Genomic DNA, 72,089 nt, shown 5'->3' on the forward strand with positions numbered 1-72,089 from the left:
GGAATGAGTAGGTGTGTCCAAACTTTTGACTGGTACTGTATATATTTTGAAAATATGATATATTTACTTTTTTTTTTTTAAATCTGATTTTTGAAGAGCCCCAAAGGAAATATTACCATGATTATGCAACCAACCAACCCCAAAGCTGCAAAATTAACCAATTGGAATTGCAGTAGAAGCCATCTGTAATGTTTCATAAAACAAATTAATGAATGAGTCCATTGAGGGTACATGTGTACAAAGATTCTGTGATTCTTTCTAGATTATTTATTTCATGTGACATTTATGAGATTCCGATCTGATGTATCACCCCCCACAGAGTCAGGAAAAGAGGAGAGGAGATTGACTTGATCAGATAGTTGTATTTATTTATTTTATTTAGCATTTAAGCAGGTAAATCCCATTGAGACCAAGGCATATTTTCCAAAGGGAGCCCTGCATGTACACAATCAATACAAATGTACATTTACATTTACAAATACAAAATACTCCATCATCAACATCATCAAAATGCAATCATACAAAACAAACATTCTTCAGTAAAAATATGAACAATTAGCTGTCTGAATTGCCATAGCGGGACCAAAACATCAAATTTGAAAGAGTTATAGAGATTATTCCACAAATAAGGTGCAAAAAAAATGTTTTTTAAATCTGATTTACCTAACTAAGTGAAGATTGAAGGGATCTCCAGACTTAACCATCCCGGAGACTGGGTCTGGTAGCTCGTACATCTGTAGGTTAATAACGATGAAGTAATGTACGGTGAAAGTTTGGTGCTAGAGGGCTTTATAAACAAAAATAGTGCAATGTATGGATCTACGACACTTCAAAGAGGGCCAGCCTACTTTCTGATACACGGAAGCATGTTACACTGGCCGCCCGGCCAAACTGAGCAATCGGGGTAGAAAGGACTTGGTCACGGAGGATCTCCAATAAAAAAAGCATCACATCACATTTTTCTCAGTAATGATGTCAGACTCTGACACAACTTGCCTAGTTAGGGACAGAGAGGAATTTCCACATTTCAGTGCATTAACTGTTTTCCAAAATGTAGACGGATCACCAGCAGAGTGGGTATTAAGCGTGGTTCTAAATGTGTTTAATCTAGATGTGTGTGATGGGCCAACAGATGGCAGGGGGACAGATTATTGCTGGTGATTGAAGTGACTGGTGGTGTGTGCGTGTGCATGTGCATGTGCATGCATGTGTGGTTGCAGTGATTGGGTGTCAGGTCAGTGCTTCTGTCATCTTAATTGCATGCATGGTCCAATCTCACGCAGTCATTTTTTAATCCCTGGGTCATTTTATAGTTTCCACACAGCATGACAAGGAGAGGATGTGCGAAGAACAGAGAAAAAACTCCAGAGGAAGGGGGATTGCTCTTCATATTATGGTCAGTCCGGTGCTTGTACAGTCCCATAGCCCCTCAGATGCTCTATCTCCTCTCTCTAGGCAGAGATGTGAACTATGCTGAGACTACCTATCTCTCATCTTCCTATCTGCCTGTGCTCTGTAATTGCAGTGCCCAGTTATAATGATGAGTCTATGGTAGCTGGGCTGGGTTGTAATGAGCTGTCTATTGTACTGTTATAATGAAAACTAGCATTAACAGTGGCGATTATGGCATGTAAATCTTGGTGGGGCAAAAAAAAAAGATGTGGGATGCATGCCAGCAAAGCCAGTACCCAACACAACACTAAACAATACATGAACTGCACTATACCACTGCTACACTTGTCTATTAGCGGAGCCTTGTCTGGCAGCGAAAGAGTTCATTCAGCCTCATTTACTGCCTTTTAAAAAAACATAGCTGACTTGCTTAAACAAATAGGGTTTTTAGTTGGCGGTGTCGTATTGTCCCCATGAGTGATAGCACACTGAGCTAGGCTAAAACACCTGCATTTTGGAGCTGCCTTACTCCAGAAAACAAAAAGGAGACCATGTTTGTATGTGGCTTTATTAACTCAATTATATATATATATATATATATTTTTTAACTTTGTTTGCATACTGATATGTGACACGTATTAATGCCAAAATAACAAGCAAAACAGGAAAGCCCAAATGAATGGGCAAACCCTGAATGATGGGTCGCCACTGGCGTTAGCGAATGCTTATCTTTCAATGAGTAGGTAATGGAGAATGGGGTTGAGGTGTGTTATCCTGCTCCCTGCAGGTCCCTCATGCTTTCTGTCAGACCCCAAAGAATAGGCCTATGACCGAAGGACAAATGGAGGGAGAGTGAAAGGCTGAAAAATAGTTTGAGAGGGAGGCAGAGATAATGTTTATGTGTGCATGTGTGTGTGCGTGCCTACGGGTTAAAACATGGAAGAGTTTATTTCCAAAATCAGAAATGATTGCTTATGGGTAGCTTCACGTGTGTGTAAAATATTACTGTTCTCAGGTTTTTAATTAATAGATTTTAGATGTGTATGAAAATGTTTGTTTAAGATGAATGCACTTACTGTAAGTCGCTCTGGATAAGAGCATTGGCTAAATGTCAAATTTTACATACAGATCTCATATTACTGTATTGAATTATTTGTACATTTATTTATTAAAAAAGTAGTTATTTGTTACATTTGACTGTGTAAAACCTAGCAGTACTACACAGTATTTCTCTGAGAGTGAGGCGGACATATTTTATTAGCAAAAAACATGATTATTTGCAGTTGAAGTCGGAAGTTTACATACACCTTAGCCAAATACATTTAAACTCAGTTTTTCACAATTCCTGACATTTAATCCTAGTAAAAATTCCCTGTCTTAGGTCAGTTAGGATCACCACTTTATTTTAAGAATGTGAAATCTCAGAATAATAGTAGAGAATTATTTATTTCAGCTTTTATTTCTTTCATCACATTCCCAGTGGGTCAGAAGTTTACATAAAATCAATTAGTATTTTGTAGCATTGCCTTGAAATTGTTTAACTTGGGTCAACCGTTTCAGATAGCCTTCCACAAGCTTCCCATAATAAGTTGGGTGAATTTTGGCCCATTCCTCCTGACAGAGCTGGTGTAACTGAGTCAGGTTTGTAGGCCTCCTTGCTCGCACACGCTTTTTCAGTTCTGCCAACACATTTTCTATAGGATTGAGGTCAGGGCTTTGTGATGGCCACTCCAATACCTTGACTTTGTTGTCCTTAAGCCATTTTGCCACAACTTTGGAAGTATGCTTGGCGTCATTGTCCATTTGGAAGACCCATTTGCGACCAAGCTTTAACTTCCTGAATGATGTCTTGAGATGTTGCTTTAATATATCCACATAATTTTCCAACCTCATGATGCCATCTATTTTGTGTAGTGCACCAGTCCTTCCTTCAGGAAAAGCACCCCCACAACATGATGCTGCCACCCCCGTGCTTCACGGTTGGGATGGTGTTCTTCAACTTGCAAGCCTCCCCCTTTTTCCTCCAAACATAACAATGGTCATTATGGCCAAACAGTTCTATTTTTGTTTCATTAGACCAGAGGACATTTCTCCAAAAAGTACGATCTTTGTCCCCATGTGCAGTTGCAAACCGTAGTCTGGATTTTTTATGGTGGTTTTGGAGCAGTGGCTTCTTCCATGCTGAGCAGCCTTTCAGGTTATGTCAATATAGATATAGATACTTTTGTACCTGTTTCCTCCAGCATCTTCACAAGGTCCTTTGCTGTTGTTCTAGGATTGATTTGCACTTTTCGCACCAAAGTAGGTTCATCTCTAGGAGACAGAAGGCGTCTCCATCCTGAGCGGTATGACAGCTGCGTGGTCCCATGGTGTTTATACTTGCGTACTATTGTTTGTACAGATGAACGTGGTACCTTCAGGCATTTGGAAATTGCTCCCAAGGATGAGCCAGACTTGTGGAGGTCTACAATTGTTTTTCTGAGGTCTTGGCTGATTTCTTTTGATTTTCCAATGTTTTCAAGCAAAGAGGCACTGAGTTTGAAGGTAGGCATTGAAATACATCCACAGGTACACCTCCAATTGACTCAAATGCTGTTAATTAGCCTATCAGAAGCTTCTAAAGCATAACATAATTTTCTGGAATTTGAAAGCTGTTTTTTCCCAAAACAATGCTTTAAGAAGTTATAAAAAAAAGAAATACAAATAAGTGTTAACTGTTTAGGGACAGTATTCGGAAATTCAGATGAATGACATGCCCAAAGTAAACTACCTGTTACTCAGGCCCAGAAGCTAGGATATGCATATAATTGGTAGTATTGGATAGAAGACACTCTGACATTTCTAAAACTGTTAAAATAATGTCTGTGTATAACAGAACTGATATGGCAAGCAAAAACCAGAGGAGATTTATTTTTTTGAGGTCACCACCCAATGCTTGTCTATGGGAAATTCAAAGGAAATCCTCCCAGATTGCAGTTCCTATGGCTTCCACTAGATGTCAACAGTCTTTAGAAAGGGTTTCAGGCTTGTGTTTTGAAAAATGAGCTAGAATTGTAGTTTTTCAAGGTGGCTCTCATTTTGACTGTAGTCTTGTGGCGCGCGCGGATGAGGGCGCGCACCTTGTCATTTACCTCCGGTATTGAACATACTATTCTCTGTCTTAAATTTTATCGTTTATTTACATATTAGGGTACCTGAGGATTGATTAGAAACGTTGTTTGACTTGTTTGGACGAAGTTTATTGGTAACTTTTGGGATTCCTTTGTATGCATGTGGAACGGGTGGATTACTAAATCAAATGCGCCAACTAAACTGACTTTATCGAACAAAATGACCATTTGTTGTGTAGTTGGGACCCTTGGGATTGCAAACAGAGGAAGATCTTCAAAGGTAAGTGATTCATTTCATCGCTATTTCTGACTTTTGTGACGCCTCTGCTGGTTTGGAAAATGTTTTTCATGCTTTTGTGTGTGGGGCGCTGTCCTCAGATAATCGCATGGTATGCTTTCGCCGTAAAGCCTTTTTGAAATTAAAGCGACTGGATTAACAAGAAGTTAAGCTTTTAAATTATGTATGACACTTGTATTTTCATGAATGTTTAATATTATGATTTTTGTATTTTGAATTTCGCGCTCTGCAATTTCACCGGATGTTGTCGAGATGGGGCGCTAGCATCCCACCTAGCCTTTAGAAGTTTTTAAGTAAAAAATGTATAAGTAAAAAATGTAAAATAGACAATAAAAGTAATAAATAATTAAAAAGCAGCAGTAAAATAACAAGCGGGCCTATATACAGGGGGTACAGGTACAGAGTCAATGTGCGGGAGCACCGGTTAGTCGAGGTAATTGAGGTAATATGTACATATAGGTAGAGTTAAAGTGACTATGCATAGATTATGAAGAGAGAGTAGCAGCAGATAGCTTGCTGCCCGGTAGAAGATAGAACAGTCCATAATCATCTCCTTTGTCTTGATCACGTTGAGGGAGAGGTTGTTGTCTTTGCACCACACGGTCAGGTCTCTGACCTCCTCCCTATAGGCTGTCTCATCGTTGTTGGCGATCAGGCCTACCACTGTTTCATCGTCAAACTTGATGATGGTGTTGGAGTCGTGCCTGTCCATGCAGTCATGAGTGAACAGGGAGTACAGAAGGGGACTGAGCACGCACTCCTGAGGGGCCCCTGTGTTGAGGATCAGCGTGGTGGATGTATTGTTCCCTACCCTCACCACCTGGGGGTGGCCCGTCAGGAAATCCAGGATCCAGTTGTGTTTAGTTCCAGGGTCCTTAATTTAGTGATGAGCTTTGGGGGCACTATGGTGTCGAAAGCTGAGCTGTAGTCAATTAATAGCCTTCTCACGTAGGTGTTCCTTTTGTCCAGGTGGGAAAGGGCAGTGTGGAGTGCAATAGAGATTGCATCATCTGTGGATCTGTTGGAGCGGTATGCAAATTGGAGTGGGTCTAGGATTTCTGGGATAATGGTGTTGATGTGAGCCATGGCCAGCCTTTCAAAGCACTTCATGGCTACAGACATAAATGCTTCGGGTTGGTATTAATTAAGGCAGGTTACCTTAGTGTTCTTGGGCACAGGGACTATGGGGGTCTGCTTGAAACATGTTGGTATTACAGACTCAGTCAGAGACAGGTTGAAAATGTCAGTGAAGACACTTGCCAGTTGGTCAGCGCATGCTCGGAGTACACGTCCTGGTAATCCGTCTGGCCCTGTGACCTTGTGAATGTTGACCTATTTAAAGGTCTTACTCACATCGGCTACGGAGAGCGTGATCACACAGTCGTCCTGGACAGCTGGTGCTCTCATACATGTTTCTGTGTTACTTGCCTCGAAGCGGGCATAGAAGTAATTTAGCTCGTCTGGTAGGTTTGTGTCACTGGGCAGCTCGTGGCTGTGCTTCCCTTTGTAGTCTGTAATAGCGGGATTTCTTATAAGCTTCCGGGTTAGAGCCCGCTCCTTGAAAGCGGCAGCGCTACCTTTTAGCTCAGTGCGGATGTTGCCTGTAATCCATGGCTTCTGGTTGGGGTATGTACGTACGGTCACTGTTAGGACGATGTCATCGATGCACTTATTGATGAAGCCAGTGACTGATGTGGTGTACTCTTCAATGCCATCGGAAGAATCCCGGAACATATTCCAGTCTGTGCTAGCAAAACAGTCCTGTAGCTTAGCATCCGCTTCAGAAAGGTGTCACTGCACCGGGACAGGTTAGCCTCATACAGAGGGGCCTCTTCTCCCCAAACCCCAGGGACCCCCACAATTCCTCTCTCTGGCAATGACATTCTCCAGGCACCCACCCCCAGGTGGCTCAGACAAGGCTCCAGACAGCCCACTCCCCCAGTCTCCCTCCGTGTGTCACCGCGTGGTTCCCCGGAGCCACGGACTGTATTACCCATTCCCGCATCCTTGTCCCCCATATCCCTGCCTTCCTCCCCTGGGTCCCAGAGGGGCAGCCCCCTGCCACGGATGGAGCCCCCTGTTTCACATCTGGACACTCTGCGACCATCACGGCCGCGCAGGCAAAGGAGACCTCCGGGTCGCTGCAGAGACTTTGTTTGTTCCCTCGGGGACGAGGGACTTTGTGGTGGGGGGGCTGTGTAGTGACCCGCACAGACAGATGTGTGTTATGTGTTAGGCTATTAGTTGGTTGTGTTGTACTTACCAGTACCCAGTGTTTGCGGGGTCCTACATGCCAATCAACCCGCTATCTGCCAATCACGGGAATGCCTGGAATGTTCTGATGCCGGTTGGCGGAGTGGTGTGTGTGTGTGGGGGGGGGGGGGGGGGGGGGGGGTGGAGCATTGGAAGTTAAGACCAGGTTTAGCCATTGTTCTCTCTCTTACGTCTGGCCTTCACAAGAGGTCACGGTAGTTTTATTCGGTATCCTTCATTTATTTGGTGTGGGCTATGGCCAAACAGTAGCCTGTGTGAAGTTGGGTTAATAAACCGTAAATTCATAAACTCAAACCTCTGTCTGGACAATTGTTCCTTTATGATCTAGTCAGGTCATTACAATAGCGTCTTGAAAATGACTGGTTGCTGAGTTAGACAGGCACGGTCATTGAGGCACAGAGTGTAAAACTGTGGAAACCCAGATAATCATAATAGTGTCTGAGCGTTTAGGTCTGTTGCCATGGTGATGAAGTCATGTCGCCCATGGTTGGGTAGCGTTATGTAAGTGTGTGGGGGGTGGGGATGCGGTTGGATACATCATGGGCAACATGATACAAAGCAACGCAACAGAAAGAGGAGTGTGTTTGTGGGTGCATGCACGTTTGTGATTATTTCACAAGTCTGGATTTCATCAAGTATCTACCTGCTTTCAAGTTTACAAGCAAATATTTAGATGGTGGTAATGTATCAAACATAACCCAGAATCCCTTTGATCAAATTGCATTGAGGTAACTACTGTAAGCGGTCAAATACAATACAATGTATACAATGTATGCCCTTGGGTCTTGCATTACATTTGTGTAAGTAGCCCCTTTCAGACTTCTAGGTCAGTATGACTCAACAGTGTGTGGAAACGGTACTGTACTGAACAACCAGTTGAAGACATTGACCACGTTTACACGCGCACAGTATTCCGGATAGTAGCTCATATCCCGTTGAAGGTCTTATTCAGGATAAAATGTTTCCATGCACCTTTGATATCCCGCTAACAAGTATCCCCATATCCATGAAAAAACAGAATATTCCTAATTAAAGTTAATATATGTGTTAAATGGAATAGTAATTGAAATATAAATAAATTCATTATTATTGTCACGCCCTGATCTGTTTCACCTGTCCTTCTGAATGTCTCCACCCCCTCCAGGTGTCGCTTATTTTCCCCAGTGTATTTATCCCTGTGTTTCCTGTCTCTCTGTGCCAGTTTGTCTTGTATGTTTCCAAGTCAACCAGCGTTTTCCCCGTTCTCCTGCTTTTTGCATTCTCCTTTTTCTAGTCCTCCCGGTTTTTACCCTTGCCTGTTTCTGGACTTTGTACCCGCCTGCCTGACCATTCTGCCTGCCTTGACCATGAGCCTGTCTGCCACTTTGTACCTCCTGGACTCTGATCTGGTTTTGACGTTTTTGCCTGTCCATGACCATTCTCTTGCCTACCCCTTTGGATTAATAAACATTGTAAGACTCCAACCATCTGCCTCCTGTGTCTGCATTTAGGTCTCACCTTGTGCCTTGATAATTATTCTACAATGTAGACAATAGTAAAAATAAAGAAAAACCCTGAAATGAGTAGGTGGGTCCAAAACTTTTGACTGGTACTGTATTCATAATATATCATAAATGTATCAAGTTCACAACATTGTACGTTTTGCAAATTCCGTAACATCATATGAAATGGATGATGGACATCTACAAATTAATACATACCAAACTAAACGTAACATATGATACTAAATGGAGCATCTCGGATTTACATTTATTTATTTATTTTATTTCACCTTTATTTAACCAGGTAGACTAGTTGAGAACAAGTTCTCATTCGCAACTGCGACCTGGCCAAGATAAAGCATGGCAATTCGACACATACAACAACACAGAATTGCACATGGAATAAACAAAACATACAGTCAATAATACAGTAGAACAAAAGAAAACAAAAAGGCTATATACAGTGAGTGCAAATGAGGTAAGTTAAGGCAATAAATAGGCCATGGTGGCGAAGTAATTACAATATAGGAATTAAACACTGGAATGGTAGATGTGCAGAAGATGAATGTGCAAGTAGAGATACTGGAGTGCAAAGGAGCAAGATAAATAAATAAATACAGTATGGGGATGAGGTAGGTAGATAGATGGGCTGTTTACAGATGGGCTATGTACAGGTGCAGTGATCTGTGAGCTGCTCTGACAGCTGGTGCTTAAAGCTAGTGAGGGAAATATGAGTCTCCAGGTTCAGAGATTTTTGCAGTTTGAAAAGCAGTACAGAATAATATGAAATATTCTGAGAGCAGGTTGCAGCTATGCACCCAAGATGAACTGAAGTCTTATCAGAAACGTGTTTCATAGTTTTCTCGCCTTTCATTTCCTTAAAACCGGTCAAACTGATGACATTTGGACAGTTTGCACAGGACCAATCTTTCCATTGTTTTGGAGTTATTGCGTTTTCTCCCCGGTCCCTAAACGAAACAGACAACTTCACCAGTGTTAACTGCATTCATTCTATAAATGTAAGACATTATTCTGGTGAGCACTACTTTATTTAGTCTTCTAGGGCAACAACTTATGACAGAAGAGAAGCTGCATGTACTGAAGAAAAATATAAACGCAACATGTAAAGTGTTGCTCTCATCATGAGCTGAAAGAAAAGATCCCCCCCAAAAAAACCTTTCTGTTAGTGAGCATTTCTCCTTTGCCAAGATAATCCATCCACCTGACAGGTGAGGCATATCAAGAAGCTGATTAAACAGCATGATCATTACACAGCTGCACCTTGTGCTGTGGACAAACGGCCACTCTAAAATGTGCAGTTTTGTCACAAAACACAATGCCACAGATGTCTCAAGTTTTGAGGGAGCGTGCAATTGGCATGCTGACTGCAGGAATGTCCACCAGAGCTGTTGCCAGATAATTGAATGTTAATTTCTCTACCATAAGCCACCTTCAATGTTGTTTTAGGGAATTTGGCAGTACGTCCAACTGGCCTCACAACTGCAGACCACATGTATGGCGAGCGGTTTGCTGATGTCAACGTTGTGAACAGAGGTGCCCAATGGTGGCGGTGGGGTTATGTAATGGGTAAGCATAAGCTACGGACAACGAACACAATTGCATTTTATCGATGGCAATTTTAATGCACAGAGATACCGTGAAGTGATCCTGAGGCTCATGGCCCATTTTTTTAAGGTACAGTATCTGTGACCAACAGATGCATATCTGTATTCCCAGTCATGTGAAATCCATAGATTAGGGCCTAATGAATTTATTTCCATTGACTGATTTCCTTATATGAACTGTAACTCAGTAAAATCTTTGAAATTGTTGCATGTTGCACTTATATTTTTGTTTAATATACCTATATTTGACTAACAAATGGCCTATCAAATGTCAGAAATTATAATATGGCCAGCTAAATTATAAGAAGAAATGTAGGGGTGAAAGTAGCCAGTAGGCTATTTGGTAAAATCAATTATTATGAAATTACTATGGTGGATGGAACTGCGCAGGTAGCCTACTTTTTGAAGTGATTTGTTTGACAATCAGATGAAAACATCATCACACCACACCCATGATATGCAAAACTGAACTTGCGCAGACTGCAAAAAACAACAGTAAACAGGATAAGATGTTTACAAGGCACAGTATCCGGTCTAAAAATCAGCATATCCCAGGCATCTTATACGTGTAAGGCGTGGGTGTTTGCTGACGAGGACTCAAGTGCAGGAAGCAGCGAAGCAGGGTATTGGACCCAAACAGCGCTCAGAGCGCACAACAAAACAAAGTGCCCCAAACACAAGGGACAAAACACAGCTTGCGCAAAACACACACACCACTGAAATGTACAACAACAGCGTGTCACCACGCACAGCATACAATGAAACAATCCCGCACAAAGAGCAGGCGGGCCTACTGGCTAATAAAGCCCGCTAATCAGCCCAACTCAGAACAGGTGCACCTAATAACGAAAAGGGGGAAAACAAAAAGGGAATCAGTGGCAGCTAGTAGGCCGGTGACGACGACCGCCGAGCGCCACCCGAGCAGGAGGGGGGGGCACCTTCGGTAGGAGTCGTGACAATACGGGATTCTCATAACCGGGATACAAGCTTTTTTGGATGATTGTAAACAGGATATGATGTTTATATGCATCAACTCAAAAACAGAATCCTTGAGTATCCCGAATAATAACGGGATATTGGTGTGCATGTAAACATGGTCAATGTGACTATGGTGGCCCAGATGGTGATTATATATGGTGTGTTTGGCAATTTCAGATGGTCACAACCATATTGCTACATCCACCAAACGGGAGAAAACATACGTCAAATGCTGTTGAAGAACGGTGCACACCGTTTGGGTAAAATGTGGTTTCAGTACAAACCGCCATGCAACGTAGCAAACATTGAACGCACCCCAGGTAGACTTCCAGGTGTAGTGTGTCACATAACTGACGGAGAGAGAAAATAGAGGCAAAGGAAAAGCTGCTTTACTCAATCCCTAGTGAGAACTACTGATTTATACACAGACAGTTCCCTACAGGGAACAGGGAATAACAATGAAGGGGAACAATCCATTGCAAATCCAGGACTTTGCAATGTGATTCCCAAATCCCTAGGCTCTGACATTAGTGTGTGACTGTTATCCTGGATCAAATGTAGGATGTTTAGGACTTGAAAAAACAAGGTAGTTCTTCTATAATGAGAAATCCCCAGGGATCTCCATGCATGCACACACACACACAAACACACACACGTTCAGAAACAGACACACACAGAAAGTCACAGTCACACACACAAGCACACACACCAGGTATCAAAGTGCTAGCGAAGGCATGTTGCTAATTAGACAATCCCAGTTCCTACGAATTGTGTTATTTTGTTTGAACAATACTGCAGTAATGAAATCTATGCCATCCTCTTCAGCCCTCCCAGCCTACATTGACATTACATGTCAAAGTAAGTACAGGCGGATAGACAGACACAGTGTGTTAAGTAGTCAGGTAGGCTGACACAGAGACACAGCTTGCAGGCAGTAGTGAGGGCAACCCTAGTAGGACCCACTACTGGTGCATTGCAGTGGGAACTCAGACAATCACAGGAGTAGGTTTGCAGTTCCGCCCTGCTGACAGAGTTAATGTTAATCAGCCCACCACTCCCCTCGCCTACCCCACACACAGGTGTGTGTTTGTAAGATAATTGTGTACAAGGAAAATAAAACATTTTCCTTAGAGTGTATGCTTCCTTTGCGCGTGTATGTATGTTGGTTGGGAGAGTGTAGAGATGTATATGTGTTTCTAACTGCGAGTGTGTGTGCGAGGGTGGTTCTTATTAGAATTGATTTGATCTGATGCCATTTGAGTAAATAAATAATGTTCGACCATTTCCCATGGCAGCAACCCAGAGGAAAATCTATATGTTTACTGTATAATATAGTGTTACGGAAACACACAGACACAAGCTGACAATAGAGAGATATTGATCAGATAAGCCTGTGAATATCATGGAGGCCTCTTCGGTCAAGCGGAATGGTGAGCTTGATCATCATGAGCTTCTATCTGCTGTGTTGTGCCTAGATCGACGAGTTAAGCGCATTATTGCTGAATACCTGTTGTCGTTCCTTCTGCTGGGGTGAAATAGTCATTTTCTTCATCCTTAACATGAATCCATGCACTCCTAAACACAAACACACCTATCGTCAGTGTATGGTGTGTGTGTGGGGCAAAACACAAGACAAGTCTCTCTGGATTAGGTATTTTACATAAAGACGCTTTATTATATTAGACATACATCTCTTGATATGATATTTATAGATATAATAAGACCAGTAGGTCAAAAATAATACTATCATTGTTATATATAGAAAACTAAGCAGATACACTACTTTTGACTTATCTTAGTTCTGTCACCAAAAATCTAAAAAGTCACAGGGATTAGAGGTTATACAGTACAGTTTGTTAGTAATAATGTGTGTGTGTGTGTGTGTGTGTGTGTGTATATAAGTGACCCCTCACAAATCACATGAATTGAGATTAGGATTTTGTTATGTTCTCTCCAAAACCATTGTCATATTAGCTGGTGTTCACATTTGTAGATGTATAATAAGGGGCAAATATAATGCAATCTTCTCAGTTGAACTTTGACACAAGGTTTATGTACTGTACTGTAACACTGGTTGGAACTTCACACAAAGCTGAAAGGGGAACACAGTACTGTAATGCATTATGGAGAGCATGTGTTGGTCTGTAAAGGGCCTATGGCCTACAAGTCTTGTTCCTTTCTGTTTCATAGGCTTTTTTATCAAAGGAGGTAGGACTATTTTGTTGGCAACAGAGAGATAAAATTCACTGACAGTAATATTAATTTGGCAATCACACTACTGTGTTTCCTCTATCTGACATTAAGAAAGAGCATGGCTGAAGTGGGAGAGTCGCCCTCATCAAGACACTATCTTTCAATCTTTATTTTGGTATTTTTTTCTCTCTCTTTTTTTTCTTTCTCTACAGCACCTCTCTCTAGTGTTTCTCTCTGTCTCTCCCCCTCTCTCTCTCTTTAGGGGCTCTGGTCACTGCAGCATGTATGTTGGAGGCTTGTCGGGGTCAGGAGGCATCAAAGCTGAAAGACAAGAGGGGAAAATGGGTATTACCATTACTGTGTATATACATGTTTCGTGCAAGTTGCCGTGTGTGTGTGTGCGCATTAGGGATGGGGTTTTTAAATAAATTCACTATTCGAATAGTAATTTCTGTCAGATATCCGGATATTGTAAATACATGTTATTTTTTTACTTACGTTTTTTTAACCTGAGCACTGTTGCTATAGCTAGCTAGGCTAATTCAGGCTACATGCTGCGCTTTTTCCCCAACCCCATTCAGATAAAACAACAGCTTACCTGTTGGTTGCTTGTTGTAGCTTACTCCTTCTCATTGAGAACTTTTAATTCCATAATTTTATTCCATCTTGCATTGCATTAGTGAACTCTCACTCCACTTGCTACACATTGAGCCTCTTTGTCACCTTGATTGGCCAACATCAACAAGCTACAGTGCCTATAGAAAGTCTACACCCCGTTGAACTTTCTTCACATTTTGCTGCGTTAAACTTAAATCTAAAATGGAATTATATTCAAATTTTTTCTCCTACATATCTACACAACCTACTCCACCTTTTCAAAGTTAAAGAAAGCTATAAAACATTTTCCAAATTAAGAAAAAATAATACAACTGAAATATCATAATTGGACAAGTCTCCACCCGCCTGAGCTAATACTTGGTGGAAGCACCTTTGGCAGCCATTACAGCTGTGAATCATTTTCATTATGATTCTACCAACTTTGCACAACTCTTAGAGCAACATACAGAGCATTCGGAAAGTATTCAGACCCCTTCCCTTTTTCCACATTTTGTTTCGTTACAGTCTTATTGTAAAATCGATTAATTAAAACATTTTCCTAATCAACCTACACACAATAACCCATAATGACAAAGCAAAAACAGGTTCTTAGAATTTATGAAATACAGAAATACCTTATTTACATAAGTATACAGACCCTTTACGATGAGACACAAAATTGAGCTCAGGTGCATCCTGTTTCCATACATCATCCTTGAGATGTGTTTACAACTTGATTGGAATCCACCTGTGATAAATGTAATTGATTGGACATGATTTGGAAAGGCACGCACCTGTCTATATAAGGTCCCACAATTGACAGCACATGTCAGAGCAAAAGCCAAGCCATGAGATCAAAGGAATTGTCTGTAGAGCTCTGAGACAGGATTGTGTCGAGGCACAGATCTGGGGAAGGGTACCAACATATTTCTGCAGCATTGAAGGTCCCCAAGAACACAGTGGCCTCCATCATTCTTAAATGGAAGAGCACTCCACCAATCAGACCGTTATGGTAGAGTGGCCAGATGGAAGCCATGCCAAAAGGCACCTAGAAGACTTTCAGACCATGAGAAAGACTCTCTGGTCTGATGAAACCAAGAAACTCTTTGGCCTGAATGCTAAGTTTCACGTCTGGAGGAAACCTGGCACCATCCCTACGGTGAAGCATGGTGGTGGCAGCATCATGCTGTGGGGATGTTTTTCAGCGGCAGGGACTGGGAGACTAGTCAGGACCGAGGGAAAGATGAACGGAGCAAAGTAAAGAGAGATCCTTTTGGCAAACTCCTTGGGGTGGCAGGTAGCCTAGTGGTTAGAGCATTGGGCCAGTAACTGAAATGTTGGTGGATCGAATCCCTGAGCTGACAAGGTAAAAATCTGTCATTCTGCCCCTGAACAAGGCAGTTAACGCACTGTTCCTAGGCCGTCATTGTAAATAAGAATTTGTTCTTAACTGACTTGCCTGGTTAAATAAAAATAAATAAAATAACAATCCTTGTTGAAAACCTGCTCAGGACCTCAGACTGGGGCGAAGGTTCCCCTTCCAACAGGACAACGACCCTAAGCCCACAGCCAAGACAATGCAGGAGTGGCTTCGGAACAAGTCTCTGAATGTCCTTGAGTGGCCCAGCCAGAGCTCGGACATGAACCCGATTGAACATCTCTGAAGAGACATGAAAATAGCTGTGCAGCAACGCTCCTTATCCAACCTGACAGAGCTTGAGAGGATCTGCAGAGAATAATGGGAGAAACTCCCCAAAAACAGGTGTGCCAAGCTTGTAGCGTCATAGCCAAGAAGACTTGAGGCTATAATCGCTGCCAAAGGGGCTTCAACAAAGTACTGAGTAAAAGATCTGAATACCTATGTAACAGTGGTATTTCCATTTTTGATTTTTAATACATTTGCAAACATTTCTAAAAACCTGTTTTGCTTTGTCATTATGGGGTATTGTGTGTAGATTGATGAGGAGGAAAAAACTATTCAATACATTTTAGATTAAGGCTGTAACGTAACAAAATATGGAAAAATTAAAATGGTCTGAATACTTTCTGAAGGCACTGTATGTGTGTTTGTTTTTGTGTGTGTGCATGCCTTTGTATGTATAGTACCAGTCAAAAGTGTGGACACAGATACTCATTCTAGGATTTTTCTTAATATTGTACTATTTTCTACATTTTCTACATAGTAAAGACATCAAAACTATGAAATAACACATATGGAATAATGTAGTAACCAAAAAAGTGTTAAACAAATCAAAATATATTTTAGATTCTTCAAAGTAGCCACCATTTGCCTTGATGACAGCTTTGCACACTCTTGGCATTCTCTCAACCAACTAGTCACCTGGAATGCATTTCAATTAACAGGTGTGTCTTGTTAAAAGTAAACTTTTGGAATTTCTTTCCTTAATGCATTTGAGCCAATCAGTTGGGTTGTGACAAGTTAGGGTTGGTATACAGAAGATAGCCCTATTTGGTAAAAGACCTGGTACATATTATGTCAAGAACAGCTCAAATAAGCAAAGAGAAATGACAGTCCATCATTACTTTAAGACATGAAGGCCAATCAATCTGGATGAACTTTGAAAGTTTCTTCAAGTGCAGTCGCAAAAACCATTAAGCGTTATGATGAAACTGGCTCTCATGAGGACCACCACAGGAAAAGAAGACCAAGAGTTACCTCTGCTGCAGAGGATAAGATCATTAGAGTTAACTGCACCTCAGATTGCAGCCCAAATAAATGCTTCACAGAGTTCAAGTAACAGACATATCTCAACATCAACTGTTCAGAGGAGACTGTATGAATCAGGCCTTCATGGTCAAATTGCTGCAAAGAAACCACTACTAAAGGACACCAATAAGAAGAAGAGACTTGCTTGGGCCAAGAAACACGAGCAATAGACATTAGACTGTTGGAAATCTGTCCTTTGGTCTGATGAGTCCAAATTTGAGATTTTTGTTTCCAACCGCCATGTCTTTGTGAGATGCAGAGTAGGTGAACGGATGATCTCCGCATGTATGGTTACCACCGTGAAGCATGGAGGAGGTGTGATGATGTGGGGGTGCTTTGCTGGTGACACTGACAGTGATTTATTTAGAATTCAAGGCACACTTAACCAGCATGGCTACCACAGCATTCTGCAGCGATACGCCATCCCATCTGGTTTGGGCTTAGTGGGACTAACATTTGTTTTTCAACAGAACAATGACCAACACACCTCCAGGCTTTTACCAAGAAGGAGATGCATCAGACCGCAGAGTGAAGGAAAGGCAGCCAACAAGTACTCGGCATATGTGTGAAGTCCTTCAAAACTGTTGGAAAAGCATTCCAGGTGAAGCTGGCTGAGAGAATGAAGAATCTCAAATATAAAATATATTTTGATTTGTTTAACACTTTTTTGGTTACTACATGATTCCATGTGTGTTATTTCATAGTTTTGATGTCTTCACTATTATTCTACAATGTAGAAAATAGTAAAAATAAAGAAAAACCCTTGAATGAGTAGGTGTGTCCAGAATTTGACTGGTATTGTATGTCTCACCTGTCCCAAATCTTCACACTCCTACAGGTGTTGGTGCAACAGCCAGCAGATATGAGAGCTGCAAACAACATCAATAAATATGATCAATAATGACAAGGGACAAGCACAACATCCTGACAATAAAACCAGAATTGAATAGAATAAAATAAACATATTTAAGATTGAAAATATATTATAGTAGAGTATTGTCATGTGTCTGTCTTGATTTTCACAGTATATCCAGAGCTGTGTGTGTGTGTGTGTGTGTGTGTGTGTGTGTGTGTGTGTGTGTGTGTGTGTGTGTGTGTGTGTGTGTGTGTGTGTGTGTGTGTGTGTGTGTGGCCATAGTAGTGAGTCACTGTACTAATTACAGTCATTAGGTGGAAAACAACCCCATAATTCAAGTGTGTTGTAATAAGGAAGCATCACTTAATCTGAGAGGACTGGATCTGCTGGTTTGATTTGCTTATAATGCCCTCTTAATTATTTATGTTTGATACACTGAGGACAACACACACACACCCCAGTTAGCACATACCATTTGTTTCTTAGAGCTTGGTGAGAGCAAGGTTGTCCTATGGTTATTTTGCATACAACCTTCCCACAAAGTTCTGTGAATGGTGCAGGATACCAAGCTAGCACATAACATGAAACATATGTTTATTAGGTGGGAATTTCAGTGCTTCAGCATAATGGTTAAATTTAAAGTAATGTTCTCAGAACGTTCAGAGAACGTTAAGAGACAACAATCTTCTGTGGGAATTTCAGTACTTGAGCATAACATTTTCTACAGGTTTCCTCATGGTTCTATTTACAGTCATGTTCACAGGACATTAAGAAGACATTCCATAAAAAATATAAGAAAACAGTAACATTCAAAGAATGTTATTTAAAAACATACATTCCGTTCTCAGCGTCAACAAAACTCTCTATGTTGTGTGTTCAGGTGTGTTGGCCGCGCCCACTAATTGGCCACACCTGGTTCTTAAAGAGTGCTTGTTTCCTTTGAAATTGGGTCAATTTGAATAGACTAAACTGAACAGCTATGTATGAGTAAAAAAAACATGGCATGCTACTTCCATTCTGGTGGTGCAGTGGACTAATTCCATGGATAGAAAACAGAAGATCATCGTTTTGAATCTCACTGACGCTGTGCTACAATAAATCTATGCTTGGAGTTCAAAACGGTTAATAAAAACTAAACTGGCGGTGTTATTAAAAGTCATATTGAAACATTTTCTCAAAACATTATTTAATTACCTTAAAATAACCTATAATTTTAGTTCTCAGAACATTAATAAAATCTCCCAGGAAAACATTCAGGGAACCATAGTAAAACATTCTCAGAACCTCCCAGCAACTGAAAAATATTTGTTCCCAGAAAAGTAAAATTATAATTTCTGTTTTAACAACGTTTAAAAAACGTTCTGTTTTAACGGTTGTCGTGGAACATTGCAAGATTATGTTATAATGCTTGTATTGTATTATAATGGTTGTTTTATTCGACAGAATAGAGTATTCTGTTAACTATTGTGTGTGTGTTTTACTGAGGATGGGCCTCTATGACATAACACTGACAGAGGAGATTTATGATGTCTTTGGGTGATAAAACCTAAAGAGCATTCCAGAGAACATGAGCTAATGGTTCTGTTCTATACCGTACCAGGGAGAGACGGTTCCAGTTTGGAGTAGGATGACCAGACAGTGTCTATACAATGAAAACTGTTGACACAGCAGTTGCTGTCTGCTATGTTTTGTAGATATCTTTCATACAAATCTTAACCTTGTGACCATTCTATGTATCTGTTGTTCGTCATGTAGGTTGAGAGGGGTGTATCTTGGCTATAAAAGATCTTTGTACTTTTGTGTTGTCACTTTCAATGGCGCATCATTGAAAGTCAAGTGCTATTGCAAAGCTCTTATTATTAATGATGTAGTTTAAGTATAACTCTGACTGCTGTGTGAAGTTTAACTCTCCTCATTTGGTAATGCAGAAATTAGCCACCACACGGTCAGGAAACTTATGGCTTCTTTCCCAAAACCAATGGGAACCAAAAAAATGTACGTTCCCACAACTTCCAAGAAACTAAATGTCTGTCATTCTGCCCCTGAGCAAAGCAGTTAACCCACTGTTCTCCGGGCGCCGAAGACGTAGATATCGATTAAGGCAGCCCCCGCATCTCTCTGATTCAGAGGGGTTGGGTTAAATGCGGAAGACACATTTCAGTTGAAGGCATTGAGTTGTACAACTGACTAGGTATCCCCCTTTCCCTTTCCCAGCGCAAATGAAAAACATGTTTTAAGTTCCAAAGTTACATCAACCTATAGCTAAGTTTTTGTTATTTGGAGTTAATAAATACTTTTTGATTTGGGTCGCAGCATATTATGCATATCTGCCACTGTAGCATAGCAGCAAAGGCTGGACAAATATTATTTAACTCTTGTTTTAATATGTTAAAATGCATCCTACTGTATGTACATAAGTGGACATTATCAAGGGACATATTTTTTCAAATAGAACAATGGCCAGTTTGAGTCGCAGTTGCACGTCTTTTTGTAAAAACAAATAGGCTATGTCTGGTCCATGAATTCTTTGTGTTTTTTCAATATGGCCCGTGTGCTGATTGAGTTTGACACCCCTTGGCTAGCGTATCTATTTATGTAACTAGCTATTTATTTTGCAAGTTAAAAACACGGAGCCTAACGTTAGCTAGCTAGTTGCTGGGAGGATGACATGTCATTGGATGAGTGGGTGAGTGACAGACTTTTTCCACTCATATCATTTTTCTTTGGCTATAGCTAGAGATTCTGCAGGTTCATTTGGTTAGCGAGCAAGAAATGTGAATCACTTTGCTAGCTAGCTATGCTGAACTTTATTCACAGTTAGCATATCTCTTAGTTATCAATCAAATGTATTTGGCATCGATCAAATGTGCGGGCAAGCAGGCAAGTTCCCATTCAGTTGTTAAAATGTGGGTTGGGGCAAGCTAGCATTTGCAGGCAAGGTGCAGAAGGACGAGCAGGCCATTATTCCCCATTGTTTATCAGTGCAATTTTGATGGAAAACTAGTTTGAGAGGCTTAATCTACTGTTCCCTCGTTAGATTTTAGCTCATCTCGGTCTGGCTAGCATTAGTTGTTGATCTTGTTGTTGTTGATGTGCATAGGCAACTGAGGGAGAGAGACTCCCTTTTCATGGTTGTTCGATCAATAGGATTGTGAAGTTTGCAAATGTAAGAGGACTCCCGTGGTATTTACATATTTGCAGAAATCCATTCAGGTGTATTTTGTAGCTTTTGGTGAATGCGTTCTAATGATCTAATGTTGCGCTGTTACTACTGCCTGTAAACACACAGTCCAGTTCAAAGTGAATGATGGCAGGCCTGTGTGGCAAATGACTTATTTGCATATAAGCCTACTGTACATCTGATTGGCTATGATGCACTGGTCTGCATCATGATGCAGGGGTCCCGTGTGGCTCAGTTGGTAGAGCATTGTGTTTGCAACGCCAGGGTTGTGGGTTCGATTTCCACGGGGGACCAGTACGGATAAAAAAAAATGTATGAAATGTATGCATTCACTACTGTAAGTTGCTCTGGATAAGAGCGTCTGCTAAATGACTAAAATGCAATGTAAATGTCTGCGTAGACAATGGTCCCAGACAGGACAGATGTTTTATTTGGTTTTAATTACAGCAGTGTCTATTAATTGTCCAAACGCGAGGCCGCTTTCTCACTCTATATTAATATAGAATTTTCACAAATGCCTTACTATACGTAATTCCCAAACATACTATGAATTTATGAAAACATGATAATGACCATTTCTCTCTTGTCAGAAAATGTACAAAAAAGGTGTAATATTCATCCTGGAGGTGTATATGAACAGATTTTATGTCATGTTGCAAAAATGCTGTCAGTTCCACTTTAAAACAGTTACAGAGTTGAATTGCTGTGATAGGAGAAAACTAAGGATAGATCAACAACATTGTAGTTATTCCACAATACTAACCTAAATGACAGAGTGAGAAGACTGAAGCCTGTACAGAATAAAAATATTCCAAAACATGCATCCTCTTTGCAAAAAGGCACAAAAGTAAAACTGAAAAAATGTGTCAAAGGAATTAACTTTTGTCCTGAATATTATGTTTCGAGCAAATCCAACACAACACATCACTGAGTACCACTCTTCATATTTTCAAGCATGGTGGTGGCTGCATCATGTTATGGGTATGCTTGTCATCGGCAAGGACTAGGGAGTTTTTTTAGGATAAAAATAAATGGAAAAAAGTCAAACACAGGCAAAATCCTAGAGGAAAACCTGGTTCAGTCTGCTTCCAATAGACACTGGGAGACAAATTCCCCTTTCAGCAGGACAATAACCTAAAACACAAGGCCAAATATACACTGGAGTTGCTTACCATGATGACATTGAATGTTTCTGAGTGGCCTAGTTACAGGTTTGACTTAAATCGGCTTGAAAATCTATGGCAGACTTGAAAATCGCTTTCTAGCAATGATCAGCAACCAATTTGACAAAGTTTGAATAATCTTTTAAAGAATAATGTGCAAATATTGTACAATCTAGGCGTGCAAAGCTCTTAGAGACTTAAACAGGAAGACTCAATGCTGTGATCGCTGCCAAAGATGATTCTGATATGTATTGACTCAGGGGTGTGAATACCTATGTAAATTAGATAATTCTGAATTTAATTTTCAATACATTTGCAAAAATGTCTAAAAACATGTTTTCACTTTGTCATTATGGGGTATTGTGTGTAGATAGGTGAGAAAAACATATTTAATACATTTTGAATCAGGCTGTAACACAACAAAATGTGGAATAAGTCAAGGGGTATGAATACTTTCTGAAGGCACTGTACATATATGACTTGTTTCAGGAAACTAGGCATATGTCGCACTACTTCACAGGAGCGTCATTTGAACGCACCTATCAAAATGTGTTTTTTGGCAGAAATGCCTTCTGGAATGTGTGACCAATTTGTTAGCTTTAGCTAGCTGCAGATTCATACTACAGCTATGATAATGGTTGTATTGGTACTGTAGTACTATGAGATTATCCTGGTTCATTGTTTAACTAGCTAGCTACCTAGCTAGCTAGCCAACATGTCTAAACAAAGGACTCCACTTCGGCCGGATTATTACATGACCCATCAAATTAGCAAGGTGTGTCTGGGGGTAATTATGGCCATCTATTGTATTTCATGAACATGTGTACATGTCTAGACAATAGTGACCCATCCACTTAGCTAGATGTGGCTGGGGAGTGGTTATAGCATTTCCTTCACATGACCCATCAATTTAGACAAGTGTGTCGAGTAAGCATCATATAATAATGATAAAATATTTATACAATATTTTTATATGGACACTTTCTGTTTTTGATATTGCCACTAAGTAACCACTTCACTGTACCGTTTACACCTTCTGTATCCTGTGCATGTGACAACAAAACTAAGATTTTATTTGATATAGCGTGTGTTACCACATGGCCTCATACTTGAATCCTTAAAGAGATGGGTGTGGCTAAGGCTTTAGAGGGGCTGAACGATGCGTAAAGGGTGTAGACAAAGAACTCTCCAGTAGGTGTACCAAAAGATTCAAGGGCCAAGTGGGGTTAAAAGTTTATCAACTTTCAAAACAGAATTACTTTCCCATTGTCCCTCAACTTCAGTGTATGATATACAATTTTCTAGCTTTGAGTCTCTACTTTTATCCAATGTAAAAAAAACACAATTTCAGATTTTGCTACATAAGACCAAATCTACTGTAGGCGGTCGGACACATATGAATTTTTCCCTGTTGCCTATTGTGGATGTCCTTGGGCAGGGGCAGAGAAAAAGGCAAGACACTGCTTTGATAGTGATGATTAACACACATAACACCACACTGACTTTCTACGTGAAAAAAGGTATTTTAAAACCCAATACTTAGCCATCAATGGTCAAATATTAGGCAGTACATATGTATCCTATTTAGACCCTTCAGCCATCTTGGTTATTCATGCAGGACCAGTGGATCAAACTTCCAGTGAGCATGTGGCAGAACAGCTGTTCAGAAAGAGAAAATAAAGAAGAGGTGACTAGTGACCACAGTCATTCATCATCTGTCATACATGATGTGTGTGTTGTGTGTGTGTGTGCATGCATGTTTATTTAATATTCTAAGTACAGAGAAAACACTGACAGGTGTTTTGAAGGGCTATCCTGCCCCTATCCTGTCCTCTAAGCAGAGAGACCCTGATCCTCCTGGCCCTCTCTGCCACTATTGACCTGCTTCCTCCTGCCCTCCCATTGGTCCAGCCAGAGACAGGGACAGACACCTCTGGCTATTCCACAGCTGTCTCCTCTGCTCTGCTGCACCTGTGTGTGTGTGTGTGTGTGTGTATGTGTGTGTGTGTGTGTGTGTGTGTGTGTGTGTGTGTGTGTGTGTGTGTGTGTGTGTGTGTGTGTGTGTGTGTGTGTGTGTGTGTGTGTGTGTGTGTGTGTGTGTGTGTGTGTGTGTGTCTGTGTGGAGGGGGGTTGGCCCTCCTTCATTTTGTTAGGGTCCTCTGAGGCATAGCCTCATTGTGAGAGGAGGAAAGAGGAAAGAAGGGAGAATAGAAAGAGGCGACTGAACAACAGCGCCGAGCTTCTATGAAGACTTCAAAGAGTAAACACACACACACACAAACACTACAAACACATATAAAAAGGTAAAGACACACACACACACACACACACACACACACACACACACACACACACACACACACACACACACACACACACACACACACCACCTCAACAGTCTTCATTATGTTCCTGAATCCCTCTATGGCAGCCATTAGACACAGTGTCAGTGAAGGTCTGCTCTTAATCTGAACCTCTGCATTAGGCTATTTCCATGGTGGGCGAACAAAAAGCTCAAAGCACCAGGAACGACGCCTAAGTGTTGCTTACACTATCAAATAAACAGAGTGATTTCACTGCCTCTATTTGGATACATAACACACTGTACACTAAGATCAGTTAGAAGCCTGGAGCTGACATGGTTAGGGGAGTTAGTGTGTGTGTGCGTGCGTGCGTGCATGTGCGTGCGTGCCTGTACACGCATACTGTACATGCGCATGTGTGCGTGTCTATGTTCATGACAGTGTGTCTTATGTGGGTAGGTTAGCTGCACATGTAAGCCATTAATAATATGTAAAATATTCCTCAGCAGACATAATAGGAAAAAGGCTTCAAAGTGGAAATGCAAATTAGAAGCCAGGGAAGCAGCTGTTGGCCTAGCTTAGGAGCTGTCCCCTGTAGAGGACCTCTGATCACTATCACACACACATACACATGCTCACACACACTCACACACACTCACACATCCTCCAACATCTCATAATCCAACAGCAGTCCAGGTCAACACTTAATTAGTTTCCTACCAAATATCTGTGCTGGGCTTACCACCTTATTAACCTACTTCCTGCCTGCTAGCAACCAAAAGAGAGAAAAATACCCAACAGTGACAGCACACACACACACTTTCTGTCTCCCACTTCCACACACACTTCCCTGTTGTAGTTGTTTGTGGGAACTCCTAGCGCTCGCAGCTGGAAGACCCAGAGATGGAGTAAATAGAAGTGATTGGAGCACACCAGGGAACCCAGCGATATTAGGAGCTTAAACTACTATTTAAAAACCCTAAGATCAAACACACTCACACACTTACGCTGTGTGTGTGTGTGTGTGTTTTCTCTGGAGGCAAATTAGGCTCTCATCCTTAGTCCTACTGAAGGCATCCACCCACAACAGACCAATGTTCTATCTCTTCTCTTGTCTGTAGAAACACAGCAGGGGTATTGAGGAACACTATACTGTATTCAGTCCTGGTCTAGCTACTGATTGCCTGCCCTGGTACTGAGAGATCACAGGAGGCTGGTGAGAGGAGGACGGCTCATAAGAATGACTGGAATGGAGTGAATGGAATGGTATCAAACTCATGGAAACCACATGTTTGATGTGCTTGATACCATTCCATTGATTCCGTCCCTGAGTGTCTAGTTTGAGAAACAGACGCCTCAGAAGTCCTCAACTGGCAGCTTCATTAAATAGTACTCACAAAACACCAGTCTCAATGTCAACAGTGAAGTGGCGACTCCAGGATGCTGGCCTTCTAGGCAGAGTTCCTCTGTCCAGTGTCTGTGTTCTTTTGCCCATCTTAATCTTTTATTTTTATTGGCCAGTCTGAGATATGGCTTTTTCTTTGCAACTCTGCCTAGAAGGCCAGCATCCCGGAGTCGTGTTTTCTCTGTTGACGTTGAGACTGGTGTTTTTGCGGGTACTATTTAATGAAGCTGCCAGTTGAGGACGTGTGAGGCGCCTATTTCTCAAACTAGACACTCTAATGTACTTGTTCTCTTGCTCAGTTGTGCACCGGGGCCTCCCACTCCTCTTTCTATTCTGGTTAGAGCCAGTTTGCGCAGTTCTGTGAAGTGAGTAGTACACAGCGTTGTACGAGATCTTCAGTTTCTTGGCAATTTCTCGCATGAAATAGCCTTCATTTCTCAGAACAAGAATAGACTGACGAGTTTCAGAAGAAAGTTATTTGTTTCTGGCCATTTTGAGCCTGTAATCGAGCCCACAAATGCTGATGATCCAGATACTCAACTAGTCTAAAGAAAGCCAGTTTTATTGTTTCTTTAATCAGTACAATAGTTTTCAGCTGTGCTAACATAATTGCAAAAGGGTTCTCTAATGATCAATTATCCTTTTAAAATGCTAAACTTGGATTAGCTAACACAATGTGCCATTGGAACACAGGTGTGATGGTTGCTGATAATGGGCCTCTGTACGCCTATGTAGATATTCCATTAAAAATCAGCCGTTTCTAGCTACAATAGTCATTTACAACATTAACAATGTCTACACTGTATTTCTGATACATTTTTTGTTATTTTAAGGGACAAAAAAATCAATTTTCTTGTAAAAACAAGGACATTTCTAAGTGACCCCAAACTTTTGAACGGTAGTGTACATATATATATATATTTTTTACACATACTTTTCTCAACATTAACCACATCCGAAACATACCCTTCCACAAACCAAAGTATCAGGAATCACACCATGCAAAGGAACATGTCACGTTGGTATGAATGATTCGGGAGACAGGCGCAGGAATGCGTAATAGGGTTTTTTATTTCTTACCCAAATTACGGCACAGGGACGAAAACCAAACAAACACTATACAAAACACAGGGTAGAAACCCAAACAAAAGAGCGAGGAGTACCTCGAATAAATAACACAAGCGCACAATGATTAACACACGGGACGAGACCCGTAATCATCTGCGCAATCCACATTTGCACGAAAGCCATAGAACAGGTACAAACACGAACCAACGGACATTGTAACAATAATCGACAGCACAATGGTAAACCAAGGACACACTTATACAATTACTAATCACTGGGAATAAGGGGCAGGTGTGCGTAATGAAAGTTCCGGAGGGATCCGTGACAGAACAACCTAATCAAAACCGTTCCTTTATAGAATGCACCTAACTGTCAACTCCGTCAAACAGCACAAAAGGCATATCTATCTCTGTATCCATTATCCAACAAGTGTTCAAAGGCTTTGATTGTTCTACTCTAACACTAGACTATTCAAAAATGCAATACAAATCTCCAAAACGTCCCCCTGTTCCGTTCCATACCACTGCATAATGATCCAGGGCCAACCCTGCTAGCATCCTGGCATGCCCTTCCAGACTCAGAACATAAAACAAGATCCACAAAGCAAACACCATCCCTTATGTCCAGCACAGCAAGTACTTCAACAGTCTTAGCATATATTGCAGGGCAATGATAAACAATGATTAGCAATCAGCGACGGAGCTGAAAACCATGCATCAATTACAAAAACATCTTCCTTGTCACTATACTGTTGGGTTGTAAAACCCTTTATTCAGTTCGGAACCATTGCTATTCTAAAACGTTTACACAGCTTATCAGTGATATTGAATGCAGCCCAGTTAGCACATCTGTCATGACAACAGGAAGTCTGACTGACAGTGAGAAGAGGATGTGGAGCATATGCTGACGTCATATCCTCTTTCTCAGCAATCTTTCTTCACAGCTACAACCGGGCTCAAATCTCAGGGCTAAAAATAGACCCAGCATCATACACTGTATGAGAGCCTAGAGAATAAACAGCCACCGTTTCCTGTATTCTCTTATCCAATATCGCTCTCTCTCTTGTTCACTCACACACACGCAAACACACACAAACACTGCCCTGAGGAGAGGTAGGTGTGCTTAACCCTTTACTGACAGAGTGGAGAAGCGATGTCATCCGGTCTGGTGAAGGTCTGCTCAGGAGCTTCTCTGCTGACCCATTAGAACATCATGAGGTCAGGTGACACATTGCCAACCAATGCTATTATCATGAGACTAATTCAGACTTCTGTAAGGGACACCCATAACCAGATTGGAATACAGTACTAGTGCAAAAAGTACACACTCTGCATCTACCAGGATTGGGATTCAAACATTTCAAGGACGGATGAGGTTTGCGCCATTTTCTCCCTTGGAGAAAGGTTCTGTCTTTGTGTTCTTTGCTTCGCCAGGCTTCTGCAGCTGTCTTTTGTCTGGGTGAACAAGTTCTCAAAGGAGGACTTGGGGAGGGGGGGTATACAGCCAGTTCCTGAAAGACAGAATATGACCTTCAGCTTGGCATACCCCACAAAGAGTAAAGCTCCTTCAAATACAACAGCTCAGCCTTCGTCATACCCTCAATGTGCGTCACACACTCATTCACTCACAGTGAGCGACCACAGTCGGATGGCTGAATCGACCATGGCAGTATGATTGCCATGTGTATTGGTGATAGTGAAGAGGCTATTGCTAATGTCCATATTCTTATGATGGTCCACTCACTCACTCGCATATGCATACCCCCACGTACACAATACACACAACACACATACACTCTATCACTCTCTCTCTCTCTCTCTCACTGTTTGAACAGATTTTCATGGCTAGGCCAACATGATTGGTCGTGAGAGTCTGGAAAATGGGATATTGGATTCTCCCATTCTGCTGGTTTACAGGAAGTCCCTCCATCCTACTCTGCATCTTCACTGGCAGGTTTGCTCCATATTCACTATGTGACTGCTGGCCTTACTTCTGGTATTTTATTAACTTCTTAAAGCATGTGCTAAATATTCACAGTGCATATGCTATTTAGCTGCCTAACGATTATACTATTTCCTTTCCCTCTATGTAATGTGGTCCAATTCTGTACAGTCTAGGATGGCCACAGTGAAAGAACAGAGACAGAGTGATGTGTGCCCTCTCATCAGAAACAAAAAAGTTGCCTTCTGTTCAGTCGAGCAACCACTTCTTTCTGCCTATGAACAATAATGCAAGTGTCACTTATGCCCCTTAAAGCATGTACACACACACGTTCATAAGCATATTTTCTGTGACAGACACACACACTGTCACACACACACACTTTCTCACTCAAGCGAATGGGACACCATCTGTTGCTCCTCAGGCCACACCTGACACCAAGCATGTCAGTGTTCTGGTCTTAACGACACACACACTGACTTCTACACATCAAATCAGTCATCTCTTTTCTATCCATACTATCATTATCTAAAAACATATAATCTACAAAACATAATCATCATTAAGGCTCTAAATTGTGCTATTTAAGGCCTGGCAGCATAAATTAAAGCTGTGATTAATTCATGCAACACACACACACGCACACATACTGTATGCACACACAGACAGACACCAACACACGTACGTACACACACACACACACACACACACACACACACACACACACACACACACACACACACACACACACACACACACACATTAACATGAATGAAGAATATAAAGGACTCTTCTGGTGCTGGGCAATTAGAGCGCAGCAGACAACTACTATAGCATGAGATGAGTATTTGACAGATAGTCATGCAGTATCTCTGAGACTGACGGATCTATAAGATGAAGAATGTCTGTTGAGAGCTACAACACATACTTGGGGACGGATTCAATATAGCGTGCTTGACATGTTAGTCATTTCTGATTGAGCCGACCTGCGCAGCACAGCAGAAAGCATTCCTACCCCTTGACATATTACACATTTTGTTGTGTTACAGTCTGAAATCAAAATTGATTAAATTTATTTTTTTTCTCACCCATTTACACACAATAGCCCATAATGACTTATTGAAATACAGAAATATCTCAATACATGTTAGAATCACCATTGGCAGTGATTACAGCTATGAGTCTTTCTAGGTAAGTGTCTTAGACCTTTGCACACCTGGATTGTACAATATTTGCACATTATTATTTTTTGTTAATTATTCAATCTCTGTTAAGTTGTTTGTTGATCATTGCAAGACAACTATTTTCAGCTCTTGGCCTCATGATGAAATTCCTGAGCGGTTTCTTTCCTCTCCGGAAACTGAGTTAGGAAGGACACGTATCTTTGTAGTGGCTGGGTGTATTGATACACCATCAAAAGTGTAATAATAACTTCACCATGCTCAAAGGGATATTAATTGTGTGCTTTTTTATTTTTACCCATCTATCGTACTACACCGACGCTCGTCGGATGTGGTAGGGCTTGCAAACGGACTACAAAGGGAAGCACAGCCGTGAGCTGCCCAGTGACACAAGCCTACCAGACGAGCTACAGTTGAAGTTAGAAGTTTACATACACCTTAGCCAAATACATTTAAACTCAGTTTTAATGAAATAAGTAAAAGCTGAAATAAAGCATTCATTATTCTATTATTCTGAGATTTCACGTTCTTTAAATAAAGTGGTGATCCTAACTGACCTAAGACAGGGAATTTTTACTAGGATTAAATGTCAGGATTTGTGAAAAACTGGGTTTAAATGTATTTGGCTAAGGTGTATGTAAACTTCCGACTTCAACTGTATATATAAAGCACAGGAAAAATCACGTTTTGGACTGCCCTGGATCTTTAAACTCATAGCACATGTCATGCCAACTTTAGGCAACAATATTTTACAGTTGAGACATAAAACACCCACTTGTGATTGAAAAGAGACTCAGTTCAGAATAGACTCAGGTGTGTGAAAGTTCATTTCTTCAGAATTTCACCACAAAAAAAACAAGGGTTGTCCTTGGCAACACATTGCGGGGGAATTCAGCCCATGCCTTTTCACTCTCCCTAGTCCCAATTCCTGATTGAATCTGAATGCAAGTCTGATAACAACAACAATTGGCCTTAACAAATGAGCCATAATAGACCTGTCATACTGACAACTCCTTTGTGTAATATCAGACATGTTCATCCTTATTGGACAACTACTAATAGCCTTGTATGCATTGCATTGGACCAACTTTATTGAAATCCCAATCCCAAGACACTGGTCAGGGTGTTAACAAGTGAAGGAGGAAACACAGAGAACATGGCCCTAAGTACTGCTCAGTGTACCAGACTGATTATTCAGAGAACTGGGCTTCCTCATATGCCAAAAGCTGGGTATATCCAGTAGGAGGTTTTCTCAGAAAATTACTTTCGTTTCTGAGAAATAGGGCGATGGAAGGGAGGGAGAGAGACAGTGAAAGAGAGAGGGAGCAAGAGAGAGGGAGCGTGAAAGAGAGAGAGAAAGAAAGAGGGAGGGCGGGCAGGAGGGATGGATGGAGGGGGAGGGAATGAGTAAAGAAGAGAGAAAGTGCAATATTGAAAACATCAGACCGACGCTAAAGCCTTGTTTATATTGGCAGTTTGAAGTGACTAAAATCCATTTTCTTTTGCATTTCCGATTGGTTTGAATCTGTTATTTTCCCTACTGTCTAAACAGCCCAAAAGCACATGGAATAGGATATTTCGAGACACATTTTCATATGTGGTTTGAAGTCAGATATAAATTTGATTCCTGGCCATGCGACTTGTGTCGGAATGGTCAAATCTGATTTATTTTACCTCAACTGGTTTTAAGACTGTTATTTGGCATATCTTGTTGCTTGCTAGCTACTCTGTTGACAGTCTGACAAGGACATGTGGTAGCTAACTAGGTTGTTTGAGGCTTTGAAAGTGTTCTTACACTATGATTTTAAACATTCAAAGCAACCGGGAAATGTCCATTGTAGGCATTGTTGTCACCGTAGCTTGCTACAGAACTTCTGAGTGATAGGAAGCACGAGCACCACCACCAATCAGTCTACACCACTGCACACATGTCAGCAAAAGACTGCTGTCTGAACACACACAAATCCGATTTGGTTACTTGTAACTTGCTGTTTTGACAGTCAGTATTCCATAACAGATTTGAGAAACACAACTGATTTGAGAATTAAGGCCTGCAGTGTGAACAAGGCTTTAGAGGATCCCTGCCAGCTCCCTCTTTCCCTCATCAGTAACACCATCTCAAGAGAGGATAAATTCAATTCCAGCTTGATGCCAAAACAGCCGATGTTCAACCTTCTACACCCCCACCCACCTCCCCCCAACACTCATTGAAACCCAGAGAGCAATTCAAAATCCCTCAAAATTAAATTAGGTTCATACTGCAATATAAACATCCTAAACCAAACAGAACAGGACAGACCAGAGCAGGGCTTTTGACATTCTTACGATTCTATATGTATTGTGATTTGATACTGCAATTTTATTCCGATTTGATGTTCCAAACATATTGCTCACCATACTGTATGTCTACTACAGAGAGACAAGTGAGAAAATGAGTTTTGGTCAGTCAAGGAAATAAAAGTGGAGAAAACATTTTGGCTCAAAATGTAAAAAGAAGATGGATATCTATAGGATTGGATAGGGGTACTGCCGACTAGCGCTAGCTAATACTACCCAGCAAAATTCAAATCAATACTTGGAGTCAAAGTATCGATATAATTTAGTCAAAGAAAATATCACGATATGTAGGCTAACTGTATCAATTTTTCCCTACAGGATACGGAAAGGAAAACCTATGTTGCATGAAGTAGCCTGAAAATTCAGCAGGGCCTGTTGTGTGTCACATCTCCAACACTAATGCCTGGGCACCCTGGGCACACAACAGGGAGAATTATGGCTTATTTACACAGCAACTGACACCAGGCCTCACTGACTGACTGGCTGACACACTGAGATCACTCCACCAAAGCCCAGAGAATATTAAGTGCTCTCAAAAGACAAACATACACAGTGCCTTCGGGAAGTATTCAGACCCCTTGACTTTTTCCATATTTTGTTACGTTACAGCCTTATTCTAAAATGGATTAAATGTTATTTTTTCCTCAGAAATATACACACAATAGGTTTTTATAATAATAATAATAATAATAATAAATAATAATAATATATATATAATATATATATATATATATATATATATATATATATATATATATATATATATATATATATATATATATGAAATACCTTATTTACATTCAGACCCTTTGCTATGAGACTCAAAACTGAGCTCTGGTGCATCCTGTTTCCATTGATCATCCTTGAGATGTTTCAACAGTTGATTGAAATCCACTTGTGGTAAATTCAATTGATCGGGCATGATTTGGAAAGGCACACACCTGTCTATATAAGGTCCCATAGTTGAGAGTGCATGTCAAAGCAAGAACCAAGCCATGAGGTCGAAGGAATTGTCCGTAGAGCTCTGGGACAGGATTGTGTCGAGGCAAAGATCTGGGGAATGGTTACAAAAAATGTCTGCAGCATTGAAGGTCCCCAGATGGACAACCATCTCTGCAGCACTCCACCAATCAGGCCTTTACGGTAGAGTGGCCAGATAGAAGCCACTCTTCAGTTAAAGGCACATGACAGCCCGCTTGGAATTTGCCAAAAAGCCCCTAAAGACTCTCAGAGAATCAAGATTCTCTGGTCTGATGAAACTAAGATTGAACTCTTTGGCCTGAATGCTAAGCGTCACGTCTGGAGGAAACCTGTAACTATCCCTACGGTGAAGCATGGTGGTGGCAGCATCATGCTGTGGGAATGTTTTTCAGAGGCAGGGACTGGGAGACTAGTCAGGATCGAGGCAAGGATGAACGGAGCAAAGTACAGAGAGATCCTTGATGAAACCTGCTCAAGAGCGCTCAGGACCTCAGACTGGGGCGAAGGTTCACCTTCCAACAGGACAACGACCCTAAGCACACAGCCAAGACAATGCAGGAGTGGCTTTGGGACAAGTCTCTGAATGTCCTTGAGTGGCCCAGCTAGAGCCCGGACTTGAACCCGATCGAACATCTCTGGAGAAACCTGAAAATAGCTGTGCAGCGACGTTCCCCATCCAACCTGACAAGAGCATGAGAGGATCTGCAGAGAAGAATCGGAGAAACTCCCCAAATACAGATGCTTGTAGCGTCATACCCAAAAATACTCTATGCTGTAATTGCTGCCAAAGGTGCATTAACAAAGTACTGAGTAAAGGGTCTGAATATATACATACATTTCTTTTTAAATTAGCAAATAATTCAAAAAAACTGTTTGTGCTTTGTCATTATGGGGCATTGTGTTTAGATTGATGAGGGAAAAAACAATTTAATACATTTTAGAATAAGGCTGTAATGTAACAAAATGTGGAAAAAGTCAAGGGGTCTGAATACTTTCTGAAGGCACTGTATATAGTGCTACTCTAGGGCTGTAGCAGATCATTGACTTCGATATATTGATATGTTGTTGTTACATTGACATAACAATACAGTTGTGTCCATTTTACACCTGTGTGTTGATATGTATTGTTGTGTGTTGTCAAACTAAACAGAAATCAAATGCAGTGCATCATGTCACCGAGATAAATCCAATATGGCATTGTTTTCTTTGAGATCAGTTGTGTTTTTTTGTGTCATTAGTCCAAGGTTAACACCTCTAGGGAAGGAACATAACAAAATCAAGCACCAAGAAAACTATACCCAGACTCTACATAGTGAATAAATAGGAACGTTATGGTGCTATACTAATAGTGGATGACAAGCAAGAGCCATGATGCTAATCGAAGGGGACAAAGAAGAGACACTTATTATGATGTTGTGTTTGGAAGGTGCTTATTCAAGGTAGTCCAGATCACAGCCCATGTCCTCTCAGATGAGCACCCTAGCACTGGATTGGTTTCCCCCAGGGAAGGGGTGTGTGTGTGTGTGTGTGTGTGTGTGTGTGTGTGTGTGTGTGTGTGTGTGTGTGTGTGTGTGTGTGTGTGTGTGTGTGTGTGTGTGTGTGTGTGTGTGTGTGTGTGTGTGTGTGTTTGTTTGTGTTAGGGCAGAGGGCAGTTTCAAGGGGACCCTGTCAGGTGGTATGCACTGTGCAGTTACACACACACACAAACATAAATACAAACACAGACATCATAACACCGGTATAAGTTTTTTCACTAGGATCAAGGTTGAAGCCCCCTAGAAGCAGTCCCAGCGTGGTTAGAATGGAGCTGGTTACCTCACCACCCTCTCTGAAGGAACAACGTGAATGTCTGACCTGCACAGGGCCAACTGTCCATAAAGCATCTACAATGCATTACAAACTGGTTGATAGAACTGACTACTGGCTTTCTCAATGATTGAACACACTAGGCCTTAATGAGCGTAGTTTGTTAAGGTGCCCACTCTTGTTGGCACATCTGTGTGTTATAATAAAGATTTACCCAGGGATGAAAGTAAAATAAATCTTGGGGGTACGCCGTACCGGTAAATGAGCCTATCACAATAATTAACACAAAATGCCAAGAAAACGATATATAACATTATTTAACATTACCACATGTCAGCCACAGTATACACTCCAAATTGAGTTGCTTTGACGAGAACACTTACAGTTTGCCAAGGCGGAGGTGAGTGGCTGATACCAAGATGCACGCGGACATCAGGCTAAGTGTAGGCCTAATGAAAATCGCAGAATGTCATCACAATACAAGTTTAGATGTTTTCTAAAAAGATGTCTTCTTTCCATTCATCAAATTGTGGGTGCACAGTGCACTGTTTGGATGCTGGAATTATTTTGTGAGTGGACGAACATGCATGAGTAGCTTACAGGAGCACTTTTTTGAAGTGATTGTTTGAACAATCAGATGAAAACATCATGACTGGTTGTGTTTATGCTACATTAAAAGGTAATACATGTTAGAAGCTACAGTTGAAGTCGTAAGTTTACATACACTTAGGTTGGAGTCATTAAAACTCATTTTTCAACCACTCCACAAACTACTTGTTAACAAACTATAGTTTTGGCAAGTCGGGTAGGACATCTACTTTGTGCATGACACAAGTAATTTTTCCAACAATTGTTTACAGACTATTTCACTTATAATTCACTGTATCACTATTCCAGTGGGTCGGAGGTTTACATACACTAAGCTGACTGGGACTTTAAACAGCTTTGAAAATTCCAGAAAATGATGTAATGGCTTAGGAAGCTTCTGATAGGATAATTGACATCATTTGAGTCAATTGGAGGTGTACCTGTGGATGTATTTCAAGGCCTACCTTCAAACTCAGTGCCTCTTTGCTTGACATCATGGGGAAATCAAAAGAAATCAGCCAAGACCTCAGAAAAAAAATTGTAGACCTCCACAAGTCTTGTTCATCCTTGGGAGCAATTTCCAAATGCCTGAAGGTACCACGTTCATCTGTACAAACAATAGTACGCAAGTATAAACACGATGGGACCACGCAGCCGTCATACCACTCAGGAAGGAGACGTGTTCTGTCTCCTAGAGATGAACGTACTTTGGTGCAAACAGTGCAAATCAATTCCAGAACAACAGCAAAGGACCTTGTGAAGATGCTGGCGGAAACAGGTACAAAGGTATCTATATCCACAGTAAAACGAGTCCTATATCGACATAACATGAAAAGGCCAGTCAGCAAGGAAGAAGCCACTGCTCCAAAACCGCCATAAAAAAGCCAGATTACGGTTTGCAACTGACAAAAATCGTACTTTTTGGAGAAATGTCCTCTGGTCTAATGAAACAAAAATAGAACTGTTTGGCCATAATGACCATCGATATGTTTGGAGGAAAAAGGGGGAGTGTCACGGTTGTCGTCGGTGAAGGAGGACCAAAACGCAGCAGGTATGTGTATGCTCATCGTGATGATTATTTATTTTCTAAATGAAGACCAAAATAACAAAACACAAGAACTAACGAACGAACAACAACAAACAGTCTGGCTAAGGCTCAACACAGAACAATCACCCACAAATACCAAACACAAACACACCCTACTATATGGGACTCTCAATCAAAGGCAGATAGACAACACCTGCCTTCAACTGAGAGTCCCAACCCCAATTAACCAAACATAGACATACACTCACTAGACTCCACATAGAAATACCTAAACATAAACCAAAACCCGGAATTACTAAATCAAACACCCTTTTAACAAAACACACCACCCTGAACCACATAAAACAAATACCCTCTGCCACGTCCTGACCGAACTACAAAACAATTAACCTTATACTGGCCAGGACGTGACAGTACCCCCCCCTTAAAGGTGCTACCCCGGAAGCACCTTAACCAAAAATAACCCCAAGCAACACCAAAAGAAAAATTCCCCTTTACTAAAGGGAGGGAAGGGAGGGTGGCTGCCGTCAACGACGGCACTGTGCTACACCCCCCCTCCCCAACCCACCTATTTCTGGAGGTGGCTCCGGCTCAGGCCGTTCCAGGCTGTCTGGGCAGTCTGGCAGCTCGGGACAGTCTGGGCAGTCTGGCAGCTCGGGACAGTCTGGGCAGTCTGGCAGCTCGGGACAGTCTGGGCAGTCTGGCAGCTCGGGACAGTCTGGGCAGTCTGGCAGCTCGGGACAGTCTGGGCAGTCTGGCAGCTCGGGACAGTCTGGGCAGTCCGGCAGCTCGGGACAGTCTGGGCAGTCCGGCAGCTCGGGACAGTCTGGGCAGTCCGGCAGCTCGGGACAGTCTGGGCAGTCCGGCAGCTCGGGACAGTCTGGCCACTCCGGCAGTTCAGGGCAGTCTGGCCACTCCGGCAGATCAGGGCAGTCTGGCCACTCCGGCAGATCAGGGCAGTCTGGCCACTCCGGCAGATCAGGGCAGTCTGGCCACTCCGGCAGATCCGGCAGATCTGGCGGGCAGCTCCGACGACTGTTGACTGGCGGGCAGCTCCGACGACTGTTGACTGGTGGGCAGCTCCGACGACTGTTGACTGGCGGGCAGCTCCGACGACTGTTGACTGGCGGGCAGCTCCGACGACTGTTGACTGGCATGCTGCTCCGACGACTGTTGACTGGCGTGCAGCTCCGACGACTGTTGACTGGCAGGCAGCTCCGACGACTGTTGACTGGCGGGCAGCTCTGACGACTGTTGACTGGCGGTGCTGGGTTTACGCACTTGAAGGCTAGTGCGGGGAGCGGGAACAGGACGAGTCGGACTGGGTTGACGCACTTCCGGGTCCGCACGAGAGACAGGAGCTGGAAACCCAGGGCTATGGAGGCGCACAGCCGGTCTAGATCTTACCTCCTGCACAACCCGCCTTGGCTGGATGGAACTAGTAGCCCTGTACGAGCGGGGTGCTCGTACAGGGCAGACTGGGCCGTGCAGGGGCCTGATGGTAGCCGTGCGTAGAGCGGGAGTTGGGTAGCCTGGTCCTCGGAGGCGTACCGGCGACCAGATGCGCTGCGCAGGCATCCTCCTACCAGGCTGGATGCCCGCTCTAGCACGGCACCTGCGAGGGGCTGGAATTACTCGCACCGGACTGTGCGTGCGTATGGGTGAGAGAGTGCGCTTCTCAGCGAAACATAGCGCTCTCCACCCCATACGCTCCTCCATATAACCACGGGTAGCTGGCTTCCGGCTCTTCCTTCGCCTAGCCAAACTACCCGTGTGCCCCCCCCAAAGAATTTCTTGGGGGTGCCTCTCGTGCTTCTCCCTCAGCACGTCCATGGCCTCGTACCACCGCCTCTCTGCCTTGGCTGCCTCAATTTCCCACTGCGGGCAGCGATAATCCCCAGCCTGATGCCAAGGTCCGGCCCCGTCCAGAACTTCCTCCCAAGTCCACTTCTCCCGTCAGTCCAACTCGAAATCCGTCTGCTCCTTCCTCTGCTGCTTGGTCCAATTTTGGTGGGTGATTCTGTCACGGTTGTCGTCGGTGAAGGAGGACCAAAACGCAGCAGGTATGTGTATGCTCATCGTGATGATTATTTATTTTCTAAATGAAGACCAAAATAACAAAACACCTTATACTGGCCAGGACGTGACAGGTAGGCTTGCAAGCCAAGAACACCATCCCAACCGTGAAGCACAGGGGTGGCAGCATCATGTTGTGGGGGTGCTTTGCTGCAGGAGGGACTGATGCACTACACAAAATAGATGGCATCATGAGGGAGGAGAATTATGTGGATATATTGAAGCAACATCTCAAGACTTCAGTCAGGAAGTTAAAGCTTGGTCGCAAATGGGTCTTCCAAATGGACAATGACGCCAAGCATACTTCCAAAGTTGTGGCAAAATGGCTTAAGGACAACAAAGTCAGGGTATTGGAGTGGCCATCACAAAGCCCTGACCTCAATCCTACAGAAAATTTGTGGGCAGAACTGAAAAAGCGTGTACGAGCAAGGAGGCCTACAAACCTGACTCAGTTACACCAGCTTTGTCAGGAGGAATGGGCCAAAATTCACACAGCTTAATGTGGAAAGTTTGTGGAAGGCTACCCAAAACGTTTGACCCAAGTTAAACAATTTAAAGGCAATGCTACCAAATACTAATTGAGTGTATGTAAACTTCTGACCCACTGGGAATGTGATGAAAGAAATAAAAGCTGAAATAAATCATTCTCTCTACTATTATTCTGGCATGTCACATTTTTTAAATAAAGTGGTGATCCTAACTGACCTAAGACAGGGAATTTTTACTAGGATTAAATGTCAGGAATTGTGAAAAACTGAGTTTATGTCACGCCCTGACCAGGGGAACTCTGCTATTTTGGTCAGGGTGTGGTATTTCTATGGTTTATTTTCTATGTTTTGTTATAGCCTTTCTTTGTGGTTTATTTCTATGTTGGGCTCGGGGGTGATTTCCAATCAGACAGCTGTCGCTAGTTATGTCTGATTGGGAATCACATTTAAGTTCCTTTCCCCCCACGATGTTTGTGGGTTGTTGTCTCTTTTTGTTGAGCAGTTAATGATCAGGCATTTTCTTGGTTTTGTGTACGTGCTTTATTCAGTGTAAGAATAAACATGTGTTCGCTCCCAGCTGCGTTTTGGTCCGCTTCTTCATCACCCGACGCCAATCGTTACAGTTTAAATGTATTTGGCTAAGGTGTATGTAAACTTCCGACTTCAACTGTATATGACAAAATCTTTACTAGGCCTACTAGGCCCATAGAGATCATATTAAATGAATAGGGATTCTATACGTGATTCTATGATTACACCTAGGCTATAATAAATGTTTTTTTGCACACATGACCTAATGTATAATAACTGATACCAATAATGTATATATGAGGTGATGTATTGTAGATGACGCCAAAGGACTATGATATTTGTTTTGTGTCTCAAAACTCTATTTGGTCCCTTACTGGTAAGAAATTAAATCTACTTTCATCCCTGGACTTTCCAATGCCTGAGACTACAGCACATACTGCCATGCTGAATGTACATCAAAGGAGGCTGGTGGGAGGAGCTTTAGGAGAATTGTAATGGCTGGAATGGAATAGATGGAACGGTATCAAACACATCAAACATAATGGAAACCACATGTTTGACTCCATTCAATGAATTCCATTTCAGCCATTACAATCAGCCAGTACTCCTATAGCTCCTCAAACCAGCCTCCACTGATGTACATGTACAGTTGGTTCTTTGGAAAACACATGACATTGCTGAACTTAGATGCAGGTGCAAAGGAGAAGAGCAGAGGAGTAGCAGGCAGGACAGAGGGAGACCAGAGAGAGAACAGACACACAGAAAGGGTTAGGCTAGAAACCATAGAGACAGAGAGCATATTACCAGTTTTAATTTTTTTTTTGATAAAGCATTTCTTAATTGCTGATTGTGCATTTATTTATAAGTGCCTAAATGTACTTTTATCCACAGTCTTCATTTTTTGTTGATGCATACACTGTATAGATGACCTAATGTATAATAACTGATACCAATAATGTATATATGAGGTGATGTATTGTAGATGACGCCAAATGACTATGATATTTGTTTTATGTCTCAAAACTCTATTTGAGTGGTCCACAATGTGGTTTTAAAAAAATCTGTATTTTGTACTGCCAATTATTGTATCATTGTGGAGTGACACTTTAATACATTCTTCTTACCCTCTATTATTCTGTGATTAACCATGTTATTTACTGCCGGTAAAATATTTACAGTCATGCCAGTAAAAACTGAATTCAATTTGATAGAGTACAACACAAGGCACACACACTGCACACAGACATAGGGAACAGGATTGTCACTGACACGTACAATGGCAAAACACCAGTAAGGCACAAGCAGATACAGGTAAAGATAGAACTGGCACAGAACCGAGAGGGCACAGGCGGACACACGACACCAGCACCAACAGTGAGGGGTTAACTGGATAACTGGTGCCTCTATTTTCCTATAATCCTCAGACCAACAGACCAGACCACAGTATGTGTTAGCCTAATTGGTTCTGCAACATTAACAGAGGGATGGAGACAGAAAGAGTGGGAGGCAGAGGGGAAAAAAGAGAAGGCGTTGGGAGGAAGGGAGAGAGGTAGGGTGATTTGGAGACTGCGAGACTATGGGGTGAGTGGAGCAAGAGGGTGGATGAAAGAAAGGGATAAAAAACAGAGAGAGAGAGGCAGGAGGATAGAGAGAGAAGGGGGAGGGAGAGCAGTGCTAGGCGGTGTCAGCTCCTGTAGACTGTTCTCAACTCGTTAGCTCATGGTGTCAAAAGGGTGAGCACCAGACGGAGACATTCATTTCCCAATAAACTCAGCTTCAACAGCAGGGAGGGAGGGAGCAAAGAGAGGGTGAGGCTGAGAGAAAGAATGAGGCAAAGGATCTAACAGAAAAAGAGAAAGAGAGAGAGAGAGGAGGAAGTGAAAAGAGTAAGGATGAGATACAGTCTGCCCAGCTAGCACATTGTGGGAACGTACATTTTTGGTTACCCATTGGTTCTGGGAATGAAGCCATACGTTTTCTGACCGTGAAAACTGAATGTTTTTTAAATGTTCTGAAAACAGAAATGATCATTTTACCTGTCTTGGGAACATACATTTTTAAGTTGCAGGGAGGTTCTGAGAACGTTTTACTATGGTTCCCTGAATGTGTTCCTGGGAAGTTTTATTAATGTTCTGAGAACTAAAATTCTAGGATATTTTATGGTAATTAAATAATGTTCTGAGAACATGTTTCAATAACACTTTTAATAACACTGCTAGATTAGTTTGGATTAACTGTTTTGAACTCCAAGCATAGATAGGACACATGGAAATGAATTTGCTTAGGCAATAATCATACAAGCCCCTTTTTTATTGTGGCACAGCGAAAGTGAGATTCAAAACCATGATCTTCTGTTCTCTATCCATGGAATTAGTCCAAGTCCACTGCACCACCAGAATGGAAGTAGCATGCCATGTTTTTTTTTTACTCATATAAAGCTGTTCAGTTTAGTCTATTCAAATTGACCCAATTTCAAAGGAAACAAGCACTCTTTAAGAACCAGGTGTGGCCAATTAGTGGGCGCGGCCAACACACCAGAACACACAACACAGAGAGTTTTATTGACGGTGAGAACGAAATGTATGTTTTTAAATAACATTCTTAGAACGTTCTTTGAATGTTACTAATGTTTTCTTGTTTTTTTATGGAATGTCTTCTTAATGTTCTGAGAACATGACTTTAAATATAACCATAATGGAAAACTGAAAAAAACGTTATGCTGAAGTATTGAAATTCCCATAGAAGAACGTTGTTACTTAACATTCTCTGAACGTTCTGAGATCATTACATGAAATAGAACCATGTAGAAGCCTGTAGAAAACGTTATGCTGAACTACCAAAATTCCCACAGAAGAACATTGTTTCTTATCGTTCTCTGACCGTTCAGAGAACATGACTTTAAAGCCGGATGTGAAGGTCCTGGGCTGGCGTGGTTACACGTGGCCTGCGGTTGTGAGGCCAGTTGGATGTGCTGCCAAATTCTTTAAAACGATGTTGGAGGCAGCTTTTGGTAGAGAAATTAACATTAAATTCTCTGGTAACAGCTCTGGTAGACATTCCTGCAGTCAGCATGCCAATTGTACGCTCCCTCAAAACTTGAGACATCTGTGGCACTGTGTTGTGTGACAAAATTGCACATTTTAGAGTGGCTTTTTATTGTCCCCATCACAAGGTGCACCTATGTAATGATCATGTTGTTTAATCAGCTTCTTGATATGCTACACCTGTCAGGTGGATGGATTATTGTGGCAAAGGAGAAATGCTCACTAACAGGGATGTAAACAAATTTGTGCCCAAAATGTGAGAGATATATTTTCTGTGCATATTGAACATTTCTGGGAACTTTCATTTCAGCTCATGAAACATGGAACCAACACTTTACATGTTGCATTTACAATTTTATTTTCAAAATATTTCAGACCCCGTGACTTTTTCCACATTTTGTTACGTTACAGCCAATTGATTAAATATGTTTTCCCTCATCAATCTACACATAATACACCACAATGACTAAGCGAAAACAGGTTTGTAGACATTTTTGCAAATAAAAAAACTGAAATGCCTTATTTACATAAGTATTCAGACCCTTTGCTTTGAGACTCGAAATTGAGCTTAGCTGCATCCTGTTTCCATTGATCATCCTTGAGATGTTTCTACAACTTGCCTGGAATCCACCTCGGCCCACGCTTGGATTGCGTCCTACCTGACAGGTCGCTCCTACCAGGTGGCGTGGCGAGAATCGGTCTCCGCACCACGTGCTCTCACCACTGGTGTCCCCCAGGGCTCTGTTCTAGGCCCTCTCCTATTCTCGCTATACACCAAGTCACTTGGCTCTGTCATATCCTCACATGGCCTCTCCTATCATTGCTATGCAGACGACACACAATTAATCTTCTCCTTTCCCCCTTCTGATAACCAGGTGGCGAATCGCATCTCTGCATGTCTGGCAGACATATCAGTGTGGATGACGGATCACCACCTCAAGCTGAACCTCGGCAAGACGGAGCTGCTCTTCCTCCCGGGGAAGGACTGCCCGTTCCATGATCTCGCCATCACGGTTGACAACTCCATTGTGTCCTCCTCCCAGAGTGCTAAGAACCTTGGCGTGACCCTGGACAACACCCTGTCGTTCTCCACTAAGATCAAGGCGGTGACCCGATCCTGTAGGTTCATGCTCTACAACATTCGCAGAGTACGACCCTGCCTCACACAGGAAGTGGCGCAGGTCCTAATCCAGGCACTTGTCATCTCCCGTCTGGATTACTGCAACTCGCTGTTGGCTGGGTTCCCTGCCTGTGCCATTAAACCCCTACAACTCATCCAGAACGCCGCAGCCCGTCTGGTGTTCAACCTTCCCAAGTTCTCTCACGTCACCCCGCTCCTCCGCTCTCTCCACTGGCTTCCAGTTGAAGCTCGCATCCGCTACAAGACCATGGTGCTTGCCTACGGAGCTGTGAGGGGAACGTCACCTCCGTACCTTCAGGCTCTGATCAGGCCCTACACCCAAACAAGGGCACTGCGTTCATCCACCTCTGGCCTGCTTGCCTCCCTACCTCTGCACAGTTCCCGCTCAGCCCAGTCAAAACTGTTCGCTGCTCTGGCACCCCAATGGTGGAACAAGCTCCCTCACGACGCCAGGACAGCGGAGTCAATCACCACCTTCCGGAGACACCTGAAACCCCACCTCATTAAGGAATACCTAGGATAGGATAAAGTAATCCTTCTAACCCCCCCCCCAAAAAAAGATATAGATGTACTATTGTAAAGTGGTTGTTCCACTGGATATCATAAGGTGAATGCACCAATTTGTAAGTCGCTCTGGATAAGAGCGTCTGCTAAATGACTTAAATGTAAATGTAAATTAAATTGATTGGAAGGCACACATCTGTCTATATAAGGTCCCACAGCTGACAGTCCATGTCAGACCAAGCCATGAGGAATTGTCCGTAGAGCTCCGAGACAGGATTGTGTCGAGGCAAAAATATGACGAAGGGTATCAAAATATTTCTGCAGCATTGAAGGTCCCCAAGAACACAGTGGCCTCCATCATTCTCAAATTGAAGAAGTTTGGAACCACCAAGACTCTTCCTAGAGCTGGCCACCCGGCCAAACTGACCAATTGGAGGAGAACGGCCTTGGTCAGGGAAGTGACCAAGAACCCGATGGTCACTCTGACAGAGCTCCAGAGTTCCTTTGTGGAGATGGGAAAACCTTCCAGAAGGACAACCATCTCTGCAGCACTCCACCAATCAGGCCTTTATGGTAGAGTGGCCAGACGGAAGCCACTCCTGAGTAAAAGGCACATGATAGCCCGCTTGGAGTTTGCCAAAAAGCACCTAGACTCTCAGACCATGAGAAACAAGATTCTCTGGTCTGATGAAACCAAGATTGAACTCTTTGGCCAGAATGCTAAGCGTCACGTCTGGAGGAAACCTTGAACCATCCCTATGGTGAAGCATGATGGTGGCAGCATCATGCTGTGGGGATGTTTTTCAGAGGCAGGGACTGGGAGACTAGTCAGGATCAAGGGAAAGATGAACGGAGCAAAGTACAGAAAAATCCTTGATGAAAACTTGCTCCAGAGTGCTCAGGACCTCAGACTGGGGCCAAGACAATGCATTAGTGGCTTTGGGACAAGTCTCTGAATGTCCTTGAGTGGCCCAGCTAGAGCCCGGACTTAAACCCGATCGAACATCTCTGGAGAGACCTGAAAATAGCTGTGCAGCGACGCTCCCCATTCAACCTGACAGAGCTTGAGTAGAGTTTGAGAGGATCTGCAGAGAAGAATGGGAGAAACTCCCCAAAAACAGGTGTGCCAAGCTTGTAGCGTCATACCCAAGAAGACTCGTGGCTGTAATTGTTGAATACTTATGTAAATGTAATACTTCCATTTTTTTCTAAAAAACCTTTCTCTAAAAAACCTTTTTCTAAATAACTGTTTTTGCTTTGTCATTATGGGGTATGTGTGTAGATTGATGAGGGGGGAAAACTATTTAATCAATTTTAGAATAAGGCTGTAATATAACAACATGTGAAAAAAGTCAAGGGATCTGAATACTTTCCAAATGCACTGTATGTATATATATTTATATTCCGGTCTCTGACATTGCACATTCTGATATTTCTTAATTTCTTTCTTATTTTTTTCTGGATTAGGTGTGTATCGTTTATTTTATTATTGCTAGGTATTACTGCACTGTTGGAACTTGAAACACAAACATTTCTCTGCACCTGCAATAACATCTGAAAATCTGTGTATGATTTGATCATACTGTACTATACACCCTGTTCTGACAGTGATGTGCGTTCTAAAGGCTTATAATAAACTGTGCACAGTACCACAGGCCCACTTCTCAATTACTACGTCCTCCCCTTTCAACATGCCTCCAATAATCAATCCTCTCATCAATACTGGATCCTAAATAGTACTTCTTTAGATCTTTGAATAAGGTAGCAACTACATCACCCAAAAACAGAATCACCCAAGTCCACATTATGTATCTAGTGTTTTTCCTACTGACTAGACTAGTGTGTAAATGAGTGTGTAGTGTTGTGGTGATATGCTCGCTTCGAGGCAAGTAACACTGAAAAATGCATGAGAGCATCAGCTGTTCCGGACAACTGTGTGATCACGCTCTCCGCAGCCGATGTGAGTAAGACCTTTAAACAGGTCAACAGGGCCAGACGGATTACCAGGACGTGTACTCCAAGCATGCGCTGACCAACTGGCAGGTGTCTTCACTGACATTTTCAACCTGTCCCTGTCTGAGTCTGTAATACCAACATGTTTCAGGCAGACCACCATAGTCCCTGTGCCCAAGAACACTAAGGTAACCTGCCTAAATGACTACCGACCCGTAGCACTCACGTCTGTAGCCATGAAGTGCTTTGAAAGGCTGGTCATGGCCCACATCAACACCATTATCCCAGAAACTCTAGACCCACTCCAATTTGCATACCGCCCCAACAGATCCACAGATGATGCAATCTATTGCACTCCACACTGCCCTTTCCCACATGGACATCTATGTGACAATTATATTCATTGACTACAGCTCAACGTTCAACACCATAGTACCCTCAAAGTTCATCACTCAGCTAAGGACCCTGGGACTAAACACCTCCCTCTGCATCTGGATCCTGGACTTCCTGACGGGCCGCCCCCAGGTGGTAAGGGTAGGTAACAACACATCCGCTACGCTGATCCTCAACACGGGGGCCCCTCAGGGGTGCGTGCTCAGTCCCCTCCTGTACTCCCTGTTCACTCATGGCTGCACAGCTTGGCACGACTCCAACACCATCATTAAGTTTGCTGATGACACAACATCTGTAGGCCTGATCACCGACAACGATGAGATTGGGATTGTCAGAGATCTGGCCGTGTGGTGCCTATTCCCCATCAGGAGACTGAAAAGATTTGGCATGGGTCGTCAGATCCTCAAAAAGTTCTACAGCTGCACCATCGAGAGTATCCTGATTTCTTTGCATCACTGTCTGGTATGACAACTGCTCGGCCTCTGACCGCAAGGCACTTCAGAGGGTAGTGCGTACGGCGCAGTACATCACCGGGGCCAACCTTCCTGCCATCCAGGACCTCTATACCAGGCGTGCCAGAGGAAGGGCCTAAAAATTGTCATAGACTCCAGCCTCCCTAGTGATAGACTGTTCTCTCTGCTACCGCACGGCAAGCGATACCGGAGCACGACGTCTAGGACCAAAAGGCTGCTCAACAGCTTCTACACCCAAGCCATAAGACTCCTGAACAGCTAAACAAATGGCTACCGAGACTATTTGCATTGCCCCCCCCCCCCCGTCACGCTGCTGCTATTCTCTGTTTATTATCTATCTTATTATCACTTTAACTCGACCTACATGTACATATTACCTTAATTACCTTGACTAACCGGTGCCGCCGCACATACTCTGTACCAGTACCCCCTGTATATAGCCTCACTATTGTTATTTTGCTGCTGCTCTTGAATGATTTGTTACTTTTATTTCTTATTTTTTACTTTTTCTTAAAACTGCAATGCTGGTTAAGGGCTTGTAAGTAAGCATTTCACTGTAAGGTCTACACCTGTTGTGTTCGGCGCATGTGACAAATAAAATTGTATTTTATTTGATAAGTGACTCATCAGGCCAACTGCTCACAACCAGGACTCATTCCCATGGCCTTACACAGAGGATCCACTCAGCACTCTACAATAATCTTTAGATCTCAAGGCTGCAGATACACACACCTACAAACATAGGCACACACACACACACACACACACACACACACACACACACACACATACAAACATGTGCACACACACTCTCTCACACACACACACACACACACACATACAAACATGTGCACACACACTCTCTCACACACACACACATACAAACATGTGCACACACATTCTTAAATGGAAAAACATACTCACGTAATTTCTCCCTAATAAATGCATACTTACTAAGGGACAGAGCGTCTATGAATACATACTCAGATGTTCCTCAGTCAATGCAGTCACTGACATGGATTCCCAGAAATCTTTTTAGGTATGAAAGAGGCTTTTACTATTAAAAGAGGTACCATTTGTCGAGGTTATTAAGAAAATCTATTTGATTTAATGTTATTTAACTGTCAAATGAAAGCCTTATATTTAACTAAGTGGAGACTAGAGGTCGACCGATTATGATTTTTCAACGCCGATACCAATTATTGGAGGACCAAAAAAAGCCAATACCGGTTAATCGGACGCTTTATTTATTTATTTGTAATAATGACAATTACAACAATACTGAATGAACACTTTTATTTTAACTTAATATAATACATCAATAAAATCAATTTAGCCTCAAATAAATAATGAAACATGTTCAATTTGGTTTAAATAATGCAAAAACAAAGTGTTGGAGAAGAAAGTAAAAGTGCAATATGTGCCATGTAAAAAAGCTAACGTTTAAGTTCCTTGCTCAGAACATGAGAACATATGAAAGCTGGTGTTTTCTTTTAACATGAGTCTTTAATATTCCCAGGTAAGAAGTTTCAGGTTGTAGTTATTATAGGACTATTTCTCTCTATTCCATTTGTATTTCATATACCTTTGACTATTGGATGTTCTTATAGGCACTTTAGTACTGCCAGTGTAACAGTATAGCTTCCGTCCCTCTCCTCGCCCCAACCTGTGCTCGAACCGGGAACACATCGACAACAGCCACCCTCGAAGCATCGTAACCCATCGCTCCACAAAAGCCGTGGCCCTCGCAGAGCAAGGGGAACAACTACTTCAAGGTCTCAGAGCGAGTTACGTCACCGATTGAAAGCAATTAGCGCGCACCCCGCTAACTAGCTAGCCATTTCACATCGGTTACACCAGCCTAATCTCGGGAGTTGATAGGCTTGAAGTCATAAACAGCTCAATGCTTGAAGCACAGGGAAGAGCTGCTGGCAAACGCACGAAAGTGCTGTTTGAATGAATACTTACGAGCGTGCTGCTGCCTACCACCGCTCAGTCAGACTGCTCTATCAAATATCAAATCATAGACTTAACTATAACATAATAACACACAGAAATACGAGCTTTATGTCATTAATATGGTCAAATCCGGAAACTATCATTTCGAAAACAAAACGTTTATTCTTTCAGTGAAATACGGAACCGTTCCGTATTTTATCTAACGGGTGGCATCCATAAGTCTAAATATTCCTGTTACATTGCACAACCTTCAATGTTATGTCATAATTACGTTAAATTCTGGCAAATTAGTTCGCAATGATCCAGGCGGCCCAAACTGTTGCATATACCCTGACTTTGCGTGCAATTAATGCAAGATAAGTGACACAATTTCCCTAGTTTAATATTGCCTGCTAACCTGGATTTCTTTTAACTAAATATGCAGGTTTAAAAAAATATACCTCTGTGTATTGATTTTAAGAAAGGCATTGATGTTTATGGTTAGGTACATTTGTGCAACGATTGTGCTTTTTCCGCAAATGCGCTTTTGTTAAATAATCCCCCGTTTGGCGAAGTTGGTCTTCACACAGTTCGCAATGAGCCAGGTGGCCCAAACTGCTGCATATAGCCTGACTCTGTTGCACAAAACGCAAGAGAAGTGACACAATTTCCCTAGTTAAAAGAAATTCATGTTAGCAGACAATATTAACTAAACATGCAGGTTTAAAAATATATACTTGTGTATTGATTTTAAGAAAAGCGTTGATGTTTATGGTTAGGTACACATTTGTGCAACGACAGTGCTTTTATCACGAATGCGCTTGTTAAATAACCGTTTGGCGAAGTAGGCTATGATTCAATGATAAATTAACAGGCACCACATCAATTATATGCAACGCAGGACAAGCTAGATAAACTAGTAATATCATCAACAATGTGTAGTTAACTAGTGATTATGTTAAGATTGATTGTTTTTTATAAGATACGTTTAATGCTAGCTAGCACCTTACCTTGGCTCCTTGCTGCACTCGCACAACAGGTAGTCAGCCTGCCATGCAGTCTCCTCGTGGAGTGCAATGTAATCGGCCATGATCGGTGTTCAAAAATGCTGATTACCGATTGTTATGAAAACTTGAAATCGGCCCTTAATTGGCCATTCCGATTAATCGGTCGACCTCTAGTGGAGACCCTTACTGATAGATTCCCTCTCCATGTTTATCCAGGACAGCAGACTCCCTGAACTCTTATATACACACACACAGACACGCACACACACAAACACATGCCCTTAGAACTGTGGGTAAAAATAACTAAAATATGCTGCTAATAATAATAATGAACCAAGAAGACAGGACCCTGCTGTGCTGAGTGGCACATATGTGTGTGCGTATGCGTGTGTGTGTGTTGCCTGAATCACGGCCCTGAACGCACACAGCTGTGTTACCTGTGTTGACTTCAGACACCCTGAGGAGTGTTACATCATATGCCCTCCACCATCCATCCACACACACACACACACACACACACACACACGCACAAACACCACCCCAACCACCACCACAACCCCATGTGACCCACAGAGAGAGAATCCCACAGAGCGGTGACATCACTGCTGCTTGGCTAACACCATAACTGCTGCTGAACCACATAGGTGATACCACAGTAACTGAACCTGCCATAGCCCCAACCTCCCAATTGGCTGCTAAACACATTACACAGTCAATTGTGTTACATCTGCCTATATGCTTGTTCTAGTCATATACAGTGGTCCTGGAAGGCTACTGTGTGTGCTAACCCCTAATGTCTGCACACCTAAAGACCGCTTTAGCCCACTCAGCTAAAGCCTAGGTATTAGCACAAGTGTTTACTGTATGTCTCAGACAGTGTTAATGTATAAGACTCAACACACAGATATCGTTACCTGAACCACCTCAGCTACATACAGTATTTCCCCTTATAAATAATCAAATAAAACTTATGACTATTCTGAACAAAAACGCACCGTTCATGCCATTGTAGATGCTGCGGTGGTGAGGGGACAACTCGTCTCCAGTGGTCCTCCTCTGTACCCCCTCCCTGCCTGCTGGGGGGCTGCTGCCGTACCTCCCCTTCCCGTGCTCTGAACTGGGGCTGTGGTGGAGGTTCTGGTGTCGTAGCACTTCAGGGCTCCCCACTATCACCCGACCCTTCCTCAGGTGCTCTGGTGTCCCCGGCAGTGCCTGTTTGGCCTCAGGGCTCCCACATCCAGCACCAACCACGACCGGATTACCCCTGTGTCTCTGTGAGAGGTCTGGACTTGACTGACCCGGACCCTGGTTTGGCCCTAGCCCTTGCCCAGCCCCCAAGAGCTGTTTCTGGGCCAGCATGTCAGCACTGCTGGGTTTGGACTGAGCCTCGGTCTCCAGTCTAGTAGGGGATTTGCCGTGTTTCTCTGGGCTGCAGGGCCCCCGGAGGCCCCTGGGGTCAGGGCTGGTGAGGGACCCCCCGCGGGGCCTGCAGGCCTGGGGGAAGGTGTGGTAGTCTGGGGTGGAGCTGTGGCGACGGCCTGTAGACTCTGGGCCTGGGCCCTCTGGTTTGTCATGGGTGGAGCCAGGGTTGGAGCCCAGCCCGGAGCCCGGGGTAGGGGGCTTGTGATGGGGATGGTCGGGGTTGTCCGTGCTCCCCGCGCTGGAGTTGCTGCTCCCATCCCCCACATCTCGGAGCAGGCACGTTGTAGCCCCCGCAGTTTGAGACAAACTACTCTGGCTGTCGATGGAACTTCTGCACCCTGCACCCTGCACTGCTCCTCCCCCTCCTCCCCTCTCCTCGTCCAGTAGGATACACAGCTCCTTGAGCTCCAGGTTCTCTCTGATCACCTCTCCCTGGCGCTGCTCGAGCTCCTTCAGTTTGTGCAGGTAAAGGGACACCTCTTTTCTCATGAGGCCGGCGCTGTAGCGTCCCAGACGCTGCCACTCCCGAGTCACACGCTTCCCCTTCTGACGGTCGTCATCAAGGAAACAGCACAGGTCCCGCAGCTCTTGGTTATCCTCCTGCAGCTTCTGGTTCACGTCCTGGATACACACACACACACACACACACACACACACACACACACACACACACACACACACACACACACACACACAGGAGCAAGCACAGAGGAGGTGATACAGTTGAAGTCAGAAGTTTACATACACTTAGGTTGGAGTCATTAAAACTCGTTTTTCAACCACTCCACAAACTTCTTGTTAAGAAACTATAGTTTTGACAAGTCGGTTAGGACATCTACTTTGTGCATGACACAAGTCATTTTTCCAATAACTGTTTACAGACAGATTATTTCACTTATAATTCACTGTATCACAATTCCAGTGGGTCAGAAATGTACATACACTAAGTTGACTGTGCCTTTAAAGAGCGTGGAAAATTCCAGAAAATAATGTCATGGCTTTAGAAACTTCTGATAAGCTAATTGACATAATTTGAGTCAATTAGAGGTATACTTCAAGGCCTACCTTCAAACTCAGTGACTCTTTGCTTGACATCATGGGGAAATCAAAAGAAATCAGCCAAGACCTCAGAAAAAAAATTGTAGACCTCCACAAGTCTGGTTCATCCTTGGGAGCAATTTCCAAATGCCTGAAGGTACCAAGTTCATCTGTACAAACAATAGTACGCAAGTATAAACACCACGGGACCACGCAGCCGTCATACCGCTCAGGAAAGAGACGCGTTCTGTCTCCTAGAGATGAACGTACTTTCGTACGAAAAGTGCAAATCAATCCCAGAACAACACGGGGGTGGCAGCATCATGTTGTGGGGGTGCTTTGCTGCAGGAGGGACTGGTGCACTTCACAAAATAGATGGCATCATAAGGAAGGTCAATTATGTGGATATATTGAAGCAACATCTCAAGACTTCAGTCAGGAAGTTAAAGCTTGGTCGCAAATGGGTCTTCCAAATGGACAATGACCCCAAGCATACTTCCAAAGTTGTGGCAAAATAGCTTAAGGACAACAAAGTCAAGGTATTGGAGTGGCCATCACAAAGCCCTGACCTCAATCCCATAGAAAATTTGTGGGCAGAACTGAAAAAGCGTGTGTGAGCAAGGAGGCCTACAAACCTGACTCAGTTAGCTCTGTTAGGAGGAATGGGCCAAAATTCACCCAACTTAATGTGGGAAGCTTGTGGAAGGCTACCTGAAACGTTTGACCCAAGTAAAAAAATGTAAAGGCAATGCTACCAATTACTAATTGAGTGTATGTAAACTTCAGACCCACTGGGAATGTGATGAAAGAAATAACATCTGAAATAAGTCATTCTCTCTACTATTATTCTGACATTTCACATTCTTAAAATAAAGTGGTGATCCTAACTGACCTAAAACAAGGAATCTTTACTAGGATTAAATGTCAGGAATTGTGAAAAACTGAGTTAAAATGTATTTGGCTAAGCTATGTAAACTTCCGACTTCAACTGTACATCACAGAAGATTGAAATATAACAAAACCATTTGACATAGAAACACAGGATTATTATTATTATTAAATAATATGTATTTATTATGAAACATATTAATAACATTCCACCCATGGGGACACGTCATTTCGACTGCAGGCAAGGGCTACTACATATCTTCAGCAGTTCCAGCTCTTATGATAAGCATACAAGCAACAAGTGGTCCATTGGGTTGAATTATGTAAACCACTTGAAGACTACCTTGCTACCCTCAAAACCACCTAACTCTGTTATTTTTAAGGAGTTGCAGTTGTAAATTACAGCTTTTTTAACGCATTAATGATAATAATAATTAGACCATGGCTTGTTTCACCAGGAATCTATCGGACATCCATAGAGCAGTGCGCAAACTTGTGCGCCCAGCATTATCAACATCACACCTGCCTCACCTTCAAACCCCGGATCTCTGTCAGGTGCTGCTGGAGTCGCCGGTTCACCTCCCGGATCAAATTTCCGTGGTCAAGCATGACGCCCATCTTCTCCGCTTCTGCCCTCCGTAACCGCCGCACCAGCTCCTCTTTCCTCCACTTCAGCAGCTCCTCGTCGCTTATCTTGGAGAGTTCCTCCGCCGGACTCTCTGCGCTCTTGGCCAACAGCTGGGGATGCTTCTCCATCGTTGAATTTAGGCTAGCCTACTCTAATGAGAAGATAACACTACGACGGTAACCTACTAATTTAGTGCAAAAGCCACCCAAACGTAACTCTGCACCTGCACTTACCCAAATGTACACTCTTTATCTAACGTCCAGATATTTATATCAATGTCATGTTTATTCTCTCTCTCTGACGCCCATTTTGAAGCTATCCAAGACAAGCAGTGCTCTCCTATATTCCCGCCTTTCTCAAAGTAGTCCGCACGCGGTCTCTTCTGGAGAGCCCATCGCCGGCTCGTGGGCTGTTTCTGGGCATGCCTGCTGCCTCGCACATAAAGCCTTTGCCTAGGGCTCTCCTGCTCCTGCGCTTCGGCCAGAAGGGAGAAGTAGTGGCTGCAGATGCATCTCGAGAAGCAACCGTGCGTGATAAAATTCGGCTGACTGGAAAACTCGTGCCCCCCCTCTCTCTCTTTCTCTCTCTCTCTCTCTCTCTCTCTCTCTCTCTCTCTCCCTTTCTCCCTCAGGGATTGAGTGGCGAGGACGCGTTGTCTTCTTGCGCCATCTGCTGCATGATTTTATCCCTGTAAACCAATAGATTTAGCACAAAACTGTATTAATCAGGTTTCCAATCATATAACTAGGCCTAGTGGGGACTTAATTGAGATTGAAAACCCTGTGAAGATATTGGTCGGCATATAAAGGTCTACTATGGAAGCTCGTTCCTGCCACCAAAAAAAGGAATGGCGATCTGTATCACATAAATCCAATGTGCACGTTGAATTTCAGTCATTTAGCAGACACTGTTATCCAAAGAGACTTTCATGAGGAATTAGGGTTAAGTGCTTTGCTCAAGGGCACATCGACACAGTTTTCACCTAGTCGGTTCAGGGATTCGAACCAGCGACCTTGATTACTAGGTTACTTTCCTTTGCACAGGCCCTCTTCAATTTTCAAGGATAACCCTAAGCATATCCTATAGTCAATAACACATTGTGTGTGTGTGTGTGTGTGAGAGAGAGAGAGAGAAAGAGATAGAGAGAGAGTGTTTGTGGTGATATTGTTCCATACTACTGGATTGGAGAGTTTTGTAGATGTTAGTGGGTGCCTGATTGATGACATTCATAAATTCAATTCAATCCATTAAAGGGGCAATCTGGGATTGATACATCCATGTTCGAACTTTAAAGTTATTAATATATAGCCTTTGATTCTTGAAGAATGTCACTTCGTAATGCCTCATGAGCAACGGTCATACCCCATCAGAACCCAAAATATAAGCTTGTTTAACTCCATTGTTTAGAAACAATGCAATTGTAAACAAACACTGTATAGCTTGAAAACATATAATTATATATATAAACATATCATTTTGATCTCATGGATGGTCAGTCCTCATATCAATATCTGAGTTTCAGGACTCAGGCTGAGACCCAGATGCAGACACAGGAGGTGGATAGTGCGAGTCTCTGAGTTTTTTATAGTACAAGGGGCAGGCAAAAGGTAAGTCAAGGCAGGCAAAGGGTCGTAGTCCAAATCAGAGTCAGGCAGGTACAGGACGGCAGGCAGGATCAGGACAGACAGAAAGGTCAGAACTGGGAACACTAAGGATAACTAAAGATAGAGCACAGGAAACACAGGAACACGCTGGTAGGACTTAATGGGACGAGACGAACTGGCAACAAACAGAAAACGCAGGTATAAATGCACAGGGGATAATGGGGGAAATGGGAGGGGGGTGGAGACAAGCACAAGACAGGTGAAACAGATCAGGGTGTGACAGTGAGAGTCATTGCATCTATGTACACTCAGCAAAAAAAGAAACGTCCTCTCACTGTCAACTGCGTTTATTTTCAGCAAACTTAACATCTGTAAATATTTGTATGAGCATAACAAGATTCAACAACTGAGACATAAACTGAACAAGTTTATTTCCCTCACCAACTTTAAACATCAGCTATCTGAGCAGCTAACCGATCGCTGCAGCTGTACATAGCCCATCTGTACATTGCCCACCCTATCTACCTACCTCATCCCCTTACTGTTTTTATTTTATTTACTTTTATGCTCTTTTTGTACACCAGTATCTCTACATGCACATCTTCATATGCTCATTTATCACTCCAGTGTTAATCTGCTAAATTGTAATTATTTGCTCCTATGCCCGATTTATTGCCTACCTCATGCCTTTTGCACACACTGTATATAGACTTTCTTCTTTCTACTGTATCATTGACTTGTTTATTGTGTTATTGGCTTGTTTGTTTACTCCATGTGTAACTCTGTGTTGTTGTCTGTGTCACACTGCTTTGCTTTATCTTGGCCAGGTCGCAGTTGTAAATGAGAACTTGTTCTCAACTTGCCTACCTGGTTAAATAAAGGTGAAATAAAAATAAAAATAAACATGTGACTAACAGAAATTGAATAATGCGTCAGTATCTGGTGTGGCCACCAGCTGCATTAAGTAATGCAGTGCATCACCAGATTTGCCAGTTCTTGCTGTGAGATGTTACCCCACTCTTCCACCAAGGCACCTGCAAGTTCCTGGACATATCTGGGGGGAATGGCCCTAGTCCTCACCCTCCAATCCAACAGGTCCCAGACGTGCTCAATGGGATTGAGATCTGAGCTCTTCAGAACACTGACATTCCAGTCTTGCAGGAAATCACGCCCAGAACGAGCAGTATGGCTGATGGCATTGTCATGCTGGAGGGTTATGTCAGGATGAGAATGCAGGAAGGGCACTACATGAGGGGGGAGGATGTCTTCTCTGTAACGCACAGTGTTGAGATTGCCTGCAATGACAACAAGCTCAGTCCGATGATGCTGTGACACATCGGCCCCAGACCATGACGGACCCTCCACCTCCAAATCGATCCTGTTCCAGAGTACAGGCCTCGGTGTAACGCTCATTCCTTCGACAATAAATGCAAATCCGACCATCACCCCCATCCGACCATCACCCATACTTTTTGCCAGTCCTGTCTGGTCCAGCGACGGCGGGTTTGTGCCCATAGGCGACGTTGTTGCCGGTGATGTCTGGTGAGGACGTACCTTACAACAGGCCTACAAGCCCTCAGTCCAGCCTCTCTCAGCCTATTGCAGACAGTCTGAGCACTGATGGAGGGATTGTGCTGTCCCGCAGGTGTGATGTTCGGACGTACTGATCCTGTGCAGGTGTTGTTACACATGGTCTGCCACTGCGATGATGATCAGCTGTCTGTCCTGTCTCCCTGTAGCGCTGTCTTAGGCGTCTCACAGTCCGGACATTGCAATTTATTGCCCTGGCCACATCTGCAGTCCTCATGCCTCCTTGCAGCATGCCTAAGGCACGTTCACGGAGATGAGCAGGGACCCTGGGCATCTTTCTTTTGGTGTTTTTCAGAGTAAGTAGAAAGGCCTCTTTAGTGTCCTACATTTTCTGTGACCTTAATTGCCTACCGTCTGTAAGCTGTTAGTGTCTTAACGACCGTTCCACAGGTGTATGTTCATTAATTGTTTATGGTTCATTGAACAAGCATGGGAAACAGTGTTTAAACCCTTTACAATGAAGATCTGTGAAGGTATTTGGATTTTTATGAATTATCTTTGAAAGACAGGGTCCTGCTGAGTTTATTTGAGTGGTTACATTTCTCCTGCCCCCTTCCTCAGCTGCTTACCAAATTAAGTGGCGGGGAGGGTGTTTTGTTATTGTTTGGGATCCCAGATTGCCCTTTAAAAGGGGCCAACCTGCAGGACTGTTCAATGTCCAGGATCCAGACTTACTATCTCATAATTATGACTAACATATCTCATAATAATGACTTACAATCTCATAGTTAGGACTTAGTATCTCATAATAATGACTTACAAATCTCATAATTATGAATTACTATCTCATAATAATGACTTACTATCTCATCATTAAGAGTTACTATCTCATAACTCTTAATCAGATAATTTTTGGTGGTGGCAGGAATGTGGTTTTGTATATGAAAGCTCGTACCCTGCATTTCTATGTGATATGTCATTTATGCAAACTGTATCACATGAGTCACAGGTGTGTGTGTGTGTGTGTGTGTGTGTGTGTGTGTGTGTGTGTGTGTGTGTGTGTGTGTGTGTGTGTGTGTGTGTGTGTGTGTGTGTGTGTGTGTGTGGGTGAGTGAGACATAAAGAAATCCCCCTTTAAAAGGGGTCAACCTGCAGGAATATTTAATGTCCACGATCCAGACTCACTATCTCATAATGATGACTTAACGATGACTTACATATCTCATAATAATGACTTACTTACTATCTCCTAATTATGACTTACTATCTCCTAATTATGACTTACTCTCTCTTAATTATGACTTACTCTCTCATAATTATGACTTACATCTCCTAATTATGACTTACTATCTCCTAATTATGACTTACTATCTCCTAATTATGACTTACTATCTTACTAGCACAGTCAGGTCATGGCCCATCCTCAACTCCGTGAAAGCAGTCCAGCGATTCCTGGGGTAAGCCAACTATTTCCGGAGGTTCATCCGGGGCTTCAGGACGACGGTCGCGTCTATTACCTCTGCTCTCTCCTTCCTGAGCGGTATGATGGCTGCGTGGTCCCATGGGGTTTATGCTTGCGTAATATTGTTTGCACAGATGAACATGGTACCTTCAGGCATTTGGAAATTTCTCCTAAGGATGAACCAGACTTGTGAAGGTCTACAAAAAAAATTCTGAGGTCTTGGCTGGCTTCTTTTGATTTTCCCTTGATGTCAAGCAAAGATGCACTGAGTTTGAAGGTAGGCCTTGAAATACAACCACAGGTACAACTCCAATTGAATCAAATTATGTCAATTAGCCTATCAGAAGCTTCTAAAGCCATGACATTATTTTCTGGAATTTTCCAAGCTGTTTAAAGGCACAGTCAACTTAGTGTATGTAAACTTCTGACACACTGGAATTGTGATACAGTGAATTATAAGTGAAATAATCTGTCTGTAAACAATTGTTGGGAAAATGACATGTGTCATGCACAAAGTCGATGTCCTAACCGACTTGCCAAAACTATAGTTTGTTAACAAGAAATTTGTGGAGTGGTTGAAAAACGAGTTTTAATGACTCCAACCTAAATGTATTTAAACTTCCGACTTCAACTGTATGTGCCCTCTGTTCCCCATTGTCCTTGTCGGTTATTGTTACCATATCCGTTGGTCCTGTGAGTACCTTTGCTATTGTATCGGCTTCCATGCTGCGTGTTATTGTGCACTTGTTTTATGTGTCTCGTCCCATGTATTATTTAGAGGTTTACACCTCGCCCTTTGTTTGGGTGGAGAAAATAAAACCCCTATTCTGTCTCCAATCTTTAGACAACGTGACACTTACAATCTGATAATTGTGACTTAGAATCTCATTATTCTGATTTACTAACTCGTAATGAGTTACTTTATTAATAATGCCCGAGAAGACGGTATTTGGAGAATATAGTGGCACGGGTGTTGTTAGGCCTGAGACGAAGTTGATTTCACCTGGCATAGAACATTTGCTATCTCACTGTTCATAAGAGATAGCCAACTACACAGCTAATACAAATGCTCCAAACTGAAACTGTAATGACAGTCAACTAGCTGCTTTTATTGTTCTTCTATTATCATTTCTTCTTATATATCCATAAACATTATACTAATTCATGTTTTCGACTGGCTGAGAAAAGCTGCCAGCCTGTCTGTCACGTCCTGACTCCCAACATGTTAATTACCATAGTACAGCTGGAGATCGAATTTCAATATTCAAACAATGTTGCAAATGTCGGAGAGACAGACAGCAAGGTTATTACAAATCTCCGTGGTTGAAAACCAAATGCTAGTCTAAAAGAAAGTGGAGATAATGTCTGTATGCTTTTTACAATGAAATGGGAGATAATGTCTAGATGCTTTTTAGAGTGTGGATCTAATATATAAATTGCCTGGCTGAGCTGATGAGACAGTGGATTTCGCAGTCAGATGGAACAGAGTATATAAGCCTTTCAAAATCATAGATTTAGCTGGTGGTAACTTGTGGAATAGACACCGGCTGGAATACGGTTTTAACCAATCAGCATCCAGAATTAGACCCACCCATTGTATAATATCTCATAATTGTTACTTACAGTACATATCTCATAATAATGACTGATTTTCTCATAATAATGACTTACTATCTCATAATAATGACTTCCTATCTCATAACTCGTAGTCCAATAATTTTTTTGTGGTGGCAGGAACAGGCTTCCATACAACTTCCATATAAACTTTAAAAAAATATATAATGGTCAAGCGTGAAAAGGCAATGAAGGCATTGGATAGAAGTAGCTTAAATTAGTCCACGAATATGAATATATAGCGATGTTTAAGTGACCGTGTGTTTATGAATTTGATCTTAAAGTCCAACCAAAAGCAGCATGGGACTGGATCCAGGAAGTAGGCCTAAGGTGGAAAATGTGAGGAAATAGGTAAAAAATAACGAATGGTTTGCGTTTATGTAGCCCTAATTATATTTAGGTTGCCTCAAAATTAAAAGTTTGGGAACCCCTGTGCCATTAGTCTCTAGACCAGTGATCGGCAACTGGCCTTACTGTTGAGAGTTAGAATAGTAGAATACACCAAGGTACAATTTTGACATTTGCTTGTGCATTAGCAGTTTTTCTCTTGTTATGTCAGTCACTGGTAGTCACTCAATTAGCCCAGGTCAGCAATTTTTTTTGTTAGTCTAGCCAGATATCTAAACTTATAGTAATCATAGTCGAATTACTAATATTAACTCTGAAAATGTATATACGTTTTCTCTCCGGGTATGGATGTGGATACCCAGACCCGCCAGCCACTGCGGCCCCTCATGATGAGTTTAGATTTTTTGTGACCCCCACCGGCATCAGTTGCCCATCCCTGCTCTAGACCAATGGATTTTAATCTGTGTTCCACAGACCACGGGTGGTCCGTGGGGATACTGCAGGTGGTCGGCAATTTGTTTCATTATTTATCAAATCTTTCTTCAAAAAATAATATCTGTTGGGAGTATTAATGGTATTATAATACATTTTTCGTTACTTTTCACAATGCAAATTGTTTATAAAAATAATAATATTATTCGGCATTTATCTGTTACATTCACTGATAAAATTGAAAAAATTTAACTGACAAGATATTTGATGTAAAGAAATTCTGCGACTTTGGGAATGGTGGTGCTCAAGAGCTGTTAACAGTGAATTGGTGAACCTCCGAATGGAAAAGGTTGGAAACCGTTGCTCTAGATAGACAGGTTGCCTCCCACAATGTAGGCCAACTAATGTTCCAGCTTTTTCTGCCCTTTGTCTCAGATTTGCTATGACCTCACTGTTATAGTAGAAGACATTTAGTTGCTCTAATGACCACTAAAATGAGCTCTGATACCATGACTGGGCAGATTTCAACCACTCATCATGACTATTTGAGCGCAATAACTCACTAATGAACGCTACAACATAGTGTTGTGGACAGAGAGGTGGTCTTCGTGGCAGGAACAAACCAGGAAGTAAGGTGTGTTGAGGAGTGGATGCTTTTATTTACCACTGTCCAAAAGTGCAGGTGCCAAATGTAAGCAAACAAAAGGAGCAGGTAGATTTACTGTATACAACAGCCTACAATCCACTGGGCACAGTCGTCAATTCAACATCTATTCCACGTTGGTGCAACATAATTTAGTTGAAATGACATGGAAAATACATTGATTCAACCAGTGTGTGCCCAGTGGGAAGTAGGTTTACTACAGGCCTACCTAATCAACACCTACCTAATCATCAGACTTAACCTACAATTCAAATGACCTAACAACAATATAAATAATAAAAAAGGATACCATAGAATGAATATCTATTGTTAAGCTATATACCGTGAGTCAAGAGTAGCCTGGTTGCTGTCTCTGCGCAGCTATTAAATCAAAACAAATTGTATTTGTCACATGTGCCGAATACAAAAACACCTTACAGTGAAATTCTTACTTACATGCTCAAACCAACAATGCAGTTTAAAAAATTACAAATGAAAAAACGACCTAAAAAAACAAATCAAAGTAATAATAGCAAGGCTATATACAGAGGGTACAGAGTCAATGTGCGGGGGCACCGGTCAATGTGCGGGGGCACCGGTTAGTTGAGGTAATTGAGGTAATATGCACATGTAGGTAGAGTTCTTAAAGTGACTATGCATAGATAATAACAGAGAGTAGCAGCAGTCTAAAAGAGGGGGGGGGGCAATGCAAATAGTCTGGGTAGCCATTTGATTAGATGTTCAGGAGTCTTATGGCTTGGGGTAGAAGCTGTTTAGAAGCCTCTTGGACCTAGACTTGGCGCTCCGGTACCACTTGCCATGTGGTAGCAGAGAGTAAGGTCTATGACTAGGGTGGCTGGAGTCTTAGGGCCTTCCTCTGACACCGCCTGGTGTAGAGGTCCTGGATGGCCAGAAGCTTGGCCCCAGTGATGTACTGGGCTGTACTCACAACCCTCTGTAGTGCATTGCGGTCGGAGGCCAAGCAGTTGCCATAGCAGGCAGTGATGCAACCAGTCAGGATGCTCTCGATGGTGCAGCTGTAGAACCTTTTGAGGATCTGACGACCCATGCCAAATCTTTTCAGTCTCCTGAGGGGGAATAGGTTTTGCCGTCTTGGTGTGCTTGGACCATGTTAGTTTGTTGGTGATGTGGACACCAAGGAACTTGAAGCTCTCAACCTGCTCCACTACATCCCCGTCGATGAGAATTGGGGCGTGCTCGGTCCTCCTTTTCCAGAAGTCCACAATCATCTCCTTTGTCTTGATCACGTTGAGGGAGAGTTTGTTGTCCTCGCACCAAATGGCCAGGTCTCTGACCTCCTCCCTATAGGCTATCTTATCGTTGTCGGTGATCAGGCCTACCACTGTTGTGTCATCGGCAAACTTAATGATGGTGTTGGAGTTGTACCTGGCTGTGCAGTCGTACCTGGGCATGCAGTCATGAGTGAACAAGGAGTACAGTAGCAGACTGAGCATGTATCGCTGAGGGGCCCCCGTGTTGAGGATCAGTGTGGCGGATGTGTTGTTACCTACCCTTACCACCTGGGGGCGGCCCGTCAGGAAGTCCAGGATCCAGTTGCAGAGGGAGGTGTTTAGTCCCAGGGTCCTTAACTTAGTGATGGGCTTTGAGGGCACTATGGTGTTGAATGCTGAGCTGTAGTCAATGAATAAGTATTCTCATATAGGTGTTCCTTTTGTCCAGGTGGGAAAGGGCAGTGTGGAGTGCAATAGAGATTGCATCATCTTTGGATCTGTTAGGGCGGTATGCAAATTGGAGTGGGTCTAGGGTTTCGGGGATAATTGTGTTGATGTGAGCCATGACTAGCCTTTCAAAGCACTTCATGGCTACAGACGTGAGTGCTACGGGTCGGTAGTCATTAAGGCAGGTTACCTTAGTGATCTTCGGAAAAGGGACTATGGTGATCTGCTTGAAACATGTTGTTATTACAGACTCAGACAGGGAGAGGTTGAAAATGTCAGTGAAGACACTACCAGTTGGTCAGCGCATGCTCGGATTACATGTCCTGGTAATCCGTCTGGCCCTGCAACCTTGTGAATGTTGACCTCTTTAAGGGTCTTACTCACATCGGCTGCGGAGAGCGTGATCACACAGTCGTCCGGAACAGCTGATGCTCTCATGCCTGTTTCAGTGTTACTTGCCTCGAAGCGAGCATAAAAGTAAATTAGCTAGTCTGGTGTCACTGGGCAGCTCTCGGCTTTGATTCCCTTTGTAGTCTGTAATAGTTTGCAAGCCCTGCCACATCCGACGAGTGTTGGAGCCGGTGTAGTACAATTCGATCTTAGTCCTGTATTGACGCTTTGCCTGTTTGATGGCATAGCAGGATTTCTTATATGCTTCCAAGTTAGAGCCCTACTCCTTGAAAGCAGCAGCTCTACCCTTTAGCTCAGTGAGGATATTGCCTGTAATCCATGGCTTCTGGTTGGGGTATGTACGTACAGTCACTGTGGGGACAACGTTATCGATGCACTTATTGACAAAGCCAGTGACTGATGTGGTGTACTCCTCAATGCCATCAGAAGAATCCCAGGAACATATTTCAGTCTGTGCTATTGCATTCCACTCCTTGACAAGTTCTAAGTCAGGAGGTGAGTAATATATATATTTTTTTACATTTTAGTCATTTAGCAGACCCTCTTATCCAGAGCGACTTACAGTAGTGAATGCATACATTTCATACAATTAAATATATATTTTTTTCCATACTGGTCCCCCGTGGGAATCAAACCCACAACCCCAGTGTTGCAAACACCATGCTCTACCAACTGAGCCACACGGGACATATATAATACATTTATTAGGAATGGAGCATTGCAGTGGAATACACTTTCACATGCACAGTGATTTGGATTATGTCTCAATTGGTAGTTTTATCAAAATATAATAATAGTTTCAATAAAATAATTATATCATCTCTACCTCCATTTTATTGCAATATAGAGGGATTGCTACAGTAAACATTTCTTCTTTTTCAACACCATCACTATTCTTTTAGTGTACATACTAGATTTTGACATGTACCATTTCACATGCTACACTGTATTCGACAGTTTGTCATGTGGTCATCTCCGTCATGGTAATTGAACAAATAATTATGTTAAGGCTGGAGCCTCAAATATCTGCTGAATGCCATCTGATATGTCTGGTGTTTTTTTGTTATTCTCCCCAGGCTCCATCCATCAAGGACAAGCCAGGAGCAATCATGGCCCACACAAAGTTAATGTACATCCACAGACACCTAGACCAGAAAACAGTTATCAATTCTCCTCTGATTAGCAAACCAAAGACGTCATAACTTGTCTCACTGCTTGTCTGTTTAGACGAAGTCGCCCCATCAAAGTCATAACTTTGCATTACATTGTGCAGCTGAAACTGGCTAGACTAGTTTAAGAAAATAGGGAAAGGAGTCTGTCAGAATGAGATTTTAGATCTGGCATCCTGCAGTGACCCTGGACCAGTTGGACCAGTTCTATAAGGTTAGCCACCCCTTGTAAGCAGAAAAGCTTGGGTCTGGCAGATACTGTATATCTTGATCAGGCAATGGAATTTACATGAAAAGTAGCATTGCCATTTACTTTACATTAGTTATTGTCGCATTTAATGTGTTTTCCTATATAGTAGTAGCCTTGGTTATCGTGGCTATACGTGTGCAATTTCATAGGGAGTATGCCTCTTGGGCACCTGCACTCCTCTCTTATCTTCTTCAGGTATTCAACTCCATTCCCAGCGGAGGGGTTGGGGCGTTGTCTTGTTATGGACGGAGACCATAACCAGGCAACTCCGCGCCACAGCGCACGACTCCCCGGCGTATTGCAAAGTTTTGTTTATTTGTCTCTCTTTCCCCACCACCCGAGGAAGAAAATAGTCAGGCAACACCTGTTTGTAGGTGTGTCCTGAAAATGCAAAGATAGTAGAGAGCTGTTAAAATTGAAAGTGTCATCCGAGTTTAGGCAGCGACAAGATGAAGTATCCCCAGGTAACAACGCTTCTCTCGGTTCTGGCGGTGGTGTTTTTACACGGGGCGCACGGTTGGGATGCGCCGCCGTTTTGCCATAGTTATGATTGTCCTGAGTTCACGGTCGTTAATAAATATGAGGTAAGTGAATATAGAGATCTATGACACATATGATAACTGATGTAAGAAGCTTGAGATGTAATTGTTAAATAGCCTAGCGTTGTTTTTATTTAAACAGGACTTTGAGGAACGTGCGTACCAAGTGAGCCGCTGGATAACCGTCGACGGTCTGGGTGTCTCTGACCACGACGTGAAGGCTGGATTCACGAAACTGTGGGACTACACCCAGTGGGACAATCAAGCAGGTGGATGTCTCAATATTGTTTAAACTGCAATAATGACCTTCTTGATTAATTGCAAGTTCTAGCATGCAGTATTGTGTTTTACTGAAATGTGCTTCAAGGAAATGTAATTTGCATAAAGGTGACTATTCAATACTAATGTAGCCTACAAATGTTCAATACCAATTAAATGTTAAATCCCCTATTTAGTGGACATTCGTTATTTGTTTTATCATGGCATATCAAGGTTATTCGCTTATAAATCAACTTATTTTAGGCCAAATAGCCTCGATTGACTCTTGGATATGTAGCCACTGCCGTGTCTCCAAAACCCGAGTGTTACGGTTTTCAAGGGAATTGGAAAGAGAGCCTGTGACACGACTTCCGCTTTTGGACATTAACAAGGCAACACTCCCATCTTAATTCCTCCTCCACATTTACTGGATCGATTTAACAGTGCAGAAGAGAACCTCCCCCGACAGTTTTTTTCTTCTCGGCTGACCAGTATGTAGGGGAAGTAGTTTCAGGCGTTTTTTTTTTACGCCTGCTAAATTAGGTTAAATGTATCAAGTTATATATCCACAGCCGTTGGAGGCTCGGGCATAACTACATCTCAGGCACATAAGCAGCATAGCGCCCCAATGCTTATAGTCTACCGCAGCGATATGAAAGTGTACCATTGTTCTATGACAAACACACGTCGATTTGTTACGAATTTAAAATAAATACAATTGAACACAATGTCAAGAAATCACTTTGTGTTTACCACAGAGGGACACACTTTATATTATATGAAAATTGGGATTGTGACAAATCAGTTGATTCGCTAGCCAACTCTGGTACATTCACTGGGGGAGAGACCACAATGAATGAGAGCAGTCCACCAGGAAATTATTAGGATTATCCCTGATAACGAGTTACCTAAAAATGATTATAGTATAAGGCAGCTCAAATCGTATATCATGTCAATTGTAAAGTTGAGTATATGTAGATTAAGCCCTATTCCCCTATTTTTCATGAATAGGTTGTTCATAGCATATGACATTTTGAAAATAAAATCTACGATGTACTATTTTTCATTTGATTTACTATAGCAGTGTATACTAGTGGACAAATTGCATACAAATCATAGATAAATAATAAATACCCCAAAAAGCAGGACATCTGAGCTTTCTAACTGTACGTGTCATTACTAGGTACTGTTTATGGCCCTCTTATGAAGATATGTTTAATATGACCATCCACTTAACATTAACATTCAACATTAAAGAGAAAAATACCTATTATTACACGGTAGCCTAGTAACATAGACAAGTGCAGTGTAATTACATTAGCCTACACAACTGGAAGCATGCACAATTTCAGTATTTAAAATATTAACTTAAAATCTTTAAATTAAACTTTTCTAAAGGATGAATAATTTGAATGAATATCATATTTCAATGAGCCCTTTTTATCTGGTTTTTGGTTGTAAAATGTGTGTCGTGTTTTTTATCATTCCTTCTCAGGTGAACATGTCAATACTCATACCTGGCCTGCACTTATTTCTACGACTGAGGTAGAGGATGGTGGAGAAAAGCATGCATCTTTCTCTTTCTATGTGGCTCCAGAAGATACAGTCCTCCCCACTCCCAATGATGCCTCAATCAGGAACGAGACTATGCCTGCCTGCACCATATATGTCAGGTGAAGAACCACCGTTGCCATCCTGTTTCACTAACTAGAGGCCAAATCCTGCTGTAGAAGTTTTAAGTCCATGTCTCTGTTTTTTAACTCTCTTTCTCTCTCTCTCTCAGGACTTTCAGTGGTTTTCCGTCAGAGTACAACTTCCAGGAGAATTTGAAGAAGCTACGTGATGCTCTGACACAGGCTGGGAGAGCCTTTGACTCCCACCGGTACATCGCGGCAGGGTATGAAGGCCCGTGGACTCTGATTGGCCGACACAATGAGATCTGGGTCCACGCCGCCTGAGGAAGGCAGATGAAACTAATAAACACAGACATTTAAAATTCCAAACAAATGTTCAATGGTGGGTACACCTGCCCATGCATATAGTGTGCGCCATTTGGAATGTTCAATTAGTACGCTATGAAAGTTGATATGTCAACTACAAATGTCATTGGTTTATTGCCTTAAACTAAATTATTTGCAACCTCAGAATGCTGTAGCTACTTTTATCTCATCCAACCATGGCGATTTCTAAATTGGGTTGAGGGACTTCTAGTATACATGTGAAGCCATTACTGTGTCCGATAGAAAAACATACTGGAGTTTCTTCACTTTGGGGGAGTGGTTTTCTATAGTCTTTACTAGCTAAATATATTTTTGGGCACCCGTTCTGTTAAAATTATAATCTTTCAACCATCTAACTGTCGCAAGTCAAACAGAGCAGGTTTAGTAAAATATAGATTCAGTATTGTAATCCACAAACACAAGTTGCAGTTTTTTAAACATCGATCCTTAGCATTTTATCAGCAATCTTTATTTACACTATAAATTATTTGTTCTATAAATTATTTGGTCTTTCTACTGCCACTTATATGCCTAATCTCTCTTGTAAAATATATTTTTCAATCTCAATGGCCTGCTCCTGGGTAAATAAAGTTCAGATGAGAATGAGAACGATAACAACATGCTGTATAAGAAAGTGAAGTTAGTCCACAGTCTCAGGTTAATTCTCTGCCAGAGTGATTAGAAAGCGACTGGTTTTAGGAATGTTGTGCAGCAAGTAACTTCGAAAGTATCAGGCCACATTCTCAGAATATCATTCTCAATTTCCGCAAGAGATAATCAAAGTAAAGACACATGAGAAGCTTACATATTACATAATCTCAGCGTAGTGATATTTACAGATAGATGTACTTTTGTACCCGCAAATTACTTTACTTATATATTAATGTAAATCAATAAAAATATAAATATACCCAGCTTTGCTTTAAGAATCTTTTGTTGACAAGGAACAAGGAAGTGGTTGGATACATGTCAGACATGACAATGTTGTGCTGTTTTTCTTTTTTCACCAAAATGATTCACATTTACCCTGCAGTACCCCACCATACCAGATTGACCACTTCTGTTTTGACCATCTAACCCCCACCCTCAAAATAGCCTAGGTGAAGTATGTGAATTTTCTTATTTTATGTGTTGTGTTATGTTTGTTTTATATTTTGACATTCCTTTTAGACTGTGCCAAACACATTTACTGACCCTTTTCAATGGTATTGACTGTCTTTTACTAAGAGCTGAATACTAAATTGAGATTCACACTGCCATGTACAAACCTAATCTTCCTTTCACTGAAACTGCACATCATCTGCATTTTAAATGAGCTTGTATGGACAATTTCAAAACCCTAGCTGTTTTGAAATTGCTCGTCACTGCCTGTAAACAAGCCATGTTTGAATCTCGCCCTCATCAACCCACTTGACCTACCGCTGAAACTGAGTTAATTAATGACCTATTGTATCTGTAGTGGGGGTGATAACAAATTACTAATGTGCTCATCGATTCTGATAATACAGAAATGTTTGTCTTTTATAGCATGGCCATCTAGTGATTGCCCTCTACAGGTGAGCAGGAGCAGTATTTTTAAGCACAATACTGTGGGTAAACTGTTGGTATGGCATTGATTTGAATCAGTAGGCTACATGGCTGTGTGTTGTCAGGAGGGCTAATCTGGGTTAGCCCACAAGGGACAAAGCTATGTGGGTTTGGTATGTGACTGATTCAGGAACAGCGTAATTGGGCCCCAGTGTTTCCCAAAGGACCAAGAATTGTGATGACGTTGCGTGTTTACTTCCTGGTTTGGCTTATTTGTGCTGGAGCAGAGAAATAGGAGCCAGCCATCACCTGATCACTGCAGTGTTACATACAAACAGAACAGAGGGAGAGAGGAAAGGAAAGGAGAGTTATACCTACCATCTCACAGATTATAAAAAGTAGACATTAGTAGGGAGTCTGTAAGAAGCGTTATGGTACTACGCAGCCATCATTTCATTTGCCTGCTGTGGTGTACAATTATGTCCTGTAGATGGTGGTGTTGCTTTTCTGGATTGTAGCTTTGTCAAAGGTAACAATTACTGACAGCAGCTGAAAAACTTGGGTTTCTGCATCATCTCATTATAGATACAAGGTTCTTTGTAAAAATGTAGGAGTTGTTGGAAATATTAATGAAATTGAGATGATTTATTGATTATAGCTGCTATATATTTTTTTGTCAGCCTCCAAAACCTGCACTGTTGATAACAATTCCAAGGGTGTGTGTGTGTGTGTGTGTGTGTGTGTGTGTGTGTGTGTGTGTGTGTGTGTGTGTGTGTGTGTGTGTGTGTGTGTGTGTGTGTGTGTGTGCGTGCATGTGTGCGTTTGTGAGAGATTGTGTTGGTGTGTGTGCATGGCAGGACTGGAAGTGTGCAGTGTGTGACTACAATGTGTTCACACTATACATCGGCATCGCTTGGGGAAACATCGGAAGCCATTCACTTTCAATGGAAGGAAAGCAAGAGAAGTGGAGTGGGTGGGGGACCGTTGAGCGATGCGAGCATGGGCGAGGGAGCTGAACAAGGTAGGACTAAAGTTGGGTAAATCTGAACTTCATGCAAATCCTCTGCAATATTGCGACTCGAGTGACCAGTCAAAGCTCACCATAGCTTCCAGCCCCTACTGGATTAGCAGAAAATGGCTGTTGATACCTAGCACTACCTAGCTTGCTTGCTAGTTAGCATCCACACGAGGGAGAAGCTAGCGTGGCTAGGCGAGTGCCGCTTGTGTAGTCAAAACCGGGCTTTCAATCCATATTGCAGAAGTTCAGCGTTACAGCGTGATTGAAATTTTAAAGTCAATTGCACTTCCTGATTTGGCCTCATTTTTCATCAATGCTAATTAAGAAATGTTAGTGGCCATGACAGAAGGCAAACGAGAGTTGTCTTGGTGGTGTGGTTTGATATGGGTGATTCTTGGGTGTGACTTTGTCATTTAATCACAACAAACAAGAGCAGTAGTGAAAACAGCGAAGTAAGATAAGCTAGCTTTGCTAAAGAGAGCGCGAAGTTTTGAAGTTGAGGACTTCTCCCCTCCTGACTGACTCACCATCTCAAGAAGGTCAGATAATTCAGTTATATGTGAAGGCTGAAGCCTGCGCTGACCTTGTGTTTAGCTAAGCTGACAGCAGCTACCAAGCATAGGTTGGTGATAGCTGAACCTGGCTATACAATCTAGATGATATTTCTCTGCCAAATCAGTTATGTCAAGATAGCAAGAGCCAGTGTCTGGAATGTGTATTATAAGACACTCATTCTATACTGAACAAAAATATAAACGCCACATGCAACAATTTCAAAGATTTTACTGAGTTGCAGTACGTATAAGGAAATCAGTCAATTGAAATGAATTCATTACGCCCTAATCTATGGATTTCACATGAATGGTAATACAGATATCTGTGACCAACAGATGCATACCTTAAACAAGAAAGGTAGGGGCGTGGATCAGAAAACCAGTCAGTATCTGGTGTGACCACCATTTGCCTCATGCAGTGTGACACATCTCCTGATCTGGCTGTTGATTGTGGCCTGTGGAGTGTTGTCCCACTCCTCTTCAATGGCTGTGCGAAGTTGCTGGATATTGGCGGGAACTGGAACACAGTCGTACACAATGATCCAGAGCATCGCAAACATGCTCAATGGGTGACAGGTCTGGTGAGTATGCAAGCCATGGAAGAACTGGGACTTTTTCAGCTTCAAGGAATTGTGTACAGATCCTTGCGACATGGGGCTGTGCATTATCATGCTGAAACATGAGGTCATGGCGGCAGATGAATGGCATGACAATGGGCCTCAGGATCTCGTCACGTGTGTTCAAATTGCCATTGATAAAATGCAGTTGTGTTCGTTGTCCGTAGCTTATGCCTGCCCATACCATAACCCCACCGCCACCATGGGACACTCTCCACTACTGTGGAGACGATACCAACTACTGGAGGTTGAATGCACACAGTCTTCAGTCAGCTCAGCTGTTCTACAACACAATATTCTATAACTGGCTAGTTTTGTCTCGTCTCGTCTCTCCTTATGTCCGCTGGTAAATCTT

At 42.4% G+C, this 72,089-nt stretch overlaps 2 protein-coding genes across 3 annotated transcripts; one reads left to right on the plus strand and one right to left on the minus strand.

The window, feature by feature from the left end:
• Nucleotides 1–12,805: 12,805 nt before the first annotated feature.
• ccdc85a (coiled-coil domain containing 85A) lies at nucleotides 12,806–54,594 on the minus strand. 2 transcript variants are annotated; one of them, XM_029752791.1, is made up of 4 exons: nucleotides 53,962–54,594; nucleotides 51,078–52,125; nucleotides 17,488–17,545; nucleotides 12,806–13,672 (listed from the first exon to the last, which is right to left on the minus strand). In XM_029752791.1, exons 1-4 carry the CDS (start codon nucleotides 54,184–54,186, stop codon nucleotides 13,657–13,659), a joined length of 1,347 nt encoding a protein of 448 aa, XP_029608651.1. In that variant the 5' UTR covers nucleotides 54,187–54,594; the 3' UTR covers nucleotides 12,806–13,656. The 2 variants fall into 2 exon arrangements, with proteins under 2 accessions (XP_029608651.1, XP_029608652.1); XM_029752792.1 differs by lacking the exon at nucleotides 17,488–17,545.
• Nucleotides 54,595–65,467: 10,873 nt separating this feature from the next.
• Nucleotides 65,468–68,932, plus strand: soul2 (heme-binding protein soul2). The gene is made up of 4 exons (XM_029752793.1): nucleotides 65,468–65,805; nucleotides 65,903–66,029; nucleotides 67,514–67,691; nucleotides 67,802–68,932. Exons 1-4 carry the CDS (start codon nucleotides 65,671–65,673, stop codon nucleotides 67,974–67,976), a joined length of 615 nt encoding a protein of 204 aa, XP_029608653.1. The 5' UTR covers nucleotides 65,468–65,670; the 3' UTR covers nucleotides 67,977–68,932.
• The last annotated feature ends 3,157 nt before the right edge of the window (nucleotides 68,933–72,089 follow it).

Source organism: Salmo trutta, chromosome 5, assembly GCF_901001165.1.
Source record: "Salmo trutta chromosome 5, fSalTru1.1, whole genome shotgun sequence".
NCBI classification, from domain to species: Eukaryota; Metazoa; Chordata; class Actinopteri; order Salmoniformes; family Salmonidae; genus Salmo; species Salmo trutta.

Coding starts and splice junctions, on each gene's coding strand:
- ccdc85a (XM_029752791.1), bottom strand. CDS start 54,186: ATGGAGAAGCATCCCCAGCTGTTGGCCAAGAGCGCAGAGAGTCCGGCG. Junction 52,126..53,961: donor CAGAGATCCGGGGTTTGAAG/GTGAGGCAGGTG, acceptor GTGTGTATCCAG/GACGTGAACCAGAAGCTGCA. Junction 17,546..51,077: donor CATCTACAATGGCATGAACG/GTGCGTTTTTGT, acceptor TGTTGTTTGCAG/CTCTCATATCTGCTGGCTGT.
- soul2 (XM_029752793.1), top strand. CDS start 65,671: ATGAAGTATCCCCAGGTAACAACGCTTCTCTCGGTTCTGGCGGTGGTG. Junction 66,030..67,513: donor CCAGTGGGACAATCAAGCAG/GTGGATGTCTCA, acceptor ATTCCTTCTCAG/GTGAACATGTCAATACTCAT. Junction 67,692..67,801: donor GCCTGCACCATATATGTCAG/GTGAAGAACCAC, acceptor TCTCTCTCTCAG/GACTTTCAGTGGTTTTCCGT.